Here is a 72089-nt window from a genome sequence, read left to right as displayed (position 1 = left end):
CTAGCCCAAACCTCAGACTTCCACAGGATGAGAGCCACTAAACAGAGGACCTTTGTACTTTCGCCTTGGCTGTTGCTAGGGGCACCTGGTCACCATCCCCTGTTCCCCCAGCACCCTGGATACCTTCACAGGGATAAGCCCGGGACTAGGGAGCCTGTCTTGTTCTAGGTCTGAATTTGAACTGAAAGACTGTATTTTACCTCTTTAACCCTGCTTAGTCAGGAAGATTTGTGAAGAATACCAGATCACTTGGGCAAATAGATGAACACCTTCCTTCTGGGAAATTCTAGGCTGTGTGGAGGAATCAATCAATCTCATTTTGCAAAGGGCTCATACATGAATATAAACTCTCTTAGCAATTAACAAGAGCACAAAAATCTACCAAGAAGAATAAAGAAAAATCCTGATATGACAATATATGTATACAGAAAATAAAAGTGAAGGAACAGTTATCAGGTAGGCCAAGGTAGATGGTGTTGGTTTGCTACATGCCAGCACCCAAGCATGTGGGTAAGAGAGGACAGTGCCAGTCTCTGAGAGGGAGCAAAACCTAGCTGAACACTATAACATGCATTTGCCCACACATGCTCCTTGCCTCCCCTCCTGGTAATACATCTCTGGTCATATTCCTGCAAGGTGGTTCATGCTCAGAGCAAGGACAGAAATAGCATCTCAGGTTTTCTACCTCAGCATCTAATACCTGGGAAGACCATTAGAACCATGGAGAGCAAAAGAAGTAATTACTATCTGCAACCAACCAGGAAAGAAAAGTAATTGAATGTAATGACTTTCAGAGATAGCCAGCCTGGGGAATCCCTGCCTAGTCAGAAGGAGACGGGGAGGGCTGTGATGGTGTCCTCCACCTCTGCCTCAGATATTTATAGGGAATGATCACTTCTTGGGATTCTCGTCCATGGGGGATGCTTATAGTTCCAGCTTGTCCTCTGGAGAATTGCTAAGGGACAATGGCTGACAGAAAACAAAGGCAGGACAAACCAGCATCCTGGCAGGATGTCTGGAGGAGCAGTCCCAGTGCAGGCAGGGTGCTCTCCTTTGGGAATAACATTCCCTTTCATTTTGAATGGTACTCTTGAATCCCTGTACAGTGAAACACTATTAGAATAAGCAAATGAGCTGCCATTCGCAAGTGGCATCACACTCCCTGGGAGCAGCAGAAAGATTGCTGCATGGTCTCCCACAGGATATGCTCTGCACACAGGATGGTCTCAGGCCCAGTGTAGATCTCTGAAGACATGTACTCATGTACCTGGAAAGATGCCATCTGCCACCTTTCCAGTGCTCACTCTCTACGTTAGCCTGGTTCTCATTCTAACAGTGCCCTGTCAACTCTGTTTGCGTGTTCCTGGATCAGGGTGGCCTCTTCTCCTTGTGAGACCAGAGGCAGGTAGCTCTACCTCTCTGGGAGAGATACCTTGAAGGGGAGCCCCACTGTGCTTACTCTGACTACACCCCAAGTCTGCAAAGAAGATCCTGAGATAGACACACTGTTATCTGTAAAATCACTTTTTCTTCACAACCCCTTTCCTTTTTTCTTTTTGAGCCTAGGACTTTCCCAAAAACTTGAATGAATAATTCATCCTCTTATACAAAGTTTGGGGACTTTCCTGATAACACGCAGCTCACACCTTTTTTTTTTTTATTGTTTCTTGTATTTAATCTGGTGTCATTGAATTTCTCTGTCCTTAGGGAACATTTTAGGAAACCTGCCTGGAAATCTCATCCAAGTGAAGTTTTAATATAAACTGCAAACAAAGAGGGCATGCAACTTCATTGTATCCTGAGATCATTTATTCTACACATTAGCAGAGCAAAAATAGCGGTAGGGTCTCAATTTCATATTCATTTGCAATTTAAATGAGACTCTTCCTATTGAATCATAACGTGTTATGCCACCAGGCCCCTTGGCTGCTGTTTGGAATAAGATGCTACTTAAAAAAAATGTAGTCTTTCCACCCTCACCCCCCCTCAAATTCCGAATTTCAGTTAGGGAAGTCTGTGTAATTTCCATGGTATAGGGATTTTATTTTTTAAACGTTCAAATGTGTAACAGGTCTGCTTTAAAAACAGCCAGCTCCAGCCCAAAAGATTGCTTGACTTCACAGCCTAATGATAAACACTGAAGCTCTTGAAGGCAGAGCAGGGCAGATTCGCACATCTCTCTGACAGAAGTAAGGTGCCCTCATAGCAAAATGCTCTGTGCTAGGATAATAATTAAATGGAGCCTCGTTCTCATTGGCCAAAGGCTGCTGCAGCACCCTGCACCAAACGCATTGAGTTCCCCACTGTTTGGAGGCAGGTGAGGACCAGGAGACAGACCCACCACCCTCTGTCCTGGAGAATAAGCTTGGCACCTCCCACTGGGCGTATCTTCCCCTGCTCACCCCAGGGGTCTCAGAACAGCCAACAGCAGACTTCCCGTGCTGTAACCCAGTAGACAGAGAAGATCAAGGTTCTCCGCCATGCTCTACCAATGAAGACAGAAAGACTGTCCTAGCCCCAGGGACGGAGTCCCATGTGACTCACAGGGTGGTTGCTTTGCTGTGCCAACCCTGACTCTTGTTTTCCTGCCTTCTGGATAAAACTTTGCTTAGTTAACAATTAATTTTTAAAATTTCCATTGCTAATTTTTATTGGTAATTTCATCCATGCATTTTGATCAAATCCATTCCCCCTTCAGCTCCACCCCATGCCTCCTCTCGATCTCCACTGCTTCATGTGTTCTCTTTTGTTTTTTGAAACCAACTGAGTCCACTTAGCACTGCCTGTATGTGCATGGGTGGAGGACCATCTATTGGAACATTGGTAGCCTCTCAGGGGCTGCATCCCTGAAGAAACTGACTCTGCTGCCAACAATTATTTTTAGGATGCTCAATTTCAGACTCCCACAGACTTCTGGAGAAAAGCTTGACTACTCAGTCCATCCTCCAAGGCTGTGTCACAAGTCCAGATTTGGTCACCAGCTCTGCACTAGCACCTCGTACTGTGATACCCCTCCCTTGCATGGACTGCTCCTTGCTGTGATGTGGGATGAACTCACCCACTCAATACAGGCTGTTCCCAAGGCCTTGGCAGGTACAGGAAGGAGGCTCTCAATGTCTGTCCCTATCATGGATGGCTGACTCAGATAAGTCTGGGCTCCACTCTAGTCTTGCTACCCCAGGCATCTGGTTGGACCCTTGTTTAGCATAGCTCTGCCACGCCTTCACAGATGCTCACTAAGTCAAGTGATGGTCATTGTGTTCCATGGGATGTTGCCTGGGCTCTCTGAATAAACTTAGGTTCTTCTTATTGGCTGCTCCCTCTGTATGTGAACCACTTCGTCTGCTCAGGCCTAGCCTACTTCTCTGGCCTAGGATGCTTGCCCTGCATCTTGTCTGGAGGCACTCTCCCATGCTTCAGGTATCAGTGTCAGCTGGGAAAGCACATCTGCTTTCTCTCAGTACTGCCCTCCATTGCTCCGGATCCTGTGAGGTCTGCATTTCTTTGCCACACTCTCTACTCCTGGAATATCTCTGCCTGTTTGTTCATTGTCTCTTTACTGAAAAAACAGGAGTCTTGGGAAGTGGGTATCTAGTGCACCCCATTCCCAGCGATCTCCAGTAGTCCCTAACACTTGCTCGAACCTCAGGGAGATTTGATGCAAAACCTAAAGATACAGGAGGCTAGTGAATGTCAAAGTGGGGACCCTTGCACAAGCAGCTGTGGGGCATTGAAATACTAGCATATGAAATACTCTAAAAGGTTGGAAAGGTGTGAGTTAGTGGGGTGGAAAACTGGGAGAGGCTGGGTTATGGAGAACCTGTCACATCAGCCTGGGCTGAGGATTGGAAACCTTGTACTCTGAGCCTCTGAGCGTTGTGATTCTGCACTGGTGACACACATTGGCAGGTTTCTACTGATCAAGTTTCTACTGATTTTAGTTTGTGATAAAGACCACGACCAAAAACAACTTTAGGAGGATAGGGTTTATTTGGCTTCCATATCCTAGATAATAGTCCACAGAGTGGAGCCAGAGTAGAAACTCAAAGAGCCTGGGTGACAACTGAAGCAGGGGCTGTGGAAGAACACTGCTTACCGGCTGGTTCAGTATACAACCCAGGACCACCTGCCCAGGGATGGTACCACCCATAGTGGCCTGGAGTCTTCTACATTAATCATCAATCAAGAAAATGCCCCATAGCCTTGCCTTAAGGCCAGTCTGATGGGGACATTTTCTCAGTGTAAGTTTCCTCTTCTCAGATGACTTAGCTTATGTCAAGTTGACTAAACGCTAACCAGCACACTGGGGGACTAACATGCTTTATTTAGTGCCACTGGTAACTGGTCATCTTCAGCTCCCGCATGCTCAGACTATGGCTGCCCTTCCAGACAGATGGTGAGTGGTAAGTGCTGGCTGCCTTGAGCTCCTGATCAAGGACACATTGTGTGGGCTAGAGGATCCAGATCAGAGTGGACACTGAGTGAAGCAAACATGCAAGTGTACAAGCTTGACTCAAGAGTGAAGCTCAGTAACTGTGCATGTCAGACCTCTGTGTCACTGGTGTCCCTGGGTGGGTGGGCTCTGGGCTCCTTGTCCTCTGGAGACACAGGTTACCTGTGTATTTCCCTGATTGGGATAGCCTCTGTCTTCTGAAAGCCTTGGTAACTACGTAGTGGTGTGTGCACTTGGGTGAGGGCATGCATGCACGCATTGCTCAGGTATCATTCTTTACTGCATCTTATCTTTTGAGATGGGTCTCTCATTGGTCTGGGGCTTGCTGATTTGGTCAGGCTAGCTGATCATCAAGCCCCAGGGATGCCCTGTCTTCCCCACACTGGGATTACAAACGTGCACTACCATACTTGACTTGTTACAAGGGTGCTGGGGGATTGAACTGAGGTCCCCATGCTTACTTGAGAAATGCTCACCAGCTGAGTCGTCTTCCCAGCATGTTGTTTTTGTTTGTTTGTTTTTATGTGTCACGATGGAACTCAGACCCAGAACTTACATCTGTTGTGTTAAGCAGGTGGTCTGCCACCAAGCTGGTCTCATCCTTTTCTGGTGTGTTTCTGACATTTCTCCTATCTGACCCAGACGTCTGCAGTGCACTCATGCTCTGGGCTGGGCTGAGCCCAGTGAGCCTCTGGCTCCCACTTCAGGAGTTCCTGTTCAGTCTAGGCTCGCAGCCTTTCTTCCCATGCAAGAGTGGACTGTCTGCTTCTCTCTCTTGTGTTGGTGTATAAGAGCACTGTCTACCAGTTTAGTATTACTTATTGATTGGACAACGTGTGGGACAGGTGGCTGCCTGAGGTTCTATAATCCCCTCTGCCACCCCTCTCCACATCATCACTGTGAGCCACCAAAAGCCAGCACCAAATCCTGGACTGGGAGACAGAATGGTTTGGATCTAATGGAGCAGCAATGGAGAGTGGCTCACTGGCCTTTGAGAATCCCAACCAGAACTTGGTGGAAGATCTTCTGCAGCTCCCATAACACGGAGCCCAGGATAGATCAGTGGAGCTGAGAGGGTCATGCGCTGAACATTTGGCAGCATTCCTGGGACTGTGGACCAAGTCTGACTTCAAGCTACACAGGGTTTAGGACATCAACAAGCTCCCTCCACATTGTGTTCTGTGAGACCTGTTCTAGTCACATTCTTAGATGCTACCCATCAGTCAGGGTTTAGAGGCTGGTGCCTCCCTAGCCCAGACTGCCCTAGTACTCTTGGGTCAAACATCTCATCCCTCCCAGAAATGAACATGGGGAAAGAGGCTCTCCAGCCTGTGATACCCTGTAATGGATGACATGGCTGGAGTGTGATGGGTCAGATTGTCCAGCATGGAACCCAAACCTGCCTGTTGTGTAGACGTGTGGCAGAGGTACCTGAAATGGTGGGCAGTGACGTCCGGATGTTGCTGCTCTCAATCCCTCCACTTCCTTTGGAGGAGTTTACCCACCCCATCCTCTCACTTGCTTCTCTAGCTGCCAGAGTCCTGCCCATCAGCTGCTGGAGAGTGGATGCTGACAAGTGCTAGCAGGTGGTCTGCTGGGTAGGTACCACTTTGAGCAGGAAGGGCAACAGACAAGAGACAACATGCAAAATTAAGCCACAAAGTTCACAGCAGTGAAGCCTCTGAGCAGAGTGATTAATGGTTTGTTGGCATTTATAAGAGTAAATGTTTAATCACTTATTACTACTGATTATGCTAATGAGCTGAAATAATATATGGGAGATTGGTTTGAGAGCAGAAAGCTTGTTCGGAAACACTGTGACAGTCATCAGGACCCTGCTCCTCTCCTGGGACCCCTGGAGAGCTTCCCTGCAGGTGTGACTGCTGCCCAGCTGCCTGGCTGAGTGTGGAGCACTTGGCTTCAGGAGCCGTCTCAAGGGGTAGCTCTATCTCTGCCTTACCTCTGCTTATTTCTCAGAGTGTACTGCCCTTGCAGGACAGGGATGGCTGCTCCATACATTCATGAAAAGGAAAGATCAAAGAACCCTACCCCTATTCCTTTCTAGGAAAGAGGCTGTCTGGTTCCTGCTCCAGGTGTAGGGCAATACAGATAGCATGGGCTCAGGGACATGTACCAAGTGCTTAGCGTTTGGTCTCCATCTTACAGGCAAGAAAGCTGAAGATCAGTGTTGTTAGACAAGTCCAAGCTTTCCTCAGGTGGGAGCAAAGTCATAACTGGAAGCCACAGGAATCCATCTCTGCTGTGTGCCATGCTGTGCACCTCTGCAGCTTAGATTACATAGTGTGTTCCCAAGAGGCTCTTCGGGCAGCTAGCTGTCACAGCCCAGGCCATCTGAGAGGCAAAGGGATCTCTGTTGCAGGAATGGTTACTTGTCTTCTGGGTGACTGCTGGTAGGTTCTGCTGTGTTTCAAGGCCTGAGTTCTCCATTCTACAGCCATTTCCAAACTCCCATGTGAGTGAATATACATGCCTGCACTACACTTGTACACATGCACACACGTGCATGCATACACAAGGATGCCACAGGGATACCCGTATGTGTCCATACATATACATAAAGGAGTGTATACACATATACATAATATGTACTTATGTACAAGTATGCATGCACAGGGTTGCACATATGTGCATACACATATACATAAGGGGGTCACATACATAAAGAGGTATATACATATATACATTTATACACATATATACACACAGTGATGGACATGTATACATGTATTCATACATAAGGGCATACACTTATGTATACACATTCATGCATGCACATATGTTCACACACCTATTCATAAATAGGCACACATATGCACATATGCACAGGAATACACATGTATATATATATACACATAAAAGGTCACACATGTATATGCATATGTACATAGAAGAATGCATATGTTTGTACATAAAGGGGTCACACCTTGGTACATGTATACACATATGTGTATGCAAGGGATGCACATGTGCCCACACATACACATAAAATGCCACACCTATACATATGTACATGCATAGAAGAGTGTAATATGTATATGCACATATAGATAAAGGAATTCACACATGTACATATGTACCTATAAGCATGCATATACACATGTGCACACAGACATACAGCACATGATTAAAGGCATTATAGACAGAGAGATGGCATAACTACAGGCCTCACAACTTTATGCTTCTATTTAAAATGCAGGTTAATATATCATGTGTCATATACAAGCTGTGAGAATGTCTTATTACTGCAAGCCTTTGAAACACATAAAGAACACAAAATTAAGGTTATTTACAGTGTCAGAATCTAAATTACCTGTGATTTGTATATTGGAAAAATTACGTTTTAAGATTTTAATGTAGATTTTATTATCATTATTATTGTTGTTATTATTAGGTGAGTGACATTATGTACTCTGGTTCCTACAGGCTTTTTCTCCTTGGAAAATATATTTAAATTTCTCTTTTCTCCATCCACACTCCTGAGTTTTCCTCTGTTCAGGGTTGCTCCAAGTCAGGGACTTAAGTCATCTTTATTCTCTCCTACTAGAAGACAGCGAAGTCTCTGAGAGAAAGTGCACCCTGGGATATGACACTGTCCTGTAAACCCCTGGCCCCTTTGATAACTGCTTATACTGTAGGCACAGGGCTGGATGGTGTGAGGTCAGGGCCATCATGGTGAATGAGTCAGAAACTCTGATAAACACCCTTTTGTGTATGTCTTTGGTAATCTCTGTCCTATAAACAGCAAGCATTAGACTTGCTGGGCATGCGTTTCAAGTATTTTGTTAATATGCTACTAAACCAACCCTTGTAAAGAGAATAAATTTTGAACATTTATTTTTAGGTAGTAGCAGTTGAACCTAGGGCTAGGCAAGTGCTCTACCTGTCTCACACACACACACACACACACACACACACACACGCACACACACACACAGTCTTTTAAAAATTGTTTTGAGACAAGGTCTCATTAAGGTACCCAGGCTGGCCTTGAACTTGTGTTTCTCCTGCCTCTGTCTTCAGTAGCTGGGATGACCAGCCTATTGCACTACCCGGCCCTACTCAATTTTACACTTCTGTAAGCAGCAGAAAGACAATGAAAACCACCTTCCCCAGGGTGTGCCCTTCAAACGCAGAGACATTTGTTTCCCTGCAGACACGTCCCATCTCTGACCTGGCATCACCTACAAGGACCCCATCTGCCTCTGATATCACTATGAAAGCTCATTTCTCCCTACAGGTCCCGTTTCTTCCCAAGACCCGCTCTGGTTCAGCCATTCTCAGAGCAAGCTGAACAGATCACAAATGTCAGACCTGCAGGGTTAGAACGCAGATCTAACCCATCAGAAAAACCCAGTGAGACCAAGACCTCCCCTACTCTGTGCCCAGACTTCACAACATTACCCTCAGATTTCACAGAAAAGCTTGTCTTCCTACAAAGGGACTTTTTTTTTTTTTTTTTTTTTTTTTAACTCCACTCAGTAAATTCTAGCACACGTTGGCCCGCCCCTTGTTACCAAGCCTTTTATAGCATGCCTGTAGCAGTTAATAGGTGCTGTTGGCCCAAAGCGCCAAACAAGGCAGGGCAGATCCATTTTAGTTTGTTTCTGCTGTAAGACTTCTTGGAGGTCTTGTTAAGACACCAGCCTGCTGGCTACTCTCTGGTACCTGTGAACTCACAGGCTGGAAGATGGGCGAGGGAGGTCCATTCTTGGTTAGACAGCTAACTAGCAGTGTGACCTTAGATCTAGCCCTCTTTTTATTAAAATTTCCTCAATTGTGAAACGGGTAATTGCTTAAATTATTCTGGAGGCTTCTTTATGTGTTGCAGGCATGGTCTTGGGAGATGAAGGACAGCTGTCAACAACGTGCTTGTTGCTCCTGGCAGAGGGAAGCACCTTTGGGAAGGTGGTCCTGGGCTAAGGCTGGGCTTGTCTGGAGAGCTGAATCAGGGCCGGGAAGACTCAGGAAAGTTCCATGCTCTCCAAGGGAAAGAAATGTACTTTCCTCAAGAGCACCTCATCAGCTTCTGATTTCTAAGTGAGGTAGTCGCTTTCCCATCTGAATACCTGAAGTGAGAAATTTGGTTATCTTTCACTTGATTAAGAGAACAGGGGAAGGGAGCTGCATCTGATGGGGGATTGGGTGAACGGCTTGGAGCTGCGTCCTCCAACCCAGCGTGAGAAGCTCTTTTGTTTCCTTGCCAGAAATCCCGAGGTCCCCACCAGGCATCTTGCCCTCACCCTGGATGCCCATCCTTTGAGGAAGAGAGCTCTCTGTCAGGCCTCATGTCACCCCTCAGCCTTCCTTCCACTGTGCCAAGAATTCCACACGTGGACCTGTGTCCCACTGAACTCGGTGCTCTTCCACCCTGTGCTGGAATTTCCTGTGTCTGCGGACCCAAGGACTCCTGGAATAGTCAGTGTGCCACAGGCCACTAATCTTAGAGAGGAAGAACCTGAAGGCAACTTTTGGAGGCCCTTCAGATTGGCTCTTTTCACAGGCAGTGAGTGCCCAAGAGACCTCTTCGGACTGCAAGTCAGACTCACATGAGACCAGAGAGGGATCCCATCAGCCTGCAGCACCTTCTAGGTGCTCAGCAGCTCTTAGGACCTGGCTCTCCAGCTCTCTTGGCTCTCTGCATCAGCTGTGGGAGAGGTTATGACATTTGGTCTCTCTAGGCCTTAGGATCATGGCAACAATGGCTGTCTGCAGGAAGCTACCCACTATCACATGACTGCTTCTCCTGGATTTAGGCTCCTAGTGCTTTATTCTCAGAGTAATATTCTCCCAGAGATATCTCAAGTGACCCAGTCCTCTCCTGATAGTTACGTCTCAGAGTCTTTGAACTGTTTGCCTCGCCATCCCATAAGATGTCACCAGACATAAGATGTCTGGCCTTTCAGATTCACCGAGTGAAAGCTGTCTTGGAGCATCCAGTGGGTCAGCCGGACTGGTGGAACAAAGTGGTAGTGACAGCCAAGTCTTCAAGTCTCTATATTTTCCGAGTCAGAGTGTCCGAATGTGTCCCTCTCTCCTAGGCTCAGTGTTCATTGAGTTTCATTTCTGATATAAGTGAGTAAACCCAGCCATCCTTTTGGTGAACACAATTTCTTCTCTTGGGTTTGGTGCTATCATTAGTTTCCCAGCTCAAGAAGAGGATGTGCTCCCCAGATGTGAGCAGCAGGGCAAGAGACTTGCTACCCTGTAAATACAGAAGTCTGGTGAGGGATAGGGGTTGCCACTTCTGTTGAGAGAGACCCAGGGCACTGGTGCTTTTGGAGTCCTTGAAACTCAGTGTCCCCATCATGTACTCACTTTGCCCCCTTTTCCCCAACCAGCACTCTACTTTTCATTTAAGGAGTCTGCAGAGGTTGTGAATGTAACCCCAGCTTACTTTGTAACTCAGCAATCCAGGGAATCAGACCAGGCCTAGATTTTACCTCTAAGAAATGTGTTGCTGTATGCTGTGTTGAAGGCTATCACAGAACCTGCTCCTATCAGCATGAACTCTGAACTGTCCTGCATCCTCCCATCCATCTTAATGATCTCTAAAGATAGCCATTTGCTGGATGGAACTAGAAAATATCATCTTAGTGAGGTAACCCAGACTCAGAAGGACTAACATAGTATGTACTCACTCATAAGTGGATACTAGATGTGAGGAAGGGATGGCCAGACTGCAACCCACAACTCTAGAGAGGCTAGCTAACAGGGACAGACCCTAGGAGGGACACATGGATGACCCTGTGAAGAAGTGGATGAGATCTACATGAGTAGACTGGGTGTGGGGGGTGGCAGAGGGTGAGGAGTGGGGGATGAGAACATAGGGAAAAGGGAGGGTCAAGCTGGAACAGGGACAGAGTGGGAGGGCAGGAGGAAGAAACCATGATAGATGAGGACATTATGGGGATAGGAAGAGGCAGGGTACTGGGGAGGCTCTCAGGAATCCACAAGGTTGACCCCACCTTGGTCTGCTGGCAGTGGTCCAGAGGGTGCCTGGACCGGAATACTCTGGTGACCAGCCTAGCAAATAACCTAGCTGTCATCATAGAGCCTTTGTCCAGTGACCGATGGAGGCAGATGCAGAGATCCACAGCCAGGCACCAGGCTGAGCTCTGGGAATCCAATTGATGAGAGAGGAGAGATACTGCAGGCGAGGGATGTCAAGATCATGATGGGAGGACGTGTAGAGATGACCAGCCACACTAGTGGAAGCCCATGAACTGTGGACTGGTGGCTGTGGAGCCCCCATGGGACTGGACTGGGCCCTCTGGATACGGAAGATGGTTGTTTGGCTTGAACTGTTTGGGGGTCACCCAGGCAGGGGGATTGGGATCTGTCCCTGGTCTATGGGCAGGCTTCTGGAATCCGGTGCCTGTGGTATGACACCTTGAACAGCCTTGGTGCAGTGGGAAGAGGCTTGGACCTGCCTAAACTCAGTGTGCTGGGCTCTGCTGACTCCCCATGGGAGACCTCAGTCTGGGGGATGTGGGGATGCGGGGTGGCTTGGGAAAGAGGGCTGAGGGGTGGGAGAAGGGACGAGGGGGGATCTGTGGATAGTATGTGGAGTGAGTAGAAAATTTCTTAATAAAGAAAAATAAAAAATAAATTAAAAAAATAAAAAAAAGATAGCCATTTGCCTAAACATCTGGCAGCCCTTCCCACTGTCCTGAGTCAGGCTTGGCTTGGTCGCCTTGTTCTCACTGTGTTGAGGATCCTCTGTTTTTTAATCCTTCAATGCACGATGCAGCCCTGAGGTCTGAGCCTGTTTCTTGTGGACTGCTTATGGATGACATTCTGGAAACAATTGCATTTGGCTTATAGAACCTCTCAGAGCTGGGGAGCCATGTCAGAGCGAGGCACTCTTGGGAACAAGACCTCCAGGATGCTCAGTGCCCTGTTAGTAAATGAAATACCATTCTACTGCACTGGAGTCTTTACTGTTACAGAGGACTGATCCTTCCTTGCAGCTTATGTGAAAGTGATATTTAGACAGTGCATCACAATAGAATTGAATGTGTTGTCAGAGTCCCACCCAAATGTTGGGGCCGCACCTATTAATGTGGACTGCAGATTCTTTCCCAAGCCATTTGTTACATCTCCAGATTCAACCAGATTAGGAGCAAATGAAGGTTTTACAAGGAATTCATGGATTTCTGCTTGAGGCATAACTAAAGTTGTTTCTATCGTCACTTCACATTGAAATATGAATTCACTGTTTGCAAGTTTGACATTGTTCTCTCCAGATTGACTGCAATGGAGTTTTAATTGGCTCAGCACCATGGGACTTTCTAGAATTCCCACTGTCTCCCACTTTTGTATATACCATTAAGGACAAGAACTAGAACCTTCTACCCACTTGCTCCTGAAGAGGCAGGTGACTTTGACCTCTGCTTCTTGTCCCTGTGAAGCAGGACTGGTTCATGGCTCATGGCTCGTGGCACATGGCTGCCCTCCTCTGTGGGAGCTGGCTGGGTCCTGCTTTACAGGGGCTGGTTTGAAATTCTCGAAGACTTTCACAGATATCTGTAACACGAATCTTAAAGAGTCTTATTAATAAAAACAAACCCAGAGCCAGGTATTGGGGTGAATGCTGAAAGATCAGAGAAACAGAACAAGCCACATCCAACCTCACCTTGCCAATGCCTCAGCTGATCATGTTTCCTCAAACTGAAAGCCTCTGTGTCCTCATCCAAATGGATCTCAGCTGAACTGCTGCTAAAAGCCAAAAGCTTAAAAAAGACTCTAGTTCCTGGTCCTCATACCTTATATACCTTTCTGCTTCCTGCCATCACTTCTGGGATTAAAGGTGTGTGTCACCATGCCTGGCTGTTTCCAGCGTGGCTTTGAACTCACAGAGATCCAGATAGATCTCTGCCTCCAGAATGCTAGGATTAAAGGTGTGTGTGTGCCACCATTTTCTGGCCTCTATGTCTGTCTAGTGTCTGCTCTGTTCTCTGACCCCAGATAAGTTTATTAGGATGCAAAACATATTGCGGGACACAATATCACCACAAATACCCTCCAAAGGTGGGGTGGTATCTGTGCCTACAGCTCACGTGCACATGGACCCTGGGCTACAGGAGAAGGTTTTCATTTTAAGTCTCTTTAGGGTAATGGGGTTCCTGGCAAATCCAGCTCCTTTGATTTCTTTTCCACAGCAAAGAAAGTATAGCATCCCAAGGATTTGTCAGGCACTTGCATGTGATTGACACCGGCTCTTTTTCAAAGCACTGCGTTTTATGGGAACTGTCAGCTCCTGCCTCGGAAGGAGACTTTTTATGCTTTGTGGCACTCTGTGTCATTTCTGTCAGTGCCAGGACCACGCTTATTGAGGGCTTATTAGTTCCAAGTGCCTGATTCACTGGCTGCGTTTTGAATATGATGTCTGCAAGTTTTTAACTTTTCTACTTTTATCTCCAGCTGGGAATTCCTCACAAGACAGACAGAAAAAGAATCAAACTGCCTGCAACCAGCTTTCCCGGTGCAGCTCAGCAATTTCTCAGGTGCGTGCAGCCAGTAGAGATGAACCACCTCACAGTGCAGGGAGTTCAGAGAGAGCCCTGGCTTCCAGGGAGGCCCACCTCACAGGTGGGTAAGATTTCCACTTAGATTCTCTTGCTTGAGATTTAATTGTTAACTGATTTATTTTGTGTAGGTGTGTGTATGCACATGCACCTTGTGTGTGTATTCGTGTATGTGCAGGTGCATGTCCATCCTTGGGTGGTGTTCTTCAGGAGCTGACACCTTGGTTCTTTAAGACAGGGTCTCTCATTGGGACCTGGGGCTCACTGATTAGGCTGGGCTTGTCAGGACTAGCAAGCCCCAGGGAACAGCCTATGTCTGATTCCCCAGATAGGGGATTACAAGTGTGTGCCACCATGCCTAGCTTTGGGATCCAGCTCATGTCCTCATGCTTGCAGGGTAGGTCAGGCACTTGCAGGGTGTGGCAGGCTGAGCTCTCTGCCCAACCCCCTGCCTCCTGTGATTTTAGGTCAGTGTGAATATGAAGCCCAGAACGGTAAGCCAAAGCTAATGGGTAACCACAGTGCAGACAGAGCAGGTTCACCCTGACCTATTTCACCCTGACCAATGCATCTGCTTTAGGTGTGTGCAAGGCCCAGACAGGAAGTCCTGCCAGCAGGACGATATCCTGAAGCCACTTAGAAAGCAACAGGAACATTTTCTGACTGACAGAGTTGTCTGCCTAGAGTCTCTGCAGCACCTTACAACCTCCTCCTTCTAAGGGAGGAGCTGTATGTGAGCCTGCTGGAGAGTCATGTCCTGACTCCCATGGAATCTTAGCATCCTGGACTCTCAGCATCCTAAGACATGCTGCTCAAAGAGCTCTCTCTCCTCTGGCTTTACACCACCTCTTGCTTTGAGAGGTTCATCGACACTTCTGCTCACAGAGGGTGTTGAGCTGGGGTTGGTTGGCAGCAGGATCAGACCTTGTCTGCAGAGAGAGAAGAACAGATGAGCAGCAAGTTTGTACAGTGAGGCCACTGGGTGACAAGAACTGTCCTTGTCACTAAACTGACTCTGTTCTTCAGCATCTAGCCTTATTTCATGGCCTCCCTTCAGCTGTCCCTTGTTTCTCTCTGCTTGCTACAGAGATGACAAATACATTTGTTTTCTCCTCCTCTTCTTCCTCCATTCTCTAAAGAAGCTTCTAAATTTCATTATTATCTTCTGGTCCAAGAAGCTCTCATCTTAGAAGCTAAGTGGCAGGTATGGCCTATGGTTGGTTGAGGCTGTGTTCAAGGCTCCCATAGCACTCCTTACCACACTAACCAACACATTTTTCCTCCCCATCAAGGCATCATTAATGTCGAAGCATTTACCAGTCTTGCTGTTTGCTTTGGCTGCATGTGTCTGTCTCTATGAAAAAGACTTAGACTCGGTCCTTGAAATCCAAACTTCTCATTCAAGTCTATCCAGGCCCCGTCATGTTTCATGTGATCCATGTCACAGCCAGGCAGGGGAAGTGTCTGTTCTGCATTTGTTTCAGGCAATAGCGAGGCCACCATAGGCCTGGGTTTATATTGTAGTTTGTCCTTCTCCTTGGATCACGGACTTTCAGCTCCTTTCACTTTGCCCTGTGATGGGTCCTGACTCTTTCTTGACCATCAGCTCCTTGAACACTATCCCGAGTGCAGCCTCCTCTTTTCCCTCAGGTAAGGATTTAGATGGAATGCTGTTGGAATGATGGGTAGAACTGTTGAGAACTATCCCAAAGCAACTTCAGAAAATAATACTTTATCATCTTTTTAAAAGGGCAAATGAATGTGACTATTTATCAAATAGCATTAGGCATTGCTAATTAGGCATTCACTCAAGTTAAATAGGACATGTTATATATACACTTATTAGACCCACTGGGTTTCACATTAAAAATCAACTCGAAAGGTACAAAGCTACACAGAGAAACCCTGTCTCAAAAAAACCAAAAAAAAAAAAAAATCAATCTCATCTACAATGACAAAGTTATTTGGTCAAGCTGTCTTTTGGTGAAAAGATTAGCCAATATTAAAAGCACGAAATTCTATTAAACTTTTATTATTATTTTTAACTAATTTATTACTTACTTAATTTATTTATTTAAATTATTTATTTATTTAAATTTATTAATTTAAATTATTTATTGTTATTTTAAGCAAAATAATTACCTGTACCAAGTAATCTGAGGTACTGTTGAACAGAATCCTGCTTGTGGTAGTTTGAATGTAATTGGCCCCCATAAGCTCATGGAGACTGACATTGTTAGGTGTGGCCTTGTTGGAGGAAGTGTGTCATTGTGGAGGTGAGCTTTGAGGTCTCATATATGCTCAAACTATGCCCAGTGTCTCAGTTCACTTCCTGTTGTCTGTGGATCAAGTTGTAAGATTCTCAGCTCTTCTCTAGCACCATGTCTGCCTGCACACTGCTGTGTCGTACCATGACGATAATGGACTGAACCTCTGAAACTGTAAGCCACCCTGATTAAATGTTTCCCTTTATAAGAGTTGCTGTGGTCATGGTGTCTCTTCACAGCAGTAGAAAACCCTAAGACACCTGCTAATTTAACAGTAATCTTTATATTTTATTATCTTATTTGCTGAAAAAAGACTACATTCTTTTTTTTTTTAACTTTAAAAGACCCACTTCATTCATTCCTAAGATATCTGTCTGTTGTGATCTGAGTGTGGAGTATCCTCTCACAAGTTCCTGTGTTGAACTCTTTGGTTCCCAGCTGCTGGCTGGAAGGTTGAGGAACCTTAGGGGCAGCAGACGTGGTTGGCAGAGGAAGGTCACTGAGGGAGGGTCTGGGAGGGGGATAACCCAGGCCCACTCTGGCTTGAGCTCTCTGCATCTTGTTTACTACTGCAGCGTGACAGCTGCTTCACTCTCCCATGGCCCGAGACAGCCATTCTTCCCAGCCCTCCCCTCCATGATGGGCTACACTCTCTGAGCCATGAGCCGAAACGAATCCTTCCTTCCTAAAGCTGCTTTGGTATCAGCGATGGTGGCTGTAGTTACATTTTTGTGGCTGCAATAAAACACCTGGGCACAAGTAACTGTATGAGAGAAAAGACTTACCCACTCAAGAGGAGAGAGAAAAACAAACATATGCATGCTGAGTGCCCAGCTGCCTTACGTTTATACAGTCCTGGATCCAATGCCAGGGAATGATGTTGCTCACTTTCAGGCTGGGTCTTCTCACATCAACTGAGGCAGTCACAAAATCCCCATACACTAATCTGATCTAGCCAAATACTCAACAAGATGCTCTTCCTGGGTGATTCCAGATTGTGCCAAGTTAACAAGGTGAACTACCATAGTAACTAGTATACTTTGCTTGCAAATAAGGCCCCGTTCAATTGGATCATCTAATAATTTGTGCCTTATTTTGGAAGCATTCAAGATAAGCTAAAGCTCAGAAACAATTATTGCTACCAGCTGGTTGCTAAGCAGATGAGTTCAGTTATTTATGGCTTCTCCAATATCCTTAAGGACAATAAAAGCATATGGCCCTGCCATGGAACAAAGCTTCATTTGGTTTTACTTGAAGCAAAACATAACCTTGGACAGTGGGAATGATCACTGTGTGGGCACCTAGATCCTTCTGGAATGAATGGACATATTTGTCAATGGTTTCCATCCTGGGAATTTAGTATTTGTTAAGTAATCACCTTGTCTAAACAGTCACCACTCTGTTGCGGTGGTACTTCAGCATTCAGCAGCGTGGGATGCCTTTGTGAATTTCTTGTTTTCCAAAAGTGAAAATGCTGTCATTATTTTTAATTTTCTGCTCCTGCAAAATACTCTGTCTGGATGTCTTCCATTTCTGTACTGCTGTGAGGAGCAGCAAAGTCTTTCCAACTCTCCTCTCCAGTATCAGCAATCTCTTAGGTTAGGGAAAGTTTCTCCCTCCACTGGATTTCCATGTATTTCTCAGTCTTGAGGTAGAAGATTTATGATCTAAGCAAAGGAACTGGTCATACAGGTGAGTGGGCATGTACCAAATATTTCTCTCAGTTTCCAGGGCCTATGGGATCCATCCTAGATTTCAGGACTCTCCTCCAGCACATGGGGTCCTGACAGGTGGTTGTTAAGCAATTCTGGTGGGAAGCCACCATGCCTGGCCCTTCTTGTTCATTTTTTAACCTCTAATGTGGGTATCTCAGTTCAGTCAGTCAGAGAACCTGAGGTTTGCCATCAGATGACAGAGAAATCTTTCTGCTGGGGCTGGCAGATGGCTTGGTAGATACAGTGCTTGCCATGCAGCATGAGGACCAGAGTTCAAATCTCCAGAACTCATGGATAGTTTGGGTGGACATAGCAGGCCACCTGCAACCCTAGTGTTCAGAAGGCAGAGAGGACCTCCAGAGCAAGCTGGCTAGTCAGACTAGCCATATCAACAAGTTATGGGCTTGACTGAGAGGCCTTATGTCAATGAATAAGATGGGGAATGATCAAAGTAGACTCCTGATATCAACCTGGGGCCTCTCCACACATGTGCATATACATGCATACACATATGCACATGCATGGATACACATGCATCCACATGTATGTAAACACCCATATATACATGCATGTCCATGACACACACATGTACTCTACAAACAACAATAAAAGCCAAAGTCCTCTGCCTTCTAAGGAATGTTGAGAGCACTCCTCCATTAAGATGTCCTTTATCTGCTTAAGGGATTTGGAGCAGGAGAGCTGGGCTCAAGATATCACAACAGGGGACATGCAGAGGCACAGGCCTTTAGGGCTCCAGGGCTACTCTGAATACGTTCTCTCAGAGCAGAGTGCACCATGACACAGAGGGAACCTTTGTGTCTCCCAGTGTCTGAGGATGCTCTGTTTGGAGCAAGGCTTCCATGAGTTTCCAGCCAGTGGTATCATCTCAGTAAAGACTAGGCAGAGAGTCTACCCGCTGCCTTCCAAGCTCTTCTGGTTTCCTCCCAACAAACCCACTTGTCATAGCTCAGAAGCCAGCTGTCAGGCAGAGCCTGTAGTTCTGAGACATCTGCACAACACTAAGGGAGATTGCAGGTGATGAGGTGGGCCTGGAACCAGACACCTTTGAGAAGTGAGGTCAACCACTGAGGTGATCACAGGGGATGGGTGAATGCCTAGCATGGCTCCTCAGAGATAAGAGAAAGGCACTAACACAGTTGACACATGGAACCAGGAGGAGTCCACACCTGAGTGAGGCAGGAGGGAATGAGGTGGCCATTACAAGCAGAGCTACAGAATGACCCTGGAGCATTTGAAGGTCTGTGGAAGGAAGAGTTAGAGACAGAAGGAGGAGGAGAGCTGCCCTCTTGGAGTTGTTCCCACACGGGCATGTTTCTGACCTCCAATGTGGCTCCTATGAAGGAGTAAACACAGGTTTAGATGAATACTTTCCAAATGTTGCCAGTCTTACAGAGGGCATGCAGAGAGAAATGCTAGGCATACTTCTGTCCTGCAGAGCCTCCTAAAGTCTCTGGTAAGCTCAAATGCTGGAAGTCTTTCCCACAGCACTGTGCATTTTGAGGTACACTCCACTCTAGAATGCCTCTTGTTTCATGGGGTGTCTACTTACAACCTGGACCTAGGTGGTGTGCCAAGCCTGCCCAACTGTGTAGCAGGCACTCAAGCCCTGAATCCCTGGCAGGGCATCCAGTTGTCCTGTGCATATTGACTCTAGGGTCAGAGAAGAAGGTTGAGGGGACAGGACTCAGGCTTCCTTGGCATCTTACAGGAAACATGAACAAGAAAGAAAATGAAGATGGAGCAAAGGCATGTTCACAGCATCGTACACACTTAGAAGCCACCTGAGTATCCTCTCGGCTCTACGTGATTTGAAAACAGTGATATTTTTGTACAAATTTCCATGTTTTCCAAATTTTCCTTGTGCCCAGGCAATGCATACTTCTGTGTAGATAGCTTACCTAAGTTGCTGCTCACTGTGATCAGGTTCAGCTAGAACGGAGATGAAGGTGTGAGGACTGCCCATTCTTCAGAGCTCACAGCCTTGTTCTTCATAAATATCTTCATGGTCTCTAGGCAACAAAAAGTGAAGATGGCATGAGTCGAAACTAATAGCAAACCAAACCCCAAACCAAACCAAACCACACCACACCAAACCAAACCAAACCCCTTGGCTTCTTGTCAACTCCTTTTCCGAACTCTTGGGTATGAAAATATTTAATGTACTAGACTGATGGTTCTTAACATGTGGGTTGCAACCCCTTTGAGAGGTTGAATGACCTTTTTACAGGGGTCACCTAAGACCATCGGAAAACACACATATTTACATTACAACTCATAATAGTGGCAAAATTACAGTTATGGAGTAGCAATGAAAGTAATTTTAAGGTTGGGGGGGGGTCACTGCAACATGAGGAACTGTATTAAAGGGTCGTAGCATCAGGAAGGTTGAGAACCACTGGACTAGACAATCACTTCAAACTCAATGCCAAAGGTCCTCAAGTGAGAGCCCATCTGGAGAACCAAGGACAAGCTTCTTTTACCATTGTCTGAGGTGGAACACTTCTCTCCCTGAGAGACACAAGGTCTCTGGCCTAGAACTGTAGGGGAGGTTTGGGGTTGGAAGAATGATCCTGAAGCATGACTTTGTGAGGCTGGCTGGAAGGCTGTGCTCGGTACTCATTGGTCACCGCCATCTGCCATTCTGCTCCACAAGAGATTCTTGGGGTTCAGCTGCAGGAGACAAAGCTGTGGCTTGTATCCTGCTGGTACACCCAGATGTACTCGCTTTTTACTTCTATTGTAAAATTCAAAGGAAGTAAAACTTCTTAAAAGAAACAACATGTTTGGAAATGTAAACAGTCTGATAACTAGATACAATTTCAGGTGTGGTGTCATATCCCTGCACCTTTGTTCACAGATGAACTTCAATAGCCCCTATAGTCTACCCTGTCCCATCTCAATATGTTTAATGAAGAAGGGATATGCACATGTTTATATTGCAAAACTTACAGATAAGCAAAGACAACATTGACATTATCATTACGTGGCATGTGCCTTCTGAGCATTAGACAAGATACTATTTTTGTACTCACTGTGGAAGGACATCTTTCTTACATCCATCAACACAGAAACACAGCTCTCACCCAAAGAGAGTAAGACAGCTTGCCCTTGAGCCAAACATGAGTGATCCTGGCCTGGGAACACTGACTCAGGTTGTTTTGAAAGACATGTTCCACTGGGGAAGACATTAATGAGGTTTTATTCGTCATAGAGAAAGTCATGAATGAAGGATTTGTCAAGCACATTGGTGAGGACCACAGGGAGGTAGGTGACAGCAGATCGGAGAAAGCTCTGTGAGAGTTTGCAGGTGCTATCTGATGGCATTCTTAGCTCTTGGAATGGTGGAAGCTGGGAAGGTCTGTTTAACAATGTATTTAAAGATCTTGATAGTCATAACGATGCTAGGTGAGGCACAGATGTGGGCAATGATGGCTTTCAAAGGGACTGGAATTCTCTAAAATATTTGGCTCTGCTCTGTGACATTTTAATATTTTAGCCATAATCACAAGGTCCAGTAATTTGGTCTACTGGAATCTTTAATACAGATGCAACTCCTCTCTCTCCAAACTTCTGTTTACACCATAAATACATACCTGTACTTTTACTGTTTACTGTCAACCAATGCAACAAAAGTTATTTAATGAGTTCCTTTAAAAAATTTTATAGTGATAATAGGCTCCTATGTCTGGTTCCAGGCTTTAATTACTTCTAATGTCTAGAATAAACTATGGAGCTATACTTTGCTTACTATGAACTTTAGGAAACTAATCCAGAAGTCTCATGAATTACCAGGTGCTTTTATGGAAACTGGAGACCATATGTTTTTAGAATTTTAACTAACTGACCAAATGAACTATATTTGCATATTTCCCAGTGCACTGATTCTCGAAGTCCTTCCATGAGTTTTATTCACATAGATGTTAGCATGTGTATACTCTACTCAGGACTACACATTCAGAAAAAGCAACTAGGAAACAACCGCATTGTGTAAGGCCTCAAAATGAGTCCTCTGCTGGTCTCAGGAGTGGAGTCAGGAAGTGCCCCCGAAGGGCTCAGACATTACTTACTCCTTTCTCTGACACTCTTCGCTCTTAGGGAGGGTCCAGGGCCCATGGTCTTCTCCTCAGCACATTCAGGCCTGCCCACCTCACGTCACTTCTTCTTCACGGCACGTTTCATTTTCTGGAGAACTGATGCATTCAAGCTTATAAATGTTCATGTTTTTATTTGTGACTGGGGCTACGTTCCCTTTCTAATATCCTTTATATTTTCTCTCATGTTCTGATTTCCACATTGGGAAACTTGACTTTAATTGCTGAACTCTTAGTGTACTTCATCAATTCTCATGCTTTGTTGCTTTAACTGCCTCTGCCGTTTCTTATTCCTCTTTATAGATACTTCTAGTTAGCTAGTTTGCCTTTATTTGTATTGCACAGCCTCAGAAGCTCTAAAAACTGCATCCTTCTTTCGTAAATTCAATGTCAATTAATTTTGACATTGCATTTTGAGATAAGATTTATACTTTTCTTCTTCAACAATCCAATTTCAAGTGTTCATGTATTTGGTATGAGACGTGTGCTTTTAGAAGTTTGTTTCCCTTCATGTTGTGTGAAAGATATACGTATCCCAGGATACAGTCTTACATAAATGAATAATGAAAACAAGGGATGCATGGGCAGATGTAGAGAGTGGAGGAAGTCCTGAGTGGATATGTATTGTTAACATGGGTTGCCAGCATGTTAAGGACTCCATGTATCAGCCTTATGGGAATGGCAAAACCTTATCTGATTGGCAAGACTTTTCTTAGGGATCTGAGTGCAAACAAGTGACCAGTGTGTACAAAACATAGCAACTGCAGCTACCTCCTCCTGCAGGTTTACAGCCTGAGACTGCTCACCCATAGAGAGACTGCATACTGAGACTAGCCAACTCCCTTCCCACAGTGATGCACATAATACATACTCTGAGGTTCTAGGTTGCAACATGACTCTAGCTTTTCTGTACAAATGTCTGCTTGTCTGTTCTTTCTTCATTCCCTCAAAGCCCCTAGTCAGCGTTCCAAGACTCAATGCCCTGAAATGAGCAAGGCCTAGAATGGGCAGACCCTGCAGTGGGATGGTCCTCTTGGGGTACAGAGCTGGCCTTGGGATGGGCAGACCCTGAGATAGGCAGTACCTGAGTTAGGTAGGGCCCGGGATGGGCAAGACTATTTTCAGGGGGGTCCTGGGAGTAGCTTTGTCAAGGAAGCAATATGGTAGCAGGGAATTGAATAAAATGGGAGAAGCCTGGCTGATCTCTGGGTGAAGAGTGTTCTGGTGGAGAGAAAGGCAGGTGCACTGTGGGGTGGGGTGCATAGCATGACTTGAGAGAAGAAAGTGATTGATCAAGCCAAGGCCTGCATTTGTGGACTGCTTGCTGTGAAGAAACTGTCCACCCTACCCTGTGCATATCAGCTGCTTACTCTTTCTGCAAGAGAGAAGCAAGATCTGCAGGATCCCCCCAAAAGTGTCCTCCATCCTTGTCCTGTTTCCCTTCTCAAGTGGGCAAGGGATGCCAAAGAGAAGTGACATGACTCTCCACAGTCCCTGCTGGCTCAGCAAGACTGAAAAGGTCTGGGTTTCCTGGGATGACTTTTCTGACATCCATGACTATCTAATGTATCTCCTCCGCTACAGGCCTTGTGAATGTCCCAGTCCCATCTCCCAACTCTTCCCACAGCACTTTCTGGCCAGTTTATATGCCAGGGATGTATGTATTCAAGGAGGGTGACAGAGCTCACACATGGCACGTGAAGTGTTCATGGAGAGGACTGAGGTCTAGGGAAGACCAAAGGAACATCTGCCTCAGTCCTTAGGGACCATGTCTACCCCACCTACTCAGGGAGCCACCAGCCCCTCTTCCTCAGGGACCACAGCTGGTTTCATTTGTGTTTTCTAGCAACCCATGGCATGGCTCCCTGCCCCGTGGTATAGTGAGAAAGCTTGTCCCTCCTGGGGTTATGGGACTTGGCAGACAGTCACATCATTGGGGGTTTTGGGGAATTGAGGCCCAACATCTAGACATTTTCCTAGAGCTCTGCATCTCTAACAGCTCCAGACCAAAGATGGGGTGGAAACCAGGGGTTGGGGTGCCCCCTTGACCCTGCCCCTCCTTGCCTGGATGGAGTCACCCCTAGCCCTGGTCCTGCCCCTTCCAGCTTGGATGGAGTCTCTCTTCTCCCTGCCTTTCTGTTTGAGTGGGGGAGTTTCCGCTGGCCCTCTCCCTCTTCCTTTGGGCCTGATCCCTCCTGTCTCTGTCACTTCTGCTGTGATCATAAGAACGCCATAGGAAGTCCCTCCTGTATAACAGCATCCAGGGCCCCACGAACCACATCATTTTAACGGTGGAAATGGAGATGACTGCCCACCTGACCAAGTGAGGTCAGGGACAGAGAGCAGCTCACCAGAGGCAGAGCCTGCACCTGTGCCTCAGGCTGTATCTCTACCTGTGTTCTAGGCCATCAAAGGGTCAGCTTAGAAGCTAATAACAGACGAGAAAAGTGCTGCTGGGACCAGGCTGAGATAGAACAATATCCAACAGAATTCCACTTATTATGCCAAATGAACACATCACTGCGCGTGTGTGTAGCTGTCACTATCACCCCCGCATAGTAAGCCTTTTATTAGATTATCTAAAAGACAACAATGTTTGTCATTAGCCACGCCATGAATCACTTGAATAATGCATGGAGCTCCTGAGCAGAAACCAAACCTTAAAGTGCGTGATGATGTATTTTTGTAATAAAAATATCAAGTTCATTTAAACAATTACTTTTTAAAGCACTGCCTCTCTCCCAGTGGGTTTCCCTTGATTGGATTATGGAAAGGTAGTGGCTGTCCTGATTGCTTCAATGAATTCTGAATATGGGCAGATGAAATGATGGCTCCATCAGTGCTATGGCCAGCTCCAAACTTGCAGCCCTAGACGATTCCAACCACTAACAAATTGTGTTATAAAGCTGAAAAGGGGAAATTACAGTTGGAGAGAAGCACAGCAAAAGCTGTATAGTTAAATTGGTGAACATTGTTCTTGGGGAGGTGGACAGTGTTCAGAGCCCGCCAAGCTGTTCTGATCCTGTAGCCAGGTTCCTACCTGGGAGGTGAGTTCTCTATGTTCTCTCTGTCCAGAAGAAGCTGCAGCAGTGGGTCCTGGCAAGCATCCCACTGCCAGCTGTTGATATCAGGGGTAACCCTGGATGCTCTGCCAGACTCTGAGCTGTGGCCATGCTTCACTTTCATCTTCAGTTCTGGTCTAGAGGACACCTTGCTTCTGGGTCCTCCTCTGGGTTCCCATGCATCTGTCCGAGCTGAGCAAGGCATGGGTGAATCCAGGAAAGAAATGGTCCTGGAGCCTGGGAAGTGAATTAAAGATGAATGACGGTCTCCCCAGATAGTCTTTCTCCCCACTGGCTTTCTATACCAGCTCAGAGCTGCCAATGGGGCTATTGGTGAAATTATTAAGGCCACTCCATGTAGTTAAAAGGGAGGTTTATTTTGTGGGGTAACTTACAAATGAAGGGATAGGTTGTAGGGTCTGGCAAAGGTATGGCACAATCTGGCGGTGTTCTCTGGAGAACTCTGCTCAGTCTACCTCCTGTGTCCAGCATCCCAGAACCAAGCGAGAGCCCTCCTTCAGATCCTGGGTCTTCCACTTCCTCCTCTGCCCCGCCTTGTGGGCGTGACCATTACCAAAGCCTCAGTGGGAGTTGGAACTTCCAGGCCAATGCTGGGATGGCTACTCACTACATGGGGCTGTCAGATTACTGACACTCCAATTAATCCCCACTTGTAGAAGAGATACAAGCACATGTGTCTCTATAGTGGCAGGGAGGGGGGCCAATGGGACTCTAATATAGTGTGCTGGGAACACATGAGCTCAGAGGAGGGAGAGTGGAGGCCTGTGGGTATACTGTTTCCAGACTGCCATGTCCGTGTCCCTCACACTGCTACATGAAGTAGATGACTCAAGTCTTGGGACTGTCTTGACCCTGGCTTAGACAAAAGAAATGTATTTGGTCATAGTTTTGGTGACCAGGCACCTGGACAGGGGTTGGCAGGATAGGGTCCCTGGGATGGCTTTAGGGGAGACTTTGTCCAGCCTTTCTAGCTTCTGGGGCTGTGGCCTTCTGCTCTTGGCCTCAAATTGACTTGACTTCTTCCCACAGCTGAATTTTCTTTTCTGTCTTCTACATGGACACCAACGTTCAGATAGAGGTCCTCTTCCTGGTTTCAGCATTCTTTTACCTAGGGATTCTTAGCTCAACCATGGCTGCAGAGAGTTCTTTTTTCCAAACAAAGTCATATTCATGTGGAGCTGTTAAGTTCTGTGATCTGTGATCATTCTTATTTACTCAAAAATGGAGTAAGTACTGAGTGGAAGGCTACTCAGCAGAGTCCAGAGTGTCCCGGCAACTTATCTCTGTCCTGTCACATACAGCCTCCCAGGACATGCCGGACACTGTGCTGTTACAGGTGTCACTCATCCCTGAGTGACACACCTTTTGTGGCACTTGTGCCCTGAAGTAGAAGACCAGGTTTTCACTAACACTCTTGTACTGTTCTGTTCTACTGGAATATATCAGAATGTGGTGAGGAAGGAGGTAGGCCCTTCTTCCAGAAGTAATACGATATCCACAACTAGGCTGGAGGTCACAGTGGACCCAAACCATCTCCTAGACATGAACCTCAGGCCACTCTGAAGCTATGATAAATATAAACGGAATAAGAGCTCCTCTGGACATGGTCTAAGCTCACTGTGCCCCTGCAAGTTGTCCAGTAGCACCTTGGCTCCTGACACATCATTGTAGGACAAACCTCTGCTTCTCAGACTCTTCCTAAACCCTACCTTGTGCTAAATTCTAACATCCCCACCAGTGCTCCCACCATTGCAAGGAACCATAAACCCCACTTGCTTAACCACAGGTGTGTTCTTGACACACTTAGCTGATTGTTCACTTTCTCAGATGCAGTCACTGTGTGAGCCACCTTCATAGGAAGACAGACCAGCCCACAGATATCCAGGAACTGGAGCGTTCATGAGTGTCTGCCTAGTTTATTTTCAAGACACCTTGGATCACAATCCCTGAGGACCTTAGAGAGAATATAGGCAATGAAGGATATGACACAATGACAGAGGAGGTTTGGGAAAGGGCCTAGGTGGCAGAAAAGACCTGGACAAAAATGATTTGGAAGGCCAGAGATGCAGGACATTCACTCTGAATGCCACCTTATAAAGCCAGGTGGGAAGGGAAGCAGGAGAAACATGGTTAGGGATACCAATAGGGAGGTCATTGTTACGGGCCCAACATGCAGATAGGCTCCAGATGAGTCATTGGGAAAGTAATACAGCCACAAAAGGAAACTGATGGGGGTCCCCAGAGGCACAATGTGCTTGACTGAAATGGATGAATCAGTTGGAGATATTTTGAGTCTGAGATGCATGCTGCTCTAAGTGAAGAGATCTCAAGGCACTTTCAAGCTTCTATCTGAAATGGCAATGGGAGCGTGAGTCCAATTCAAGTGTGGCAGGAAAAGCAATGACCATAGGGGTCAGTTCACCATTCAGTCAACGACAGACTGGGAGAGAGCAGAAGATCAGGAGGAGGTAGCCCAACATAGGCCTTCAGAAGTACTCACCATGGCTTCTGTCATCCATGTGTGAGACAATAGAGCTGGCTATGGGCTCCATCTGGCAGTCCTGGGGTGGGTGGTCAGTGATGTTTTGTGTTTTATAGGGCACTGTCTGTGGAGTGCACATGCCTGGGGCAGCTCTTAGAAAGTGGAGAGTCATTATTAGAAGAAGTGGTTATTGCATTGGTCACTGGTACGGAGAGGGGCCAGTTTGGCATCAGGGCTGTTACTGTGTACTACACCACTGGGTGAGAAGGACAAAATTGGAAAGAACCCTGAAACCTGCTCATTGTAGATAAGGAGCCTGGTGCTTGAGAAAGTGTCCTCCTGTAGCCATCAGTAGGTCAGGCAGGACCAATGACTGGTTCCTACTGGGAATGTTCTCATGTCACTTGGAGACCTTGAGAGAATCCCTCCACCTCAGATCAGTATATGTATCCATTTATGGATGTGGATATGCTGTGGATAGTTTTGTGGGCTGTCTCTGGCCTGTGTGTCAGTGGACTGGACTATCTTAAGTTCTGTGTGTGGTTCCGCAGAGGCTTGCTTCTTCATGCTGGAATTGGGATCTTTAGGGCTATTTTACACACTGATCTCAGCAAAGGACTTGTTCATCCTCCTCTTTTCTCTGCAGCATGTCAGACTGTTGGGTAAGGACATGGCTTTGCGGCATGTTACAGCATCACTGTCCTCCAGGTGGCTGGCACAGGAGGTATCATGGTCACTGTAGACTCTTCTCTGAACTTAGGTTCTGCCAAGTGAGCATTCAGGTAAAAAAAAAAAAAAAAAAAAAAAAAAAGCCTCCTGCCACACATAAAGGTTGTGGATGCATTGGGTCTATCCTGACTCCTAAGCTCCAGTAAGGGTAACAAGAGACAATTGAAAAAAATGCTGGGGGAGATCAGGGCAACAGCCAGAAGTAGCCCCTCAGGAACTGATGGTGATTTGAGAGCTTTGTGTGGCATGTAGACAGGGCCTAACAGAGAGCAGTAGACTCTTACCTTTCCCTTTCTCTTAGTAGGTCCTTGTAATGACCCAGCTCCCTTGCTGGAATGGGACATTCTACATGTCCTGGCTCAGCCTTGAGACAACTTCCTAGAAAAGGGCCTCTGGGTTTCAGGTACCAAGCCAACAGGTCTTCTTGGAGGTCTGCTTCAAGGACCAGGGAAGATCTAGAAACAGTGGACAAAATCTAGCATCGTGGAAGCATGTTTCTTATGGATATGTTCATGAGAGGATGAAACTATTTTCGTTTACGAATACCTACAGGACTGTCCCTGTGAGGCTTCTTTCTACCATCTCTGTGTTCATTGCCCCCCAGGAGATGCTGTGGTGGGGAAATGGATCAGGCCTTCTTACCCCAATTAAACTCTAGGGTCTGAATCCAGAGCGAGCCGCCTCTCTAGGGCCCATCAATCTTCTGCTGTTAACCAATGGCTGATGCTGATTCCAGTCATCTGTATGTGCCAAAGAGTCCTTTGCTTTTTCCGTGGCCTCACAGGTCTCTGGGGGTTGGGGGTGATATGAGACCCAAGTCTTGGAGGCCAGAGGAGAGCTGAGAACAAATGACCTCCAGGTAACCAGGGTTCTGATAGGGTGAAGCTGTGGGAGTCAGCAGTCCCCCTCAGCCTCAGCCTCCTGTTGGCCTAGCCCAGAAACTTCCCTCATTAGATTGGCCTGTGGGCATGTCCATGGGGAATTTTCTTGATTACTAATTAGATAGGAGGAGCTAGTCCACTGTGGGCGGTGGTATTCCTGAGTAGGTAGTCCAGGGTTATATAAGGAAACTAGGTGAGCAGAAGCAGAAAGAAAGCCAGCAAGCCCTTTCTTCTTGGTCTCTGTAGCATAAATCTTAAAAAGGTCTTATTAATGAGAGCAAACCCAGAGCCAGGTATTGGGGTGAATGCTGAAAGATCAGAGAAACAGAACAAGCCACAGCTAATTTCCCCTCGCCAATTCCTCAGCTGATCTCATTTCCTTAATCAGGAAGCCTCCGTGTCCTCATCCGAATGGATCTCAGCTGAACTGCTGCTCAACTCTAGTTCCTGGTCCTCACACCTTATATACCTTTCTGCTTCTTGCCATCACTTCCTGGGATTAAAGGTGTGTGTCACCATGCCTGGCTACTTCCAGTGTGGCTTTGAACTCACAGAGATCTGAATGGATCTCTGTCTCCAGAATGCTAGGATTAAAGGTGTGTGTGTGTGTGTGTGTGTGTGTGTGTGTGTGTGTGTATCAACATTCCAGAATGCTAGGATTAAAGGTGTGTGTACCACCATTTTCTGGCCTCTATGTCTATCTAGTGGCTGTTCTGTTCTCTGACCCCAGATACGTTTATTAAGGTGCACAATATATTGGGGGACACAATATCACCACAGATCTCTGTTCTAGTTGCTGCCTCTGGGTTTCTTCCTTGGCTTCCCTTATGATGGACTATGACCTATAGAAGCTGCACTGTGCCCTCCAATTGCTTTTGGTCAATGTTTTATCAGAGCCGTGGAAGGTTAACCAGGACCGCTGCTCTGGAACACTACTCTGCAGAACCGTGTGGCCTTCAGGGGGCTGATTGAATTTCTTGTCTTTGGTAAGGGTTTCCCGTGTGCTGTCATTTAAAGATCTGTTTCTCCCCTATAGTTTTGCCTCTGTATCTCAGGTTCAGTTACTAGGATTATGCACCATAAGGGTCTACTGACTCTTGAGCACCCAGTTTGAACATTCCCTTCCCATGTACCACCCTCCTGCCCTGAAGCCTTCTAATCCCTTTGCCCTTAAGTTTGAGTTGATTGCCTTGTTAGCAGAATGTATTTGGAAGCTTTGCTTTCTTCTTAAATCCAGTTTGACAGTGGTGGTGTTTTAATTGGGGCATCGAGGTCATTGGCATTCAGTGTGTGTGTGTGTGTGTGTGTGTGTGTGTGTGTGTGTGTGTGTGTGTGTGTGTGTGTTGGTTGATCCAGTTGGTTTTGTGTCTACCATACTGCAGTTTCTTTCATTCATCACATTGTCAGGCTTCCTTTGCTGATCCTCTCTGGCCTTCTTTGGTACTGTTCAACTATTTTTGTAGTTATCCATCTTGTGTCTTCCCTAAGTTTTAGGAAATCCTCTGTATGCTTGCTGGTCACTAATATACAGTAAGTGCCCTGTATGCATAACTTATGCGGCGTCACATAGCCACTTGGCATTACCCTGTGGTCTTACTGTGAGCTTTGTTTCAAGGAATTGCTTTTCATGGCTATCAGTTTGCAGTCGCTTGTCTTCAGAGTTGCTAAGGAGAAAGGTAAAGGGTGATCCTCATACTCACTTCTCTTCACTGGTCCTCAGGGAGTGTGCCTCTTGCAATTCCAACTCCCCTCTGGGTTACCCTCTGCTTTTCCTGCAGAATGGATCTATTGACTACAAATTTCCTTCACTCTCATTTTCTAGAAAATGTCTTCATTTATCTTTATTTAAAAAATTAATTTTATTTATTCTCTCTCTCTGTATGTGTGCATGCGCATGTGCATGCACACACCTAGCATTCTAGTGTGGCAGGATTTATATTTGTATGTGTGCTAGGCTGCGCAGTCCTCTGGCCTGTTCTGCTTTGCACAAGAAGTCAGCCCTGACTCTCCTTCTTGGTCTTCTGCCCATGAAATCTGTTTTTCCCTTGTGGCTCTTTAGATTTTTCTTACCTATGGTCTTCACGACTTTAACTGTGATGTACATCAATGTTGTCTTCTTTGAATTTATCATAGTTGGCATTTATTAAGCCCCCTGACTTTGTGAATTGCTTTTTTTCATCAATTTTGACAAATTTCCAGTGGCTACCACTTGATATCTTTAAAAAAAAATCCCTGTCTCTTCTTTATCTGTGATATTCTGGAGTTTAACTGTGATGTGCTTAGATGCCGTATCCCTCTGGAAATTTAATTGTGCAGAAATGGACTACAGTGATTCCTGACATGGTGCTGATTCTGTGTTGGCTCTCTCCCTGACCCCAGCAATATTTTGGAGTTCAAAAAACAAATCTTTAATTTAAGGGACTGGAGAGATGACTCAGTGGTTAAGAGCACTTGCTGCTTTTCCAGAGGACTGGAGTTTGGTTCCTGGGACACACATCAGGTGGTTCACAACAGTCTCTAACCCCACCTCCAGGGAATCCAAACCTTCTCTGGCCTCTGTGGGGACTGGCACACTTGTGGCACACACACAGACACATACACACATAAATAAAACTAAAATTAAAATCTAAGAAATAAAAAGAATGTTTGCAGATTTGTGGAGTTATTACACGTCTAGACACCTATATCTGCCCCTTTAGTGTTGCTATACAGCATTGGTCTGGAACACTGAACAAAATTCCCAAATATTGAGGCACTATTCTTATTTTTTTTTAAAGCCTAATATCCTTTTCTGCTCCTAAGATCTCACACAGAATGTCATGCTGTGGTCAGTTTTCATGTCTCCATAGTATTTATCATAGTACCTCACCACAGCATTTAGACTGCTCTTGTTCGGGATGGCCATAGTGTGCTTAAGGACTGGCCAGATGTTCTCTTTCATCTGAGGAATGCTTTTACAGTGAAATATTGGAGTAATGTGTTTTGAGGGGAAGACTGCTGGGCATTCTAGCCTTCAGAATGTGGCTGGACGTGCTAGCCTTCCTTCAGAATGTGGTGTAGGATGGTTTGTCAGGTGTCTACATCATGGGCCCCTTTCACCCATTTTCAGGTGCACTTGTTGGAGGAACTTCAGGCTCACCCCTCTTTTGTGTGATGGGAGTGATGCTGCTCTTGGACGCCTAAGGAGCTGCTATTCTTTCTCAAGTTACCCATTCACTGACTCCATCACTCACATCCATATGTGCTCACTGTACACCTGAGGTCAAAGATGATGCTATTTTATTGATTCCGACACTCATTTTTCTCCAGCTTTGGCCGTTGGGATTTCCTTCAATAGTTCTCTGTGTCTTCTCGACAGATTGTGTGTTTCGTGATTGAGGCCTCCTTTGCTGCTTGCCAGCATGAGGAATTCCCCAGCTTATCTGTGCATCTGAGCTCCAGTTCTAGGACCAACCACTTCCCCACAGAGCATGGATGCCTTCTGTGGGAAATGCCGTCACAGACTGACATCTGGGCTGGAGAGTCTCTCACTGCTTCTGGCCCTGTCAGGTGGTGGAACAGGTGGATGTTTGTGTGTGCTGGTCTGTGTCCTGTCTGCCATGCAGATGTTTGCATCTGTGACCAGCTGTGCCTGCATATAGCTGAACACTTGCTCCCACTGGTGTTACCATGTGTGTTTGTGTGTTTAATTTTTTTGGTGCAGTATTTTCCAAAGTGAATTAAGTTTGATCATTTCCATTGACCCTATGTTGTTTTAATGGTCATTGCTTCTCCACTATCCCATTTTGTCTTGAGTTCCTCTGGTAAAGCTCAGCTTTTATTGTATTTTATAGTAAAGTATTATGAACCCAGTGTTTTCCAGTTCTGAGTATGTGCTGAATTATTTTTGTAGTCATCTTCTCTGCCCACTCATGATACCTACATTTTCCTGACGATTCTCATGCTAGTTTCTCTCTGTTGCTGTGATGAACATCACTAGCACAGGCAACATGGGGAGTTAAAGACTAATTTCATCTTACAGGTGAGAATTCATTATCTAGGGAAATCAAGGAGGGAACTTAAATCAGGAACCTGAAGGAAGAACTGAAGCAGAACTCATGGGAGAATGATGCTTACCCACTTGCCTCCCCATGGCTTGCTCAGCTACCTTTTTTACACCTCCTAAGATGTGGCAGTACCTGCAGTGGGCTTGGCTCTCTCATGTTATTACCAAGAACATGCTCTACAGACTTGCTCACAGGCCAATCTGATGGAGGCATTTTCTCAGTCAAGGTTTCCTCTTCATAGATGATCCTCTCTTGTGTCAAGTCTTGTTAATATGACAACAAGTGTCAGGTGACAAGATTTGACACAAGCTAGCCAGCATAATTCTTTAGCATATATGTTCTGGTTGGTTTAAAGTTCTATCTGCAGGGAGTGATGTGAGGATTTGCTCTATTCCATGCCTCAGTTAATCCAGGAGATTTTGATTGCATCTTTGGACATCTTGGGATTTGTTTTTCTTTTGGTTCTGAATGTCATTCATAAGAGAAGAGAATGCAGTGAATCTTTGCCTTGAGTACAGATGGTGTGGGGCTGCTGCGGGGTGGTGGGGGCACAGCCTAAACTAGCTGTAGCTCTCGGATTAGTCCAGTGGGCATGAAGTTTTCTGATCTTGCCTGTATTTGAGAGGATGAGCCCTTATAATGTACAATTTGGTTTAGATGTACACCATCTAACTACCACAAGGTTATTAATTTTGTTTCTGAAATTTTCAAGTACCATGCATGTGAGACAGTCATTAAGGGAACTATTTGTTAATACTCTTGAGGATTTTCTATAATACAGCCATGTGGCTCTTTGGGTTTCAGTGTCCTGGGAAAAACAAGAGGGGGAAAGGATAGGGACCTGGCTAGTCAATCTGACTTCCAGTGAGATTTTAAGTCAGGCATGAGGCATAGCCCAAACATCCCCAAGCACGTGCACACATACCTGAGGGTTTAGCACCTTCAGAGAAAAGCCAATGGGAAGTGTTTTGAACACAGATGTCATGGATGGGATGGGATATTTTTCAGAATTGTGAACACGTTCCTACAGCCACATATGTAAAGGTTTAAATGTGACACAGTGTGAAGTGGTGAAGAGCCAGCAGACAGTATGCCCCACTATGTGGCACATTGAGGCTACAACTTTGAGAAACCATGGTCTAAGAATGTGACTTATTTACCAGTTGGTGGCAGTGGTTCTTATAGCCAGTAATTACTGAAAGCATCTGTGTTAGAAGCAGATTCCAATGACTGCAATTGGAATATTATCAATAGCATTTTCAAGCACCAGCCCTGCTTATGATACCTGGACCATCTTTACACACTAGTTCCACTCCTGACACAGGGAACATCTTCATGAGCCAGTCCTATTGATGGCAATGGACCATCTTCCCACACTAGCTCTGCTCATGACAATGGACCATCTTCACACACTAGTTCTACTCATGACAATGGACCATCTTCACATACTAACTAGCCCTGCTCATGACAATGGACTATCTTCACACACTAGCCCTGCTCATGACAATGGACCATCTTCACACCCTAGCTCTGCTCATGACAATGGACCATCTTCACACACCAGTTCTGCCCATGACAACGGACCATCTTCACATACTAGTTCTGCTCATGACAATGGACCATCTTCACACACTAGCTCTACTCATGACAATGGAATCTTCACATACTATCCCTGCTAATGACAATGGACCACCTTCATGAACCAGCCATGTTCCTGAAAGTAGGTAATAGGTTTTCTTTTAGAGATTAAAGCCAGGCCCAGTGGTACAGGCAGTGATTCCATGATGTTATTGAGGAGGCTGAAGCAGGAAGATTTCAAGTTCATGACCTGCTGTTGCTACACAATGCCAGCTTTGGCAACTTAATGAAACCTTGCCTCAAAATGAAAAAGGCAAAGAGATCTGGGGATCTATCTTAGCGATAGGGCACTTGCCTAGCATCCAGGAGGTCCTAGGTTCAATTGTCAGGACTGTTAAAACTTAAATACTAGGCTATCTCAGGCCTTTATTAAATGACAGTATAGCTAAGGATAAAACAGAGTTATTTTTATGAGCAGTCTTTTACTTGATTAACTAAACCTGTTTCAATAAATCCAGTCTTCCATGAAGCCCATTTTAAATCCTTTGTCACAATGAAATAAATAACACTGTACAGAGAATACACAAATATTTTAATTTATTATGTACTTTGATTTAAAAATATCTCATGTTCCTCTCTCAAAAATGTTTGCAATTTATGATCTTTAGACAAGGTGCATCACTGTACTGTCTGGAAATGAGTTACATGCTCTTTACCATCACAGGCCAGAGTATGACCTACAGAACACAGATGTGACCATGAAAGCAATAATACTTATTTCCTTCTTTACTCAACTGGCAAACCCAGGCGAGCTGTCATTTTCTGGGTAAACCACCTCGGGAGCCAGGATCTTTATTAAGACATTTTCCCCCAAGCCTGTTTAAAACATTTGTATTGCATTACCCTTCACAGCAAGTCCGTAATCACTGACACGCTTTGTTATAATTGACGTTGGTAAAAGAGCAATTTCCAGGCAGCCAAACAAGCCCCCGGCTTCTGGCTAAGCAGAATTTCCACACATCTCTCCTCTTGGAGATATTCTCTGTCCTTTCTTGTGCTCTGCGCTGAGCTCTTGTCCCAGGATGTGGACCACTCATAGGAGAGGCATTTGAAGAGGGATAGTCTAAATGCAGTGAAGGCAATGTTTAAGGGGTGGGTGGGACTGGCTTCTTTGGGAGCTTGGATCTGAAAGTCCAGGGGACAGCTGGCTCTTTCTGAGAAAGCAGGGCTTGAACACCACGTAGCTATTGCTACTCACACCCACCTGAAGAAGTTTTGGAACTATTGAGTGGAGCCAGGGATGACGGAACTCCCTTCAGTCAACACCACAGGCACTGGGGACCTGGCTATTCTCTCCTCAGCTTTGTGGTATCATCACCATCTGTTGACTTCATCTCATGATGTTGACTTTATCCAATGATGCTCTAGAGGCTGAGCCTGCACTCTAGCCATGTTTTGTTCTTGAGCATCCATTGTGAAGTGTCCTCCAGCAGATCATGAGTTTGTGTTTTGAACACTTGTTCCCTAGCTGGTCAAGGTTATGGAACCTTTAGGAGATGATGCCTTGAAGGAAAAAGTAAGTCACTGGGGTGGGCTTTTAGGTTTTACACAGCTGCCCCACATTCTTTACACTCTCTGCTCTAGGCTGCAAATACAGTGTGACAAGTAGTTTCATGCTTGTGTTTCTGTGCCTTCCCCACCATGACCACTGTATCCATCCTGGAACTGTAGACAAAATACACCTTTTCTCCATTAAATTGCTTTTGTTGGGCTGGTTTATCACAGCAACATGAGTACAACTAATACAATGTACTTGCTGCCTGACTGCAGTGGGTCCATGCCTGGACCACCATCCCCACCCGAGTTTGCAAACAAGGTCCTTCTATGAGAAGGAGGTATGGAGGTCCCCCATCTCATGCTAGCCTCTAGTTCCTAATCTGACTCTCCATGGAGACACAAGACGTGGCTTAGTTCCACTACAGGTTCTCGTTCATGTGTCTGCTTGGCAGTAGACTCTTGGATGGATCTTTTAGGAAGTGATGTTCCGTCATTGTGTAGATGCTTCTTAAAATGCAGACATTCACTGGAACATTTAGACACATAAATAAATAACAGTTATCCTGGGGTCTCAGCAGTTTGTTTTATAGCCATCACTCATCTGTAAATTTATTGTTATATACAAAGTTGAAGATTCTGGTGGACATTTACTATACTATAAACTTTTAGAGCAAACAGAAAAATGTAAGGAGGGAAAAATACTAACTCAAGAGACAGGTTAATCACTTGCTTTTCTCTCTTTGTTTCTCTCTCGCTGTCTCTGTCTCTCCCCCTCTCTTTCTCTCGTGTGTGTGTCTTTGTGTGTGTGTGTGTGTGTGTGTGTGTGTGTGTGTGTGTGTGTGTAAATGTTCTTGTGGATGCATGTATGTGTGTCTGTGGAGGCCAGAAGTCAACACTGGGTATCTTTCTCAGTAGCTCTCCATCTGCTTTTTGTTTGTTTGTTTGTTTGTTTGTTTGTTTTTGTTTTTTTGAGACTGAACCTGGAGCTTCATTTTGCTAGTCCCTGGGATCAACCTAATTCTGCTCCCACCAGCCAGCACTGTGGCTACAAATGTGTGCTCCTGCAGGTACTGGGATCTGAACACAGGTCCACAAGCTTGTATGGCAGGCTCCTCACTTGCCTTTTTCTGCTGTGACACTGTAACAAGGCAGAATGTTGGTCATCAAAGGTGCTAGTTTGGGCAGTACCATGTTCAGAGAGCCTTTTGTCTGTTCATGAATGAGGTGATCCTACCTGACAAAACTTATCATCATGGCGTCTCTGGGACAGCATCTACCTGGTAGACTTGTACACAGACTTGAGTAAGAGATCCACAGAAAGAGCTTCCTCAGTATCCAGCACACTTAGGATGCTCTCTGCAAAGCTGAGCCACTCTTGTTTCGAGACATGTACTGTTCTTCCTGGTGACCTATGTGTGGACATCAAGCCTCTGTGGGTGGCTCCCATGTGATTGGCACATTCTTCTATAGGATAGCTCCACTTTTCAAACACATTTCCATTGCAAGTTCACCTGGATGGCCTCTGTCATATGCTCGAAGTCTCCATTCCTCTAGTTGTTTTTGTTTATATAACCAAGCAGGGGATCCATTGTCACATCCAACTAGAGGTGGTAGCCTGTCCCTCATCCTACCTGGGGCCCCTGCCAGCTCTACAATAGAGAACAAGGATGTTGATTGATTGCAAACCAAAGCTTGGGGCTATGTCTAATGTGCCTTGGTGAATTAAGTTCAGTGTCATGGTTTATAGATCATTTCTTGGGGTAGGGGATTAAAGTTGTCAGATTCAGGAAGAATGGAGCCTAATTGAAGAGGCTCACATCAGAGGCCAGGCAGGGGCAGTAGGCCCTGGAGTAAACAGGCCAGAGAGGTTGGTAAGCTTGTCCAGGGTCAGATAATACTCAGTCAGGAATTGTGACTTAGGCCAATACAGCAAGACTTGAGAGTCTGGATCCCTCTATTTAGTGCCTATGCACCTCCTCCTTCCCATGTAAAATTTCAGCATAGTTACTTACCCACAGACTCTGGCCAAACAGACCCCACAGCTACCAGGCAGGCAAGGGGAGCTTGGGGTACTGTTTCAGTGCAAATGGGAAGGGAAGGATGGCTCTGAGGGGAGGAGGCCATGAACTCCAAGATGAAATAGCCATGCCCTAAGGAGTAGAGCTCTTGTTTCTAATGAATGTGGAAAGTATAGCTCATTGTGGCTCTTGGGATTACAGACTGTGATGATTGAATACATTTGACCTGTTTCAGGATTCGTCACTGGTCTCCAATATGCTCCAGGCAATGTTCCCTCATGGTTGATTGTCTCCAAGCTAGCCCTTCTCTGTCCCTTCATCACTCAGTTTTACAGCATGGACAGTCATTCTGACCCGGACACTGAACATCCATCCTACCTTTCTGTGGGACTGAGAACAAGACAATGCAGTAAAGGGGGAGGCATGTGCCCAGGAGAGGATCAGAATTGAACAGAGCATACCATGGAAGACAAGGGGCCAGTCTTTAGCCCAGGAGCACCAGAAGGGGGACCCAGGGATGACAGACCTCTGGCTGGGGCATTGGATAACAGATAGTGATAATTTCAGGCATGGGAGTGTGGGAGAAGGAGGGGAGTAAGAATGGCTCATTTTAATAGAGCTTGAAGCTTGGTGGGAAACATAACATCTCTCTCATACACACACACACACACACACACACACACACACACACACACACACACACCACGCATAAGAATCATGAACAGGTGTATAGCTGAAAAGCACAAGGTGGCCCCACCTGAGCCTGAGATTTTCAGGAGGCAGATGGGTAAGAGAGAGACAGATGTTTCAAGAGAGAGTGGAATGTAAAAAGCCCTAAGACACAAAGGTGCCGATCTCCTCTGAAGAGGTGGGTCTGGATATGACTGTGGTCGTGTGGTCACATAGCAATCAGGAAGGCTATAAAGATAATGTAAAAGCAGGTAGGTAGGGACTGGGCTACCCAGGACATTAGTGCCTCAGGTTGTGTGTGTGGATTTTATCCATGGGGCAGCAGAAATCTATGGGAAGTTTCATGCAGAACACTTGGAACTTGTCTTTTTGGAGAGTAGTTTTGGTGTCTGTAGAGGTTGAAGGGGAGGCAGGATGAACCAGTGGGGGACAATGAAAGTGTGCAATCCTAGTGGTACAGATGTGTGCCAGAGACATGGAGGTGCAGGGCATTGGGAAGGGTGGTCAGAGTGTGTAGAGTCGATGAGGAAGAAGGCATTATGGGTGAGGTGGTGACATGTTCTTTGTGGTCACTCATTGTCCCTGGTGTTCTGAGCAGACAAAGGTAGACACTCCAACAACATTTGATGATGTCATCTGAACAGCAAATTATGGAGGAAGATGGTTTGGAAGGTTTCCTTGGACACTTTAGTTGTATATTTCCAGGGCATTTCTAAGGAGATCTATGAGAAGCTGTACAGAGCTCAGAAGAGACGTGAAAATGGAAGGCTGAGGCTGCTGCACATGTGGACAGAGTCCAAGGCACAAGAAGCTGTAGTCACCCTGGAAGAGGGGCAGTGTGAGCAGAAAGGAGCTGGGGCCACTCTCTCTAGGGGTCCAGGAAGAAAGGACGGTTGAGGTTAGCAGAGGAGTAAGATGGCAAACAAACCATAGAAAGGGCTCACTGAGGATGCATGGAGAGACACCAGGCATCAGCAGTACAAGAGCCAAGACCTCCAGGGCAGAGGGAGGGGTCAGTACTGCTCCTGGTACTGTGGCGGAGCCCTGCACTAGAGGGTGACCAAGGGAGACAGGAAACTAAAGTACCCCAAACAAACTGCCAAGAAGACGCCAAATGAGGTTGTGCTCAACCAGAAAGGCTTTGCATGTGGCCCCAGTCCTGGTGCACTAAGCTTACCAATGGCACCGGGGGCTCATTGCTCATCCTTCTGTGTGTTTTCCTATTTGCAAAATGTGCAGCTAGACTAATAAGATTACTCCTCCCACCTAACATTTGCATAACTTGATTTTGTGTCTGAATCTAAGAAAGAAGCACAGAGGTCTCACTTGAATTCCTTCATTCCTCCTGCTTTTGTGAAATGTGTAGCCAAGGTTTGGGTGCCTGAAATCCACACACAGAAGCTGTGCATGGTACTTTACTCTGGGCTGACTTGAGTTCTTTTCATTGCCTGTCTATTGGACCAGACAGATGAAACCAGAAGACAAGTAAACAAGGCAGCTCCTTAGCTCCATGCTTCCAAAGTGTGCACGGAAGTCACTGGATGAATTGCTGCAGCTTCTGTAGAGGCAGGAGAGGGAGGCAGGAGGATGTGCCAGCCTACTTGGGATGGAGTTTTTGCAACAGACAACCACCCCATAGATACAATCGATACCTAAGTTTTCATGACAAGCTAGGAAAGACAGCCTGAGGTTAAGCCCATCTCTGACTCCTGGTCCCTAGCTCTGCTTGTAGGAAATGGTCAACATGAGATGATTAGTGAGAGTCAAGACTGGAAACACAGACCTGCCATCCCAGCTACCCAGGAAGCTGAGGCAGGAAGATTGCAAGTTTAATGTCAGTCAGGCTGCAGAGTGAGTTTAAGGAGAGCCTTGCTGATTGAGTGAGACCTTGTCTGAAAACAGAAAAAGTAAAAAGAGGGCTGGGGATTTAACTGTGGGCAGGGCATTCACCAAGCCTTGTGAGGCCCTGGGTTCAGTCCCCACTACTGTGATAGACAGATAGATGACAGCTGGCCACTGAGAGAAGGGAAAGAAGGCTTCCAGCACAGAGCTACAGAGAGTGTAGAACTAACAACATCTGACTCCCAGATCTGCAAAGAGTGCTAAGCTCTACACGTGTCAGGGAAAACACAGAAATGAATTTTGTGAGTGCTTAATCTGGAAGTTATTAGCTATGTAGTCAACTGAAATGATTTCACATACTGAGCATGATGGAGTTAGCTTTCCAAACAGGATAGCATTTCCCTGCTCATGTCAAATCTGTCTCCTCTTCTAGGAGTGTTGTTCGTAGGGAGCTGCTCTGTGGAAGTGTCCCGTAGCTTTTATTCCCATCAGTAGGTTTTGCATGTAATTTTTTTTCTGTAGAAAGTAAAAGGAAAATGGGCAGAGGAGTTGGATGGAGACACATATCAGGTGTCTGGGAGCATGGGTTAGGCCAGCTCTGGAGCCTCAGTTTGCTAAGCTTGCTCCAGTCCTTATTCTGTTATTAGAACCAGAGCTGATCACTGCATGCTTACAAAGTCTCTGGGGAAATACCAGTCTGGGGGAATACTCCAGGGCCTGAGCCCACACAGCATGTGATATGGCAGGCTCCAGGACTCTCAAGAAGAGGAAGGTGTGCCTGAGGTCTGGGGCCTCTGTCTAGGAAGAGAGAAAGGTGAGAGTCATTCCATAGCAATGTTGATCTTTGCAGACCTCACAGAGCCTGAGCTGAGTCCTGGCCTCACACAGGGCTAAAGACCAGCAGAAACTGATGCCTTCACCACACTGCAGAGCAAGCCCTAAATACCAGAGCTTTCCATTTTCTGGGACTCAGCTCTCCTTCCTCAGGGACCCCAGCCTGCTCTCCCAAATTATCCAGAGCAGAGTTCTGCAGCATGAGACTTCCAGCAGCTATGAACTCTTCAAGGGAAGAGTCCCCAGAGCCTCACAGAATTGGAGGATCCTAGGACACCATAGGAGCCTAACACCTGAAGCACTGTGGCTGTGGGATAAAGACCAGGGTGGGTGGCTGTGGACCTCATGGTACTGAGAGACTATGGTAGCTGCAGACCAACATGATGCCCAGAGATCTTGGTGGCTGCAGACTCACATACTGCCCAGGAACCATGATGGCTATAGATAGCCATATGGTAAGGAAACATGGTAACTACAGACCTTTGTGGTGCCCATGACCGTGAAGGCCCCAGAATCATGTGCACCCTGGGACTATTATAACCTCAGGCCCATATGGTCCCCAGAGTCTGTGCATATTTGGACTTTATGCACTTAGATGTTGGTATCTAGTTGACCTTTGGAGCCCTGATCATTGAATTCCTGGCCAGGGCTCTCCCCATCCATGAGATGAGAACAATCCCTGGGCAGTGGGGCCCCAGCCTGTTGAGTCTGACAAGTTATAGTCAGGAGGTGGTGGAGCAGAGAGGCTAGCTGAGTCTGCTGGTGCAGCTACCACCTGCTCCAGGTTGTGTCTCTCACAGTGCCACAGGCTGACAAAGCCGCATACACACTGTCCACTGTGTGTGGGGGGAGGCACATCTCTGCTGTTGTTTGTATTCTGTTGCCTCAACATTTTCTGAAACTGCTGACCAAATGGGATGTTAAGGGCAAGTCCATTAGTTTGAATCTTTTCTCTTTTCTTCCTCAGCTGCATCCCGCCTGCGTGAGAAGGACCCACTTAGTGGTTGGACGCTCACTCTCCTCATCTATGGAGCTGCTCAGACCTGCGCTGCTGGGTCCTGAGCTCTGTGGGCTCTAAGCTCTGCCCTGGAGTGGAGTTGCTGCATCACTTGGGGCTCTTGACACATGAGGCCTGGCAGGTGCTGTCTGGTGGCAGTTCATAGTTCAGGAAACAGTCACTTCAGGTATAAGAATCCAACAAGATACAGGAGACACACCGATGCTCTGAGAAACAACCGACCAGGAAGTTCTTCCTGTGTCTGGGGTAGTATGCTCCTTTTTGATTGAGGGCCTGTAGGTCCAAGAAAGAGGGGAAAAAGGTGACCTCCAGACAGAGGTGGCTCCTATGTACTCAGGCCTCTGATGGATATAGAAGCTCAGATGTTCCTGGGACTTGGTCACAGCTAAGATGATCTGAGATGTTTAACAGCTCACCAAGCCCTGGGGATGGATAACATTTCCTTTCAGCTTTGTCTCCACAATATTCTAGGTGGAGTTCTGATGCAAGGGCCTTTAGACAGATCACTCACCCATCTGTATGCCGAACCAAGAGCCTGTGAGACCAAATCTGAGATTCTAGAGGGAAGCTGTCCTAGGACCGTGCACTGCCCTTGTAGCATCAGAGCATGGCAGTCCCCCAGTAGAACCCTGTGTGGCCTAGTGGCTTGTGTGGTCTCTGTGGTCCAGAAGGATCTCCAGAGCTAGATTTCACCATACTGAGTCTCAGCTGTGTTCTTGGGGGGTGGTGAGCAGCCACCCCAAATATAGGTCACAGAGTGTGGGGGTCAGAGCTAGGAGGGATGTTGTGGATATCGCTCTGTGTAAATAAAGTTCTGATTGGCCAGTGGCCATGCAGGAAGTATAGGCAGGACAAGAGAGAAGAGAATTCTGGGAAGTAGAAGGCTGGGGAGAGACACCGCCAGCCGCCACCATGAAAAGCAACATGTAAAGACACTGGTAAGCCACAAGCCATGTGGCAAAGTATAGACTAACAGAAATGGGTTAATTTAAGATAGAAGAAGCAGATAACAAGAAGCCTGCCACGGCCATACAGATTCTAAACAATGTAAGTTTCTGTGTACTTTCTTGGTTGGGTCTGAGCGACTGTGGGACTGGCGGGTAAGAGAGATTTGTCCTGACTGGGCCAGGCAGGAAATTCTAACTACAGAGGGAGAGCTGGTCCTTGCCTTCTTTAGAAAGTCACCATACCCCAAACTTGGCTGGGTTAGATCAGAGTTTAGAGCTGGAATTCATTCCAGCTGTTCACTCGAGACAGAGAGGGATAAAACGCGTGTCTGTGCTTCATCTCCATTAATGGCATTGTTTCACCAACCTCTTTCTGGGCCTTCAAGAAAATAAGGAATCAAGCCCTGGTTGATACACTCACACAGGTCTGTGGTGTTAATTTTACCATCAGGGCTGACTGCTGACAAGCTGCCACCCATTATGAATACAGGGGTGGGAAGCCACAGAGCAGTGTGCCCACCATCCACAGTCCCTGCCACATAGAGACTGCAGAGGTAAGAGCTTCAACAACACAGAGAACAGTGGCCTGTGTGAACTCAAATCCCAGCTGCTACTCCCTACCCCCACCACACGCCTGGGGTCCAGTCTGTTCCTGGCCTTAACACCGATTGCTGCTCAGCATGTCTGCTATTTTTGATTCTCAAAGTAAGATTTGTCTTGCTTCTAAGTCCTGATTATCTTTCCTTCCCTCTCCTTTTCATAGTTCATGTATATTGCTGTTTGGGGAGCAGAGGGGATTCAACAATGTACTTCAACTTGACCAAAATTAAGGTCATGTGATCCATGCTGCTAACCGGACCGAGTGATTCCTGTATCTAGAGATTAATCTTTGTCGTCATGTGAGGACAAAGCTAAGCCATTCAAAACCAACTTTCATGTATTTGACTCTGAGATGAACATCCCACAGCACGTTGGGGACACTGCTCCAAGCTATGCTTGGAAGAGGCAGGACACGGTTACTGTTTGTTTACGGACCCCTGAGAACCTTCAGGACTTAAGTTCTGTTTCTGTAGTCATCTGGAAAGAGCACCCAGGAGAGCTGTACTGTTTAGAATAATTATCCCTGTGCCTGGCTGCTTGGTTCACTAGCATGGGGAGCAGAGGAATGCTTGGCCAATGAATTACAAAATCTTCCATTTTGCAAGACACCGTCAGACAGGGACTCTGAATGGTCCTATCCAACCGTGGCTTTAAATTTCTTTTCTGACAATTTTATCTCCCAAAGAGTGGGACGATTGAAGAGAATAGCCCACTGGGTAAGAGAGAATTGATATAAAATGGCTGTGCCTGGAGGACTGGGAGAAGCCATCCTGTTCTGAGTATGTGGTTGTTAGAACCCATCAGATACTACACTGATAAAGGAGATAGTTGCTATACTTGTAGACAGGCACCTAGCGTAATTGTCATCAGAGAGGCTTTAGCCAGCAACTGATGGGAGCAGACACAGAGACCCACTGCTAAACATTAGGCGGAGCTAGGGGAATCCTGTGGAAGAGGGGGTGGTGGGGAGGATTGTAGGAGCCAAAGGGGTCAAGGACACCAGAAGAAGATGGCCCACAGAATCAGCTAAGCAGGGCTCCTAGGGGCTCCCAGAGACTGAAGTGACAATCAGGGAGTCTTTATGGGTCTGACCAAGGTCCTCTGCATACAGGTTATGGTTATGTAGCTTGGCGCTCTTGTGGGACTCCTAATATTGCAGCCAGGGCTGTCTCGGACTCTTTGGCCTGTTTGGGGGACTCTATTCCTTCCACTGGGTTGCCTTGTCTAGTCTTAATAGGAGGGTTTGTGCCTAGTCTTATTGTAACTTGTTATGCCATGTTTGGTTGATATCCCTGGGAGGCCTGCTCTTTTCTGAAAGGAAAGGAGGAGGAGTGGATCTGGGGGAAAGGCGAGATGTGTGTGTGTCGGGGGGGGGGACTGGGAGGAGAAGAGTGTAATATATGAGAGAAGAATAAATAAAGAAAAACAAAATAAAAACAAACAAACAACAATCAACGTCTCTGGGAAAGGCAGGAAGGCCCATTCCTGTACAGAGAATGTTGAAGGAGGGAGGCCTGGGGGAAGGGAAGGGTGTGCTGGAAAGTCTCAGTAAGATGCAATGTCACTGTGTCATTGGAAATTAATCTAGAGGGAGAAGGTGAAGAGGGACCAAGAAGCCAAGCTCTTGCTGCGGAGGTCAGCTTTGAAGAGTCAGCAGACAGTGCAGGAGATTTAAACGCCTAAAGATTGTCAGTGTTAGGTCTCAAACCCGGACAAAGGGCTAACTGAGGTGCCTATTGGCATATCAAAGTGGACTTTGTCCCTATCTGTCGTGGGGCCCTCCTTGCTGGCATACCTTGTTCCCCACTCACCCTGAACTTTCCAGTCCAGCTGCTCTTCCCTGTACAATCCAGACATTTTGACTACTCCAGTCTTTTACCCTTCTACCCTTTTGACCTCTTGACTTCTTGGTCTCCTGGCTTTCCCCTCTCTCCTCTCCTCACATGACCTGGCTCAGGGTCATGTTCACTCTGGACTCTCCCAGATGTCTCTGTCTCTGGCTGTGCTTTATCTCATATCTACATTAAACTTTCTCCTCTACCATACCTAGGAGCAGTCATGGCCCCCTTTTGCTTCATTTAGTGAGCTTCGTGCATTCTGGACAAATGTTGAAGGAGTGGGGTTCTTTATAGGTAAAGCCTAGAAAAAAATATTAAGAGTAAAAACCTTATTCTGGATATTTCCATAGAAGGAGAGGTCCGGGACCCTCCAAGACCCTCCTCGAAGCATTGGTGAGTTGCTGATATAGGAAAGGTTGGCTTGATTCATACCATTCTCTGATCTCCACCAGAGGGCGCAGTCTGTGATAGGAAGGGGAGGCCTCCATGCTGATGGAAGTGGAGCCCAATACACAGGAAATGAGGGTAATGGTCAGGGTCTCTCAGACAAGCTGCAAGGACTGCCAGGGTCAGAAGCTGCCATGAAGGCTCTGAAAGCACATGTGGTTTATGAAGCCTTTTCTTTATCCGCCCAAGCATCCCAAACTCTCCGGAGCCCCTCTACTTTAGGCATACTCAGTTCTGAGCATGACCACTGGAGGTCTCGCCCTCTGCAGTGCAGGGGCAGCTGCTGATGCTGTGAGGACCCTCCCATTCAGAGAAACACCCTTGCCTACTTTCTCTCCTCTGAAAGAAGCCCGAGGCTTGTGGATCAGGGCAGCCACATCATAAAGGCTCACATGGCACTTCCAGTTAGCCCAAATACTAGGGACATTTTCCCTGCCAGGGTACTTTCTTTTCACTTACAGATAATGGTAGGGTCATTGACTGACTGGGTATCTCATGTTGCTATGGTTGATCTAAATACCATCCACAGCTTGGAAAGGGCTATTCTGAGGCTCCTTATGTGTGTCTGGGTTCCTGCTTGCCCGTGTGGCATTGTATGGGGAGGTCATCATAGGAGTCACTTTCTGCAAGAGGCAATAGGGTGCTCGACTGTGTGGACACTAGCCACCACAGGAGCCCATTGCTCAGAGAAGGAAGATGTCCTGGGTTGTGGGAAGGACTTCAGTACACTGTGCAGCCAAGGAAAGAGTGGCAAGTCCATCAGGGTCTTGTTGGCATTCATCAAAGCTGCCTATGTCCTTGGCCACCACACAGACAACAGGGCTATTGAGTTTGTTATGTGAGTCAGGTTAAGTTACTATTAATGTGCCCAGGGAGGTGAAGTAGGCAGCATCTTACTGGCTCTGAGCCTTGGGGACTCTGAATGGGTCTTTGTTCTCTGTGGGGGTTTGAATGAGAATCTGTGAGCTTATGGATTTGAATGCTTCTTTCCCAGCAGGCTTTGTTGTTTGGGGAGAAGGTTCAGCCTTGCTGGAGGAAGTTCATCACTGGGGGTGGCCTTTGAGAATTCATAGCCCTGCCCAGCTTCTAGCTTTCTCTCCCTGCCTGTGAGGATTCAGCCTCCTGTTCTGGCTGACACGACTGCTTTCCATGATGGACTCTTATCCCTCTAGGATTGCATGTTCAAATAAACTCTTCCTTCTCTAAGTTTCCTTGGTCAAGGTAATATATATAATAGCAACAGAATAGTAACTAATACAATGTTCTTAGCCCCAGAATCTCTATGTCATGCAATGGTATTGCCATCTGTGGCCACAAAGAGCCTCTGTTGTGCCTGGCACTTTTCTAGATGGGCCTCTCAAGCCACTGCACAAATGCACTCAGTGCTATTCCATAGAGCATTGTTGACTACAAAGTCTACTTAGGACATGCCATGTGCGGGGTGGCCATGGGGGAGCCACAAGAAATGCACAGGAAAGTGCTGAGCAGAGAGTGGGTCATATTTGCATGACACAGGGAGCTGTGCATGTGCCTGGCAGAGAGCTGTCATTTTCCTGCAGTTACCTTGAATCTTCTGGGCACTCAGCACTCACTATGTATTAGGGAGTAGAGGCTGGAAGGTGGCAGGCACTCAGGTGCTGAGAGGGGATCTCCATGCAGGAGTAGATTGTGCCCATGCAGATGCTGGACAGTGAGAGGGGGCCTGGGGCTCACCAGAGAACAGGTCCTTAAACTGTCTAAGGAGCCTCAGCTCACAGATGTGTTCATGGAGCAGGAAAATTCAAGACCTTTAGAGTGGTGTGGCTGGGCCAAAAGACTGTAAATTACCCCATAGTGCTGATGGGGGCATGATCTTCTCACTCACGTTGCAAGCAGAGCTGAGCATATAGGGTTTATACTTGAACTAGCCCTGACTCTCCCCTCCTCTGCAGCCTGCCAAGCCCCGGGAATGCCTCCCTTCAACATCTGTCACCCAGCTTCTGGTTTCTCTCCCTTATTCTCATCATCTCTCCATGATTACTCCAAATCCTACAGGTCTCTTTGAACTCTCCACTTTTGTTTCTTCAAGCCTGTGTCTTCTTCCTCTGACCAGGGTGCTCCAGCTTCCAGGGTCCCAGCAACAAGGTCACCACTGATACTCCAAGCACCATGGTCCCTGTGCAACTTGAGCAAAACTGCCCACAAATACTTGCCTGTATATGTATGACACACATACATAGGTCACACACACAGATGTGCACATGCTAAAACTGTCTGGAATTCCAACAAACACATCCATTTCTTTTCAGTCTTGACAAGGTAAAAATTTAAAATATAGGTGCTTCCTGAAGTCCTGTGCTCACAGCTTCACAGCACGGACACTTTGACTCCTCCCAGAACCCCAAACTCACTGCAGTAGTTTACAAGGTGTTGTTTTTATATTTCAGGCTTTGACTAGGACTGATGAGTGCACAGGTACCTTAAATGAAAAATAATTAAAGAGATAATTGAACTGCTTTAAAATCCTCACCTGAATGTGAACTCAATCGTTTTCAGTTCAAGAGGAAGGCAGACTCGACAGGGGATGAGACTTTCCTTTCGTTCCTTGGTGAACTTCTAGTGCAGGCAATTACTTTGGTTCATGGTAATCTATTTCCTCTTAGTAACACATTAGTAATCAAAAGTTGAAGGCTTTCAATTTGCAGTTTCACTTGAAAGTTAGGCACACGGGTTTTGTTCAGATGCAGCCTCTTTCCTAACTGCCACAATATACCTGCTGCCAAAGGCTGGCCATGCATTTAGGATTTAAAGAGAGATGGGTAGGCGAGGAACAGGCAGAGGGGACAGAGAGTGACTTGGGTATCCTGTGCTCACCTGAAAGTGTTGCTACTGTCCTGAGGGCTGAAGAATGGCTAGTGACTGCATGTTGGAAGTGGACACCCAGGGGTGTGTCACCTGCTTGTGCCACGTGCACTAGAGCAAATATATTCCTGCAGTCCTGACTCTCATGCTTAACACAGAGTGATTTGTACAAGGATGAAGGGACTGAGGATGCTTGAAGAGAGGGTACAAAAGGAGGCAGCAAGAAACTGTCTGACCTGCTGGAGAGGAAGGAGGCACGTAGGAAGCCCACCACACATCTGAAGGCTGATTACTGAAGGCATACACATCCCTCCTTGCAGTAGGGATGTCTATAGAGAAGAGTACTTCATATGCTGGACACAATCCCTACCTTGGGCTCTGGCTCCCCTTAACACTAAAACAAGGAAGATGAGAAGCAGTCCTTATACTTGCTGTCTCACAAGTGTACTGGGCTCTGTTTTTAGCAACTGTGGACTTCTGTCTATGAGCCCCAAAGCATGCAAGGTTTCTAAGTGAAAGAGCCTTTCATAGCTCTGAATCTCCAGGAGAAGGGGCAACGCTACTCTGGACCAGATTTAAGGTTGTATATGAAAACAAATGATGGTCATCATTAATACATTAACACGTAGTGAGAAACTATCCAAAAATGTACCAAGGCCAACCCTTTTAGCTGGTCTATAGATGATGCTTAGATCTCAGGTTAAGTCCGCAGGTCAACAGTAAGGCCATCTGGCTCATGGACAGGCTCTTTTTTTCTGATCATTTAGACTCGGCTGAAGCCCCCTTGGCCAGCCTATCATAGCTGGTATTGGGTAGACTCCCCACAACTGTGTATGGCCTTCAGAGGTGCTAGCTAGGAGTCAAGCCACGAACATGCGGACACACACCCTAGCACCCCCTAGTATCAGCAAACACTGACCTTTGCTGAGAAGGCAAAGCTAGTGAGGTATTAGAGGCGACAATGGGGAGGGGCTTTGGCTTTGCTGGAGGGCCAGGGAAACCCCTCTTAGAAAGGTGCAAAAGCCCAAAGCCAAGCAGTTACCATAGTTAGTGAAGGTCAGTGGGTAGGGAACATTTAGGGCAGAGAGAAGTAGAAAGAAGTGTTCAGCAGAGGATCTGGGTGAGTGAAAGGCCAGGGTGGGGTCTGTAGAGGGGCCTGGGCTCTGCTGTCACTGTCCTCAGACTGACTTGAACATGGCCCTGACTCTCTCACTCTTCTATTCTACCATCTAGCCTAGTCTGGGTTCTCAGAAACCATAGCCTTCTGCCTCTTGGTTAGGGTTGCTGCTTTGGCAGCTGTCTTAGGGAATGAGGTGGGAAGGAGTAGAACTGTAGTCCATCCTCTCTGCTCCTGCCAATGGGCCTATTGCTGATTCTTCTGCCATGAGAAGAATATCCTGAGGTGCCATGACAACTCCATCCAGGAGTCCACTGCGAGACAGGGAGGAATCAGCATAGAGCAACCTCCTGGCATGCCCTGCACCCATGGTCTTCTGAAGACCTCACACATCTCAGTCCTTCATGAGTGGGTGCCAGGTGTGTCTTGCAGCATCTCACATCCCAATATTAACAGAAAGGTTATCTGCTGAGGGGAAAGGCATGAGGCAAGCTGCTGGTGGATAGAGCATGGGAAAGATGAGATCAAGGGTACTAAAGATGCATGGAGATCTTTAGACTACCCAAGGGTCCATGTCTATGACACACCCAGTAGAAGTTGACCACTTAAGTCATCTTCTCTCTAATGCCTTTTGTTTGGTTCAGTGAGGAAGCTGTTAGCCCTCGAAGTGCTTCACATCATTGTAGTTACTACACATGCTGTGGTGAAGCCAGATGATCCAACAAGTAATATACAGGAGAGAGGCAGCAGAATGCCACTGGGTGTGGATCTGGACCATAGGACAGCCAACCAGGCTGCAGCTCCTCAGAGGTCATGATCTCTGATCACATCTGAAATTCAAAGGACCTCCTTCCAACACCTCCACTGCAGAAACCATGAGGTCCTGCCTGTGAGAACTCTGACCCACCATAGATGCTTTACTATGTACATGTGGGAAACAAAAATCTTTTGAACCTGGCAACTTTAGTATCGAGGTACTGGGAATTTTAAAACACACATGAAAACAATGCAATCACATTACCTATTGGTTTGCAGCACATTTCAAAGAGATATGTAGACCAGGGTAAAAGAGAGGAAGCCAGACCACATGCTGTTTGCCACCCAGAGGTTGAGAACTCAGAAATAGTGATTCAATAGGTCTCCACATGTCTTGTCTCATCCAGTGGGATTGGGTCTATCTTCTTCACCTCTGGAAACACTGAGCCAGGCAGGGCTCCACAGAACAATGAATCCTTAAAGACTCCAAGCTCTAGCCATACCTCCTATCTACCTGCTGCCTGCCTCTGTTGGAGAAAATCCCACCTCGGGCTTCATCTCCCAATTTTGGAATGTCCCTTCCAATGTTGCTATGCCTACCTTGTCTACCCATCCCCAGGTGGTACACACTGGGCCTTTCCTGGAACACATGGAATGAGTCTATAACCATGACCCTTTCCCCAGGTGTCTTGGGAGCTGATAAATTAGACTGTGCACCTGGGAAACCATATTTTCTGACTGCAGAGTAAACTTAAGGTTATTCAACCCCTGAGTTTCTATCTCTTCCATGTGAGGGGCCAAGTCAATGTCTGGGAATCGGGGGCTATGGGACTTAATGAACCTGCCACTCACAGGCTACACCGGGGACACTGATACTCAGGGACACCTGAACTTGTTGTGGATAAAGTGGCAGCATTTGAATCGAATGCCAGCCCCGCCCTTGCTTACTTTGTATCTGGCAAGTTCTTTGAACTCTGGAAGTTCCCAGGAGCTCTGGGTGGGTGAGGGGGAAGAGTGATATTTGAAATCAAATGGCATCATGATGGAAATGCTGTGATGTGCATGGAGCAGCTCAGGGTGACCCCAGAGCACTTGTTATTGGCTTCTCCCCTGATCCTCAAGTGAACCCTCTGTGTGCCCTTTTTATCTCAATGGTTCATAGAGCTTGACAAAGCTTACTGCTGAGGAAACAACTGAATCCATCCTTGAGGCCCTATTTACAGCCCTGATACAATCTTGAGAATTACTGGAGCTGGGCATGGCTGGACAGGAGCGCGCTCTATTAGTATAGTAGACTGCTGCCTGCTTAGGGACGGGCTTCAGAGCACCTAAAATAAAGACACACACGGCGTATTTCACGGAGGCACACTGAGCCCTGCAATTCTCTGGGTGAAGATAATGAGTTTCTGCAGAGAAAATGAGGCCCTCTCCCTATGTTCCATTTTCTAGCCCCCCATCTTTCTTTTAACTGATATTATCCCAGAAATTACCAGAAGGCTAGGGAAAGAGACCCGAACTCTATTCATCCCTTGTCTGCCCTCCAGAGTTTCCCTTAAGTCTAGGCCACACACTCACCCTGGGTCCAGTACTGTCACATTCTTTATGAAAGGAGGAGCTATTTAGATAATGGGGCTGAAATTTCCAATATATTACTTTTGAATCCATGCTAGGAGTGAATACCAAATTGCTCTCCCACACATATTATTAAATGAATCATCACAACTGTGGTTACCTGCACTGGGCCTGCACCACAAAGGACCTGTCAAAAATCAGTCACAGAACGGGGAGGGGCTCACAGGCCCTACATCATACTGCTGAACGACAGACTACTGATAGCTTCTGGGAGAAGGGGAGTCATTTGTCCTGAGTCCACCAGACTACAGTGGACAGTTCCAAACCCATTGTCACTCAGACAGCCCTGGTTAAACTCGGTGGAAGACAAAACAGAATGAATTGACAAGAACAGGACAAAGACTTTCAGGGAAAGCAGTGGGCAGTGGGGAGGTGGAAGGTCAGAGTGATCGGTACACATTGGGTATTTGTGCAAAATTGTCAACGAACAAATTTAATTCACAAATAAAACTACAAGAAGCTCATATTAGTTAACAGTGCTAACACTCGTCCCCACCTCATGATTAATCAGAAAACATTGTCCTCCTAAGTGGCGGATGGATAAACACAGCCTTCAAATTCAGCTCTGAGCATCTCAAAGCCTGAGGGTATTTGCTATTTTTCTCACAAATCACATGTTTTTTTCCCTGTCATTCAGTTCCTATTTTCTAAATCAGTAAAAAGCTATTGGATATGACTTGGGAATTTTCAGAAAACTAATTGGGATGATGTTTAACATGATGACAACATTTTGGAAACATTGTAATGCTGGAGAGCCATGGACAGAGCCCTTCTGCCCAAGTCTCCTGTGCCCTGCCTTCTATTTTAAATTGTTAATCAAAACTACCCAACTTATTGCTTATAGGGAGATGGGATAAATCTTTCTATGCCTCCGAAGCTGTTTAAATTATTCACCGTGCTTACTACTTCACTCCTGAAGGGAGATTATCCCTTTTAATTGGAAATCTTCTATTATTTGTGCCTGAAATGTTTGAAAGAACAAGTTGAGGTGCAGCCGCTATTAATAGCCCACTGCAAGAGAGCATAATAAAGCTGGAGTTGCATGTAAGCTATTCATTGAGAGGCACATTAACCAGTCATTTCTATTAATCATGCCTCAAACATTTGAGGGACAGTCTGGGCCGCCTCACATCTTACCAGGTGCTTTATAACTTCAGTTTTGCGCCTGCTTAAGCAATGCTTCTGTTTCTTCATAGTTATCATCTGCATGATTAGATGACTATGTTTCTGTAGCAAGCTGTGCACCATTCTGGAGAGGGGTGGTGTGTATGGAAGTCAGACTCAGCTGGGTCATCATTATCTGTTACAACAGCAATAGCAATAGTGGGCTGCGAAGAAGAAGAAGAAGAAGAAGAAGAAGGAGAAGGAGAAGGAGAAGGAGAAGGAGAAGGAGAAGGAGAAGGAGAAGGAGAAGGAGAAGGAGAAGGAGAAGGAGAAGGAGAAAAGAAGAAGAGAGCCAGCTGGCTGATGATGTAAGGAGTCTCTGAAAGGTTTTGTTTATGGTAACCCCAGAATGACTGAATATCACCTGTAATTGATTGCAGGCACAAGGGCCTAACCCACTCCATAGGTCACTCAGAATCCTACAGCAAAGATGCTGAGAGAAGCCCAAGATAGGCACACCAACTCAGAGAAGCTGTGAGGTCTGCCACTGGGTGTTTGAACTGGTTCCACCCAAAGAGAAAGACGAGTTTGGTGCTCCCAGGCTAATGGGAAAGCCACTTCCAGGAACTCCTGGTGAATGGAGAGGTTGTTGATCAAGGCTCCGGGCTCAGTGTCTTGCTGGGTCCATGAATTTTAGCTGTTATACAGCTTCCACAAATGAAAACAATCATCTTCCTCCCTCTGTGTTGTCCCTGTTTCCTTCCTGTTGCAGCAACCCAAGATCTATATGGCGGTTTGATGGGGAGGGATTCTCCCTCACCCAGGAGGACACTGCCCCCTGAAAACAGGCACTGAATTTCTACTGTGGTGGCAACCAGGGGAAATTCACCCAATGTGTCCATATGAAGTGTTCTGGACTGGGGTGAGACTGCATCCTTAGCTGTGGGCTGAGGTGTGTGTGTGTGTGTGTGTGTGTGTGTGTGTGTGTGTGTGTGTGTGTGTGTGTGTGTGTGACTACTCCTGTGAGAGCCCCACACATGCCCAAGGCCTTGTGTTTGGAAGTGTACAGCTCCTGGACTCCTTCTGAGCCTGAGTCACAGATTGCAGCTTGGCTGCTATGTCTCAGCCAGGTGAAGGGGCTTCTGTCCACAGACTCAGTGTGACCTGTGATTTTGACTTGGGATGACAACTCTCTAAGACTACAGGACTCTGACCATCATCCATGTTATAACCCAGTAGGACACTCAACTCATTTCAGCCTGGAAGCAGAGAAGGTACCAAAAATAAGACATAGCTCTCCAGTGTATGCCCCTGTAAGATACTTCCTCCAACTAGGTCCCAACTCCTAATTTCTCCTGATATCTAATTTCTACCACCTCCCAATATGTCATTGGGTGGATTAATCTACCAATGAGCTCAGAGCCATCAGGATCCAATCACTACAGCAAAACCCCAGCTCTGAACATTGCTGCAATGGGAATCCAGCCTTGCACACACAAGTGTCTTGGGAGATATACCATACCCAAACCTTAACAATGATCCTAGAACATTACGAGTTCTTTCCATTCATTTAAGTCTTTAATTTCTTTTAGCAACTTCTCTTAGTTTTCTGGGCATGCATTGCCCACCCTTTGTCATCTTGCTTCTGTGTTCTGCTCCTTTTGATGCTATGGTAAGAGCTGTTTCCTTAGCTTCACAGTCAGTTTGTTCACTGCTGCTGGACAGAGGCAGAGCTGGCTTTTGAATTTTTAATCTGGTACCTCATAGTTTGGCTAGACCCATCTATTTATTCTAGTAGTTTCTCAATGGATCTGTAGACTTGCTTGAATACAAGGCTGTGTTATCTGCAAATGTGCCTCTTTCCTTTCAGATCTGGAATGGCTATTATTTCTTTTTCTTTCCTAATTGCCCCGACTGGAACTGCCAGTACTATGGTGCATAAAAGCAGCCAGAACAGAGTGAACACACTGCCTTTGTGCCCGATCCCAGGGAGGCTTTTGTAATTAGGCACGGGACAGCTGTGGGCCTTTGTTGGACTAAGTTGAGCACTGTCATAGTTAACTGGAAGCGTCTTTTGGTAGGAGGCTGGCACAAGTATGGGTAAACACTAAACTGAGCAGCATCAATGTGTTAAGAGCAGTAACCACTAGAACATTAGACAGTGATGGACATTTCTTTAAGTGCAGAGGTTTGGGTTATGAAAATGGAGTGATTTCACTCACCAAGGAGGCATGAATCTCAGAGCAACTTGGTGACTCTGTCTCCTTCCTACAGAATCCTACTTTCTCGGTTCCTTTGCTGAAATGTGACAAGCTCCTTTGCTGGGAGCTAGAGGAGGCAGTCAGGTCTTGAGGAGGGTGCTTATTGTAGACTTATTTCTATTCTGATTGCCTACCTTCGCTCATACACTCCTTTTCCTGATGAAGGAGAGACATCTGAAGCAAATGCTTGTAATTCATAAATCAGAGAAAAGGACTGATGCCATTCAGCCAATGAGGTTGTTTAGGCTTTGAACACAGTAGGAGATTTGGATTTAGAGACACTAGTAGGCTTCAGCTCAAAACCAAGTCCACTCAGAATACACTAAGCACTTCACAGGAAGGGATGCACTGCCATGATCCACTGTGGATCTCAATGTGGCACCAGGTGAGTGCTGCTGGGGAGGAAGATAGACTGACTCCCTTTTGGTCCACACCCCAGGAGTAGACTAGGATTCTGGAGGACAAGCATGGCTTTTGTGGGCCTTGAAGCCTGACTCCCTTTCTTTAGGCTGGACTGCCCAGATGCAGCAGAATATAGGCGAAGTTGTGAGCTTCCCTTGTTCTAGATAGGTCAGAATTTTTGCTGAGAGTAAAGTGGGGTAGGGAGATGGACCCTCATACTGGGTTCCAGACCAGTAACTCTTCAGCATTACCATGTAAGAGGAGACTTTATGAATCTCATTGAATCTGTTTATCTGAGAAGGGTTGACAGTGCCCAGCATGCAAATACTTCACACACACACACACACACACACACACACACACACACACACACACACACGAGAGAGAGAGAGAGAGAGAGAGAGAGAGAGAGAGAGAGAGAGACTTTACCAGACATAAATATGTACAGTCATGCACTCATACACAAGCATAAGCAAATATTCTTACAAACACACGTATATGATATGCATGGAAACATGCAGAGGCACACATGCAAGTACACACAGGTATACATAACACACAAGCACATATATATGTAAAACATGTATCCACATGTATATATGTACATGCAACATCCTTCATGAAAAGGCACACATGTACAGATAACTTCTTCATATACATTCATGAATATACATACATAGTTCAACACTTATACAAAAATATACATGCACACACACACGTTGTGGAATATTTTACTACCATAGACCCGGTAGGCTCTCATATGTCACAGCCAATTTATTAAAAGCATAACAATTGGTCTGTGCAATGAGTGAGCTGGAGTGAGCAGTTCATTATTGACTCAGTGCCAGTTTCCTGTCTCTGCAGCTTTTTAGGAGTGAGGTGGAGAGGTAATGCCAGTGGTCAGGAGTGGGAAAGATGACAGTATAAGGCCTTGCAAAATAGCACTCAGGGAAGCCATGATGTTGGCAGCAGCAGGCAGATATAAGGTGAATTTGAAACAGCACTACATGGCATTAGTTATGGTAAAACCCACACACTTTGTGTATTGTGTTTTATATTGATGCTGATTCATAACAGTGTGAACCTGTTACCATTATTTTTAGAAGAAGATTTGAAAAGGAAATCAAAGTTTGTTTATTGACTTTTTTTTTGTTTTGTTTTTTGAGACAGGGTTTCTCTATGTAGCTTTGTGCTTTTCCTGGATCTTGCTCTGTAGACCAGGCTGGCCTTGAACTCACAAAGATCCACCTGCCTCTGCCTCCCAAGTGCTGGGATTAAAGGTGTGCGCCACCACCGCCTGGCAACGTTTTTTTTTTTTTTTAAATACAGATGAAGTCTATGGTGATCTTTGGGTTCTGTAGCTGTGACAACCAGGCACTTTCAGTGTCTCCCTGACTCACCAGCTCTCTAACCTGCCCAGATGTTTTCTCTCCCAAATCATTATTTGGAAAATTGGTAGGTAATTCATTTTACTTCAGAACAGTTTTTGTCAAGATCTAGGTCAGCCTGGGAGAGTGATATTTATGTGAGCATCTCCTGTCAGAGTAGAAAGGGCCAGAAGATTTAAAGAGCCATCTGTGCAGCAGACCAGACTGGGGGATGCTTCTGGCCACACTTGCAATGTCTGCAGACACTGTGCCTAGGCCTGTGACAGTGTGTGCTGCGTATCTGCCCGGCACCAGCCATGAGAATTAACAGCTATAAGTAATCTCTCTCTACCCACCTCTCTGAACATAGTCTCAAGTTCTTTATCTGCTCTATGCTAAAAATTTATTAAGTATTTAGGTATAATCTATATTAGTCTTTATTTTATAAAGAAAGCATTTAGACTTTTTCCTATTTGGTACTTTTGGTTTATTCTCAATTTCTTTAATCTTGGAGGAAAATAATCAGGATTATTGGCTAATAGCCTTGATATGAAACATCTTTTTGCTTTTATAACAAGGTACACATATTATACAATGCTGTATGGTGTTGAATATATTAAAAATCATTAGTGCCGTGTACTGCATTTTTTATGAGTGTGTGTGTGTGTGTGTGTGTGTGTGTGTGTGTGTGTGTGTGTACATAAAGGAGAATGTGCATGTGTGTACATAGGCATGTATATGTACACTAGAGAACAACTTTGGGTGTCATCCTCAGGAGTGCCATCAACCTCCTCGGAGATATGTTCTTTTATTGGCCTGGAACTCACCAATTAGGCTAGACTAGCTTGCTGGGGAGACTTAGGATCTTATGACTTTGCATCTCCTATGCTAGGATCACAACCATGCACTATCATGCCCAGAATTTTAAATCTCTTTTTATTTGTTTGTGTTTGAATGTGTATGTACCATGTATGCCTGTCTGTCTGTAGGTACGCAGTGTGCACAGGTGCCCACAGAACCCAAGATAGATGTCATATCTCCTGAAACTGGATTTATAGGCAGTTGTGAGCCACCCAACATGGATGCTAGGAAAAAAACTCAGGTCTTTTACAAAAGTAACAAGTACTCTTAATTACTGAGCTATCTCTCTAGCCTAGTGCTAACAGTTTTATGAGTGCTGGGGCCATCTTGGGTCTGGTATGCTGCCTTTTTATACTCAGTGTTCATAGACTTGAACACACACACATCTGCATCTGCATCACACACACACACACACACACACACACACACACAGACATGGACACAGGCACAATGATATGAATGTGTTCATCCCCTGGTGTAGGGCCAGCACTTGACAATCTTTCCCACTGTTCCCTGTAGATACCAAAGTCTGTGGACGTTCAAGTCCTCTGTATAAAAGGAACTAGAATTTGCATATGACTGTGTACATCCTTGCATTTGATAGTCTCTGGACCACTGCTAACACCTAGTAGTGCAATGCTACTGTTACATGCATAGCTCTTACACTGAATTCATTAGAGAAAAACATGAATAAAATCATCTGTGTATGGTTGGTGTAGATGTGATTTTTTTGAAATATTTTTGATCCATGGTTGGTTGACTCAGAACCTGCAGAGACAGAGGGCTGACAGCATAAATTGACATGAAACCAAGCGGCATGAAAACAGACTCAGCCATTCCTCAGGTAGATGCTTATGGTGATTCAGCCTCAAAGGAAGAGACCATCTTTGTTGTGACCTTGCTTGCTTTCTGAATGACATCACCAGAGAAAAGGCACCAGCTTTTTAGAGAGAAAACACTGGCCTTCCATTTACATGGTTTCCACCTGTGTCAATCATTTGAATTGACTAATACTTATACACAAATAAAAAGCCAAGTTGCTAAATCAAATATATTTAGTAAACTTCTTTAGTATTTTCTAAGCATGGGCACATTGCAATGTGTTACATTTTTTTAATGGTGAATGAATATGGTGAAAATAATTGTTAGGCAAATTTGTCAAATTATTGTAATTTTGTACTGCTCTCTTAATTCCATTTCAATGTTACTGTTTCATACCTTACTGACTTTTAATTGACTGTTCATTACAGTCATAAATTTGACAACATAGCATAAGAAAAATCTATTTAATATTCAAAACTACCACAGCAATTGAACTGTTCAGAGGTGTAGTCTCAGGTGTATCTCTCTACAGAGAAAGTGTTTGTGGGGCTGGAGGGATATATCAGTCTTTAAGGGCTAGGCTCACAACCATAAATATAAGAGGAAGTGTCTTTTCATTGTTTTTGAGACAGAGTTTTTCTATATATCCATAGCTGTCCTGGAACTCTCTCTGTAGACCAGACTGGCCTTGAACTCACAGAGATCCACCTGTCTCTGTCTCCTGAGCACTAGGATTAAAGGTGTGCGACACCAGTGCCCAGATGAAATTTTTTCCACATTACATCCATTTTATCCATCCATCCTTCAATCACCTAGAAATTCAGCTATCTACTTGATTGATCATTATCCATCCATCTATCTATCCATCTGCATGTCCATTCATCCATCTATCCATCTGTATGCCCATCCATCTATCTATCCATCTGCATGCCCATTCATCCATCTATCTACTTAGCTGGATCCAGTCATCTTCCCATCCATTTGTTCATCCATCCGTATTTTTCTAGTATTTTTCTATCCTCTAACTACCTAGCCATTCACTCATCTACCATCCTTCTATACTCTATCTAACCATCTATTCATCTGTCAGTCTTACATCCATCCACCCATCTGTTTTTCATCCATTCATTCTGTAATCTACCCACACATCCATCTGTACGTGCATATATTTGTCCATGTATCTATCCATCCATCTAACCATCCACTTCAAATACTAATGCAGTAGTAACTAATGCCAGGCTCTGGAATGCATATCACAAGGGCCATCTTTCAGACAGAAGGAGATCCATGAAGGCCCCATTTATCATGACTGGCTGCTGCTTGGATGTGTTTCCATCTGTCTTACCAATTGCATTATTCCTTATGCTCCAAGAACTGACCTGTACAGATGACATTATGAGCATCATGTGCTGTGATTCCTTTGTTAATCCAAGGGAAGCCCACAGGGGATCCAGGACAAAGAAGAATCAGAACATTCATTCCCTTTACACCTTTCTGGGAGGTCCCCTCAACTCTGCCTAAAAAGAACCAGACTACAAGATACCATTTACCATACTGTAAGCTACCTGACTGGGGAAGGCTGTTCCTACTCTCCACTACTGTGAATGTGCAGAAGATAAAGTAAATGATTCAGGGTCTTGTACAGACTAGGCAAGCAATGAACCACCTCTGTCTTGGCTAGGGTTAATTTTATTTTAGTTGTCAGCTTCATACTGCCTAGAGTCTCTTGAGAAGGGAGTTTGAGAGACATCTATGGGGGAATTGATATGATTGATAATTGACATAGGAGAGCCCAGAATACTGTGGTAGGCACCATTTCTTGTAAAAGTGGTCCTGGGCTCTATTAAAAAGTCAAGCCTGAGCCTGAGTGAGACAGCAAACAGTATTCCTCCACAGTTTCTGCTTCAGTTCTGCCCTGGCTTCCCTCTGTGATGGACTATGACCTGGAAGTGAAGCCGAGTGAACCATTTCCTCCCTAAGATGCTTCTGATCTATTTAGCTTTTTTTTTTTTTTTTTTGGTGTTTTACCACAGGAACAGGATGAGACTAGGACAAACTCATTTTAAAAACAGATTTTAGGGCCTGGTGTAGCAGTTAGGAGCTCTCGTGGTCTTGCAGAGGACTGACGTTGTTACCCATTTCCAATGTGGGGCAGATTACAACCTCCATAACTCCAGGTCCAGGTACCCAATGCCCTCTTTTGTTCTCCAAGGACACCTGCAGACACAAACACACACACAAACACACTCATAACTTTTTAAAATAAAATTTTGTAAGGAAATCCTTTATTTTTATTATTTAAAGCAAATTTTTAGATTTACTTTTTATTTTTATTTTTATTTACGAGAATGCCTGGGCATCTTGAGTGTATGCTGTGCGTGTTCAGGTGCCTGAGGAGGCCAGAGAAGGGTGTTGGATCTCTTGGAGCTGGAGTCATAAGTAGTTGTGAGTGTCCCACTGTGGGTGCTGAGAACCAGGCTCCAGTCTTCTCTGTACTCTTGTACCTGCTAAGCCAACTCTCCAGCCTCAAATAAAATAAATTATGTGTTTGAGACAGGGTCTTTCTGAGTTGCCCAGGCTAGCCTTGAACTGATATGTAACCTAGGCAGGCCTCAAACATAATTTGACTGCCTCAGCCTCCTGAGTTGCCAGGATGGCAGGCTTGTGCCATCCAGCCCAGCTAGAATGTGTTTAGACCAGTTTTTTGTATCTGAATGCATTCTCAAAAGTCAGATTTCAGAAGAATTAGACAATGTACTCTCCATTATATGCTCAAATATGACATGAAGACCAGGTGCTATACATAAAGGGGCCTTATCAATGACCATATACATCAAGGTCAATCCTCATTTCTGGGCACCTTTTTTTTATCATAATAGATACAGGTAAAGTGCAACTGAATAAAACTCCTCCCCAAAGGCTTTACAACCAACATTTGAGGGTAATGTCATGGGTTTTCCATGGACCAGTCTCAACCTAGTGCTGGCTCAGCCTGAGTTTTGTAGACAGACAACCAGGTTTCAAATAACAGCAATATTTCTTACCCTTCTAAAACACTGAAAAGACCTCATTCTGCCCCAGTGGCAGCTACTCCGGTCACTCTAACTCAGCTCCACCCAGTTAAACTAAGTCAGCTGGGAAACTCTGTGGGACCCACAATGGTGGTGGTCTGCACAAGCTATAGTGACAGCAAAGATGGACCATCACGGTGGGGCAGCCCAGAGGTCCTGCAGCTCCTAGCATGGTGGCTTAGCTTCTGTGAAAATGGCATGCTGGCCAGCCACTCCAGGTCACAGGACCAGACAGTGAGGTGGACATGCTCTTGCTGTCTCTCACGTTGTCTCTTGAGTCTATAGATGAGAGGTGAGGTAGGCCACAGCATTTGAGAGAGGGCACAGAGTGTTAGTAAATTGTTCCCTGTTGCTTATTTCAGAAAACTGTCTCAACACCTGTCACTGCCTGGTGATGAATCTTTAGACCCATCCATCGGGCCATAAGAGGAGGGAAGTAGCTCATCGCTACACAAGGACCCACATCAATCAGGCAGTGTCTGGCCCTCAGACACTTGAGGCTGTCCTTGTTCCCTTTAAATGATGCAAATCAAATACAAAACCCAGCTCATTACTATGTGAGATTTGAGAAAAATGCAAATGAATACTTCCAAACAAGGAAAATGATGGAACCTTTCTCATCATCCCAATTTAAAGAAAATAACACCCTCCCAGAAGCTGTGACATTTCCATGGTGGCATTTGAGCAGGGACACTGGCTCCTCTCTATGGGCCATTCACAGCACAAGCTCTGCTTTATGGCCTAAATGGAAACAATGGAACGTTCTTCATAGTTCAGGGAAGGAAGACCCTTTGGGGGCGAGATGTTTTATAGGGATGTTGAAATATATCTTCTTCCCTTTAGCTGTGTTGTCTGAGCTGACCATACACTGGGTCTGTATTCTTCTGTTCAAAGTGTGCTGACTCTCCCTCATCTTCTCTTCCTACTGGAAGTTGGCACACAGTTTGGTAGCTGGGTTCATTCTCAGAAGGCAGCAGTTCCTTCTGGCCCTGACCTGGGGCAAGAGAACACTGCTCACCTGGAATGAAGAATGTACTACAGACTTTCAGGAGGCCCCTGCTTTGTGACATCATGTTTGGTAGGATCTGGTCTTCAGTGGCAGAAATCTATGCCTGAGTAGTGAGATCTTGTTTGAGCTCAGCTTGGCATCACAGACCCCTGAGGGGATCTTCTTTAGAATCCCCAGGGTCCTTGGACTGATTTGAGTTGCCACCAGAGATATCTGAAGCCCCCTTGGCTCTCCTGCCCACTGCTGAGGACTCAGCAGGGACTTGCTGAGCATGCAGGATCTTTTATGATTCCACAGTGGAGCATCCATCCACATCTAGTCTGCAGCACCTCTAGGCTAGGAGACAGGAAAGTCTGCTGACCATGCTTGTACATCACAAGGTCACTTGTGGGGAACTAACTCTGTGACAGAAGCCACCCTGGAAAAGGAGGCAGGAACTACCTACTGTCAAGGAAGTGGAATTCTGAGTGTCCTTTCAGCCTTTTGTGGTCATTGTGAGGTTGGCAGAGGAAAAGTCAGAAACAGACCATGAGGTGAAATCACTAGTATTGATTCTCTGTTTAGCAGGTTCTGTGTCCAGTCAGTGGACCTGTGATTGCTGGCAGACACACACAGGAGGTATGGCTGCAGCATGATGAACCGGCACAACACACAGGAGGTATGGCTGCAGCATGATGAACTGGCACAACACACAGGAGGTATGGCTGCAGCATGATGAACCGGCACAACCCGTAGCCAGGAGGGTTGTGAACTTACCTGCAAGCACAGCATTTTTTTCTGATAAAAGTGCAATTTATTCTAATTGCTGTCATCTAACCACCATTTCATTACTGGCAAAACAGGTCTCTTTAGTAAATGGTCAGGAATAGTCTTCGTGGCCGTTTTAACAGTCACAGATGGACCCTGACAGAAACTGCACTTCGCAAAGAAGAGTCGCCCCAACCGACCCCACTCCCTGTACTGAACGTGCTCCATAGCTGTTTTTCTGATGAAGCTGGGATCACAGTGGAGCAGGCAGGCACAGGAGCGCAGGACATTTTTCATGGCAAAGGGTGGGCTGCACTAATTTGTGTAGTTACCGGGTTATAATTGTACTTGAAAGACAGCAGTTTTTTCCCCTCTGCGCTGAAGCCGTTTGGAGGCCTGCATGAACACGGGGTGTGACAGGCAGTGTCCAAGTGCAGCACAAGACTCAGATTTATTTAGGTCACAGCATGGTTAATAATTAATGCAGATGGGCTGCTGATCTGAAAAGTTCTGAAGGGCTCGTTCACTTTGCTTCAGACACTTGATATTCCAGGCTGTCTTCAGGATTCCGAATTGCTAATGAGCTCAGCTTTGCAAGGCGTTAATCACGTTGGCTTGAAAAAGGCAGTGGGGATGAAGAAAACTGTATTAAAAACAAAAACCCACGTGCACATATAATAGGAACCCCACGTGTCCTCAGTGTAAACATGACTATTAACACACTGTCTTAACTGGGGAAGTCGTGGGAAGGGCTTGTCACTGATAATGTTCTGTAAACAAGCTTAACTGTATATTTACCACAATACTGAAAGGAAGCCAACATTCAGTACAAAGATTCAGAACTTGGTGTAAACAGTTCTAAGTTCAAATCTCATCCCTGCCATTAGGTGGCAAAATACACGCCTGTTCAGCAATACACAGGAGCTGGTAGTTCATTCCTGCTGATCACCCTGATGCTCAGATGCAGAGGCAGGAAGATCAGAAATTCAAGGTCATTTTAGGCTACATAGCAAGTTCCAGGCCACCCTGGGCTACACGAAACCCTGCCTTGTCTACTCTTGCTTTCAATTGCTGTGATAACACCATGACCAACAACAGTTTGCAGAAGGAAGGATTTATTTGGTTTACACATCCTAATCACAGTCCATTACTGAGGGAAATCAGGGCAGAAACTCAAGCAGCTGCAGAGGCAGGCGTCAGGGAGGAAGGCTGTTTACTGGCTTGGTCATCCTCCTTTCTTATACAACCCAGGACCATCTGCCCAGGGATGGCACTGCTCACAATGGTCTGGACGCTCTCATATCAGTCAATAATGAAGAAATGTTACACAGACTTGTCCACAGCCAATCTGATGTAATTCTTCAGTTGAGGGCCCTTCCTCCCACAGAACTCTGGTTTGTATCAAGTTGACAAAAACTAACAAGCATGTTGTCTCTAAAGGTTAAAAAAAAAAAAAAAAAAAACAGGAACAACAAAACTCTAGCACATACAAATGCCTCCTTTTTTCCATGTGGGACTCACTCACTCCGGGCTTACTACACCGAACAGGACCAGAGTCATTGTGCATTGGTTTGAGAGCATTAATAATAAACTCACCAATAAGTCTCATTAAGGCAGAAATCAATAAAACACTTCCCCTTTGTGTCATCTGGCAACAAGTGGGCCCGGATTTGAACCCTGTACTTTGCTTTCTCTCTGTGTCTTCCATTGTCCCCTGCCTGTCTGTTTATGAGCCTGCATCTTTGCCTGCAGAATGTTGTCTTGCGAATCTGACCGTTTGTGTTTGTGTATATCTGAATGTCTGTCCCTAGAAAAGGGCTTTGCTCTCTCTTTTATTGGGCAACATAGAAAGCATCATGTGTGGAAGGATTGAGGGATACTTTACAGGAATCTTTAACAGAGTTTTACAAACCACTAAGTCACTGACTCTAATTTACCCCAACTGATCCAGGTCACAAACGGTATTATAAACATTGCTGTTTATCAAGCATCATGCTGATACTTTTTCAATCAAGTATGCTGTGTTCAACATTAACAGATACTCATTTTATAAGATTGCTTTCAACATACACTTTTTTCAGCAACTGAGTATCATAACACACATACAGATATGCATGTATTACTCTTGGGTCAGAGGCATGGGAAAGTACATAATTTAAGATTACAGCTATGTATTAGCTTAGGTTGTAACAGTTGATTATGTAGGAGATCCAAGGCAAGGAAGGTTGGTTGTTATCTTAAGGCAGATTAAACAAGTAGGCTGAGTACACAGTAGGAGAGCAGCCTTAAGTCTCAAGTGACCTCAAGGTATATTTTAACTTCAGCTATGAGGTCCGATCTCTTAAATTGTAGGAGATACTTTCATCTTAATGCATCGCCACACAATCATCTTGGCCCTTTGTGCTGAGTGTGGCAAATGTCGTGGGCTGGGTAGCTTCTCCAAGGCATTTTCCTCTCCAGTTCAGAGGTTAGGGTCCAAGTTCAGTTTGCCTGGTAAGGACTCTCTCCTAATTGTGTCTGCTTCCAAAATCTTCCTGGTTGTTCTCTCTGGAAAGTGATTTTTACATCCCATCATCACTTAGGAAGCCTACAATCCTTTTATATCTACCTCAAAATCTCACCTCAAATACATCAGCTGTCAAAGGCTGCCCCTCAGACAAGCATGGACGGGTTTGGGTGTCAGTGTGATCCTGTGTCAAACAGTGTGAGTATTCAGTTGACAGATCCCATCCTCCTCTTTACAGGAGAGAATGTGGCCGTATAGAGGTTGTGTGGCTGGTGTGAGGTCCTGTGACCTCATTACTTACTCTAAACTCTAATTTTCTTTGCAGACCAAGGGCACAGGGCACGTTGACAGAGCCGGCTACATTTGCACCATGGCCAGTGAGGACCTGCTCCTCAGACTCACACCACAGAAGCAGCAGTGAAGGCCACAGCAGGAGGCCTATTGAGAAGTATCACTGCCTACTGTGGGACTGCTGTCTTGATGGCTCTACAGCCTGTGTCTGGGTCATGGACAGGCCACTCACTGTTTTCATTATTAATGGGAACGTCCACATAGTTACATTAGGCATTAAAGTTCCACCCAAAGTGCATTTTAGGGGTCTTAGAACCTGGTGTTCTCAGAAGAAGGCACAGGTCCAAAGTGGAGGATAAGAGCATCCTGGCTGCTGGAGGGACCATGGGGTGCATGTTTCCATTGTGGGGTGGCCTTCTCTGCAGCCCTCTTCCCTTAGCTGCAGTAATTACTTCATCCTGAGATGTGCTGATGGAATGGCAGACTTTGATGTCATCCTGTGATGCTGAGGGCAGATGGTGGACAGAAGGGAGAAGGACTGGCTGGCCAACCCACTGCTGTGATAACCCTGGGGCCTGTGAAGATGATGGTGACTGAACTGAGGGTCAGATCTTAGGGTTCCTTCAGCTTGTGCTGCAGGACAGAAGAAAGCACTGACCCTGTGCTTGTGGGGTGCAGTGACCTTGGAGATAGGGACAGGGACAAATAATATCCTTAGTATCTTCATCCTTCCCTTAGCCACTAGAAATGATACATATCATTGGCTTTTGAGCATCTCTAGGACACACCCTGAGGGAAGAACAAGGGCCCATTAATTTTGGACTTGTTTGGATCATGTGGTGGGTAGGAATTGTGTGACATCCTCAACTGGGCTGACTTCTGTCACTCACAGGCAAGTGGGCAGTTTGTGGGAAAGAAACAAAGTGTTAAAATCCATTTTCCTCAACTGCAGAGCAGGGGCTGGAATCAAAGTTAAGACTACCCAGGTCTCCTGAATGGGATCCGCCCTGTAGCTCATATAAGGTCACCCATGTGCCAGCATGGTGGACTGGACATGCACCTGGGTCTCTGCAGGCCATGTAGTGACATCTAAGTGACGCGGATACCATTTCATCTTCTCTAAGTGAGCTGTAATTCCAAGTGAGAGGACTGCAATCAGGAGGGTAATTGGCATGTTGGAGGAACTCTCTGGTATCAGATGCTTGGCCAGCATGCTTTCATGTGGCTTCAGTGTCACTCAGCATATACTTAGGAGCAATTAATCAGCAACTAATCGCTGCTCTCCATGCCACATGCAGAGGTAATTATCTGTTTAAGTTCTCCAGCTGGTCACTGCAGATGCCACTGCCAGAGTCTGGGCACAGACAGGCTTACTGAGGGTGGGGACCAGAAGAGCAACAAGAGGAGCTGGGGAGAAGACTCATGGTTCCTTCCATGTACAGCAAGCATTGATAAGCCTGGGGTGCCCTGCAGCACCCAAGGCTGTACTGAGGGCCTTCCTATCAGGCCATTCCACGGCAGAAGACAAAGAATTAACTTAGTGAAATCCTGGGGATACCCAGAACCTGCTACTCCTCATGTAGCCTATAGGCTTCACCCTCCTCCTTCCCATAGGCTGTCCAAATTCCCAGGAGGCCCGACTGCCCCTGCTGGCCTCTAATGTTGACTGGAACCCTGGGTCGCCAAGCTTAGGCACCAACTGCATTATTTTGGAACCAACGTCTCCTAGGACACTAACGTATCCACTGTAGTGGCCTCTGAGTCACCAGGTCCAGGAGCCAGGCTTCCCCTTGGTCCCTCTTGGGTGTGTTTATAACCCTAAAATTTCCAAGATGCTCCTTTCCATTTCCTCCAGGAGTAAACCCAGCACATGGGTTCTAGATCTCCCATCCATGGAGCCTTTGGAGCAGAACATGGCCTGTGTGCTAGGTAGGGTGTGCCTGTGATTGGCTGGTGTGTGTGGGGGGGAGCAGGACCTTTAAAGTCATTAGCTGTGGTTTGGATATGCTGGGAATTTGTCCCCAGCATAGTAATGTAGCAGTCTATAGACCTTTAAAAGGTGGGCCTGAGTAGGTCATTCTCCTATGTCATTGTGGCCACTGCCATCTGTCCAGGTAATATAGAAATAAGTAAAAAACACCACAAAAGAACAAACGGCAAATAAACTCTGTGGCCCTTACCTGGTACCCACCGAAAACATGTTTTCAGCAGCTTTGTTACAGGACACAAGGCTGGACCACAAGGCTACAGTACTGCAGAGTAGGGAACTCTTATGACTAAATCTCGTTCCAGCTGGTGAGGCTTAAGAAGGCTGCTTATAATAAATGATAAACAGACGAGGGGGAAGGATTTTGATGGAAAAATCTTACCCCACGTAAAGACTCCACAAAGTCCCTGGAGTGAACTCTAGTGTCAGACAACCCATTAGCACACTCCTATAGGCTGACAGGTGACTGAGAAGTCAGTCTTGTAGGGTTAACACTAGCTTGCTGGTGATAACACCTTTAATGTGTGGGGTAGAGCAACAGTTGCCTAGGTTACAATGCAAACACCTGAAGGTAACTTTGCTAAAACAATATCCTGGAGCCTGTAGGAATATGATGATAAGAAGGCAGGGAGCCTGTTTTCATGTTGTCTGAATCCCCCAACAAATAGACACTTGGGACATTTGGGAAATGTCTAGCTAAGGCAACATGGCAGGCCTAACTTGGCCTGTTGCTGTGTTTCTTCTGCCTCAGCTGTGCTTCCTCAGTAGCTCAAACACCTACAGTCCTTTGCCCTCATCATAAGGCCCAAACCAAACCATGAAGCAAAGATGCTAATTTACTTGGAAGCTCCTGAGAGGAGTCGGTGGCCTGCTAGGCTAGCAGGTCAAGGCTGGGATGTTATACAAAAAAGCATCCCTTTTGGATAGGTGTCTGTGTCTAACAGGGATTTCCAGATCAGCCGATGAGTAAAAGTCCTACTGCTTTTGTTAGGTAAGCAGCCCACCTCTTTGTTAAACACTGGCTCCTTCCTGCTTGCTAGTGTCCTGGTAAAGCAGGCTTCCCTGTCCTGTTGGTAACATTTCTTGCTCTCATGTATGTTGTTTCCATTCCATGAGACCCATCATATGGTATCATTTCATTGTGATCTTGCCAACTGATTCTTCATACACACAAGGTGACCATGGCCATGCCTTATATATGTTCTTGGGACATAAGACTCTCAGATGTGCAGTCCTAGAGCCCACTGGAGGCAAAGGGCATTGTAACCAACACCGGTAAGCCCCTGGTGTTCCTGAGCTCAGCTGGAAGGTGGAAGACCAGAGGCCAGGACAGCTCTTCTGAGCATTAGGCTAACTGAGGTCTCAGTGGGACATCCTGGTCTGGTCTCAGTGGGGCATCCTAGGCTAGTTAGCTTCTGAGGAACCTCAGTATCTGCATCTGTTCCCAAGGCTTTCTTTGTGTGTGTGTGTGTGTGTGTGTGTGTGTGTGTGTGTGTGTGTGTGTGTGTCTGGTGAGGCCACTAGGGATAGAGACAAATTATTACTCTAATGATAGTCTCAGGCCGGGACTTCCCAGCTCCATACTTGGTATAGGAGGCCAGTGCCCATCTTCCTTGCCCATCAAGAATGAGAGCAGGTCTTCATCCCAGACCTCAGTGGCATCATTATTTCACACCTATCTTACTGCCATAGAACAGTCACGTGACTATTGGAAACCCGAGGCAGCCTTTGTGGAGCAGATACCTGGGGCCTATCATCTCTGAAGGATGTGGTCACCCTTTTTCATGGTGTGGCCTCAATCTCTGAGTGGTCCATCTCCCTGCAGTTGCAGAACAGACCCCTGAACCTGCCCCGCAGAGCATTACCTCCTGCCCACAGTCAGCTGGTGTGGCTGGCATGAACCGATAGGATTCCTGCTGGCTGACTGCAGGCCAGTGGGAGTCCATCTCTCCTAGTTGTCTCAGCACCTGTCCCTTCACAGCTGGCTTCTAGTGCAGTGGGTGGACTCCTTGGGGTCCTTCTTTCTAGTGTCACAGGGTAGGGAGCAGGAACCAGAGGTTTTCAAGCCTCCAGCTTGACCCTGAACCAATGTCCCTTCTTTGGGCTTTATTGATTGGGATCTGGCCAAAGGTATGAGTGAGTGAATGTGTTCTCTCTTCTTAGGATGGCCAGGAGATCAGATGCACCTCCCAGGAGCCTCCTTTTCCTACCCTGTCTCTCCTGGCCCAAGCCTGTGGCACCCTATCCGCCTCTAATCCTCTACACCCTGGAGACTGAAGGCTTGTACTCAGCTGGAGTCAGGCAGACCAAGATTGGGGGACGCCCCTGAACCTGACAACTTTGGGCAAATTTTTGTCTCCCTGAGCCTTTGTAGATGCACAGTGATCTATTTCTATTTCCTGGGGTTCTCTGCAAGATAGATGGTCACAGTGCATATATGTCTAACAATACACACAGTGCAGGGCCACAGGAAGTGCCTGCATTGGGTCATGGGGCTTTTCTGGCAAATATACTATTCTCTTTGGTATCTGGGGTATCTCAGCCATGGCAGAGATCTTAAGCAAGCTCTTTGACCATGGGCCTATGACTGTCTTTCCTACCTAAACCTCCAGTCATTGACCTATGTCCTG

The sequence above is a fragment of the Onychomys torridus genome, chromosome 1 (assembly GCF_903995425.1).
Source record: "Onychomys torridus chromosome 1, mOncTor1.1, whole genome shotgun sequence".
NCBI classification, from domain to species: domain Eukaryota; kingdom Metazoa; phylum Chordata; class Mammalia; order Rodentia; family Cricetidae; genus Onychomys; species Onychomys torridus.
Note: the sequence above shows the minus strand (reverse complement) of the source record.